Source organism: Oncorhynchus gorbuscha, linkage group LG11, assembly GCF_021184085.1.
Source record: "Oncorhynchus gorbuscha isolate QuinsamMale2020 ecotype Even-year linkage group LG11, OgorEven_v1.0, whole genome shotgun sequence".
NCBI lineage: Eukaryota > Metazoa > Chordata > Actinopteri > Salmoniformes > Salmonidae > Oncorhynchus > Oncorhynchus gorbuscha.
The window spans coordinates 42,315,771-42,380,099 of NC_060183.1; the positions used below are offsets into that span (position 1 = coordinate 42,315,771).

At 42.8% G+C, this 64,329-nt stretch overlaps 1 protein-coding gene across 4 annotated transcripts; it reads right to left on the reverse strand.

Moving 5' to 3' along the window:
• Positions 1-1,198: 1,198 nt before the first annotated feature.
• On the reverse strand, positions 1,199-38,526 carry mier3a (mesoderm induction early response 1, family member 3 a). 4 transcript variants are annotated; one of them, XM_046369687.1, is made up of 14 exons: positions 38,392-38,526; positions 31,059-31,083; positions 26,495-26,640; positions 20,125-20,259; positions 19,003-19,123; positions 18,453-18,526; positions 18,249-18,321; positions 17,773-17,921; positions 17,620-17,701; positions 17,442-17,536; positions 17,021-17,148; positions 2,583-2,737; positions 1,599-2,043; positions 1,199-1,257 (listed from the first exon to the last, which is right to left on the reverse strand). In XM_046369687.1, exons 1-13 carry the CDS (start codon positions 38,398-38,400, stop codon positions 1,610-1,612), a joined length of 1,626 nt encoding a protein of 541 aa, XP_046225643.1. In that variant the 5' UTR covers positions 38,401-38,526; the 3' UTR covers positions 1,199-1,257; positions 1,599-1,609. The 4 variants fall into 4 exon arrangements, with proteins under 4 accessions (XP_046225643.1, XP_046225644.1, XP_046225645.1 ...); XM_046369688.1 differs by having other exon boundaries at positions 1,237-1,252; XM_046369689.1 differs by lacking the exon at positions 1,199-1,257 and having other exon boundaries at positions 1,434-2,043; positions 17,818-17,921.
• Positions 38,527-64,329: the final 25,803 nt, after the last annotated feature.

Consider the following 64,329-nt stretch of genomic DNA (forward strand, 5'->3'; position numbering starts at 1 on the left):
TAACAATGTCAAACACAACTGTACTAAGGTGCATTTAAAACTAAACAGCTGAATGTGCCCACGTCTGCTTACAAAGCATTTTCAGATGAACAAAGAATCTTATGTTGAGGACCATGTTGCAGTCCAATGTTTATAAATACCCAGGCCACCCAAGCTAGCCAACTGAAATTGGGAAAACATTTATCAAATGTAAATAAAACCAATACCATTTAATGAAATTCTGGAAGAGAGAAAAATTATTTTATAAACAAGCCAATAAAACAGAATATACATCTCTTTATTTACAGTATATTTGGCGGCGCACAATCGGCCCAGCGTCATCTGGGTTTGGCCAGGGTAGGCAGGCATTGTAAATAACAGTGTGTTCTTAACGGACTTGCCTAGTTAAATAAAAGGATACACATACAGAGGCAAACATTTACAAAAAAAAGTGTTATGCACATGGATGACAAGTAGTACATCTGTACAAAATATACAAAACCTGGGGACCCTCTTACAAAATGCTACATTTAGGGCCAGGTCGTTGGTACCTGTAAACACTGGGAAAGTAGCAATGGTGAGAGAATGCTGCTCATACACCAGCGAGGAAGAGAACTCGTCAGATGTCGTGGTGTGTTTTGCCAACACTTGAAGGATAACGCTCATGGGATCCACTGATGTGGAACAGACCCCCAAAAGCACAAATCTCCCACCAGTAGTTCCGTTCACACAGTATTCGGACACAAATGGGCATTTCCCAAAATTCCGGACGGAAAAATAAATGGCTATATTCAATATTTTTTTTTTGCTGTACAAGAAGACATCACTGATGTCATAATAAAAAAACATATGTATATCATATAAACTGAGCGTACGGAACATGCTCTTTCCATGACAGACTGAACAGGTAAATACAAGTGAAAGCTATGATCCCTTATTGATGTCACCTGTTAAATCCACTTCAAAATCAGTGTAGATTAAAGGGAGGAGAGCCTCGAGACATGGATTGTGCATGTGTGCCATTCAGACAGTGAATGTGCAAGACAAAATATTTAAGTGCCTTTGAACGGGGTATGGTAGTAGCTGCCATGTGCACGGGTTTGAGTGTGTCAAGAACTGCAACACTGCTACGTTTTTCAAGCTCAACAGTTTCCAGTGTGTATCAAGAATGGTCCACCACCCAAAGGACATCCAGCCAACTTGACACAACTGTCAGGATCCCTGTGGAATGCTTTCGAACACCTTGTAGAGTCCATGCCCTGAAGAATTGAGTCTGTTCTGAGGGCAAAAGGGGGTGCAACTCAATATCAGGAAGCATTCTTAATGTTTTGTACACTCATACATACATGTATATACACACACACACACACACACACACACACACACACACACGTATATATACACATAAGTGCATGTATACACACACACACACACACACACACACACACACACACACACACACACACACACACACACACACACACACACACACACACACACACACACACAATAAATATAATCTCCAATGAACAAATATGTACACAGATGATGGTGGGCTCCATCATAAAGTAGGGAGGGAGAAGTGGTGTGATGTGGCGCAGCCGTTCTCACACGGTTACCTAGCAACCATTCACTTCGACTGTACCGGTGTCTTGTGTGTGCATGGTCGTGTTCCAATGTAGCCGTTGGCCTCGTCGGTCACTAGGCTGCCAAAGTCTGTCACCGAAACTGCCACCTTGCTGCTCGTGATAGGATGCGGGCGTGCCTCAGAATCCAGGCCCAGATTTTCTACAGTGGCCTCGGGCAAGCTCATTTTGAGGCGCTTGGAGGGGGGTCTGTCGTAGTCGTCTGTGCAGGAGGCCAACTGACCCAGGTCGGAGTGGTAGAAGCCGGCGTCCAGCAGGTTGATGCAGTCGGGGTCTCCTGCGCCATTGGGGATGAATCCCAGGGACTCGTCATGGCTCAGGGAGCCCCGGTGGAGGCCCTCTAACGTAGGAAAGCTGTAGGACTCCAGGCAGCCCACGTCAGACGGGTTACATACAGACGCCACACTGCTGGTCAACACTGGAGTGAGGGGGGAAGAAAATGTAGAGAATTGGAATTAACCTTGACTGTCCAAAAAGACAACGTCCTTCATCAGAAACACTGCATCGTCGCTACAGACAGGAGTTTGTGTCAATGTGACCTACTAGGAAAACATGCTATAGGGACCTAGGTTTTCCTTGTTCAAGTAACATGGTCAGGACCCTTCTCATAGCAGATGAGCTTGAAGATCAGGAGCCATATGTATCAAGCATGTTAGAGTAGAAGTGCAGATCTAACATCAGTTTCACTTTTATATCATAATGAATAACATTACATGGACAGGAGGGACCTGATCCTCGATTAGAACTCCTACTCTGAGAAGCGTACTATGTAGGACCCCAGAAGCATACAGAGAAGAAAAGAAAATCACTGCTTAAAATGTTACAGCCTCATGCTCCAAGCGGCGAACACTGCTAATCGCATTCTTCACTCTATCCATCAAAATTTATGTGGAGTTCACAAGCCTTATCTCTCTCGTCTGCTCTGATTTCTCAGTCCTGGCCCGTGGCCCTGCTCACCAGAGAGGTCGCTGGCCGTGATAGAGTTAAGGAGGTTGAGCTGGTGCTCTGCCGAGTACTCCATCCGACCTCCTCCACTGCTACTGGAGCACACAGAGGCCGACCCGTCTACCACCAAGCCTTCAGCCTCATCCACCAGCCTGTCCATCAGATCCCTACAGGGAGGGTAGGAACAAACAAATAGGGGATTTATGTGAAGGCTAAACCCCATTCTCAGAAGTGACCACAAATGCAATTATGCATGTAATGCTTTTATTATAAAAAGGTACATTTGTCTGGTGAAAATTATCTGCCCCAAACTTGAAACTCACTCGCTGCAAATGTATGCCATTTAATCAGCTTTACAACGGGTGTTCTTAATTTTAAGAAGTTATTTGACCACTTTAGTTGTGATACAAACCTTATCAAAACATTATAGGCCTATGTGCTAGACGACATGTGGTGTGACTGATTCGAAAAAGTTGCTAAAAAAAAGGTGCCCTTATCCTTAAACTGGGCATCACTCACAAGTGATATATGATCCACAAGTGATAGGCTAATACTGTCACCCATCACACTATTCCTGATTTAATCTCATCTTTACATATACGTGTGAAATTTATTTGGATTTAGAATGGGCCATTATCATACAACGGTCTCAATCCAATCACTAAAATAGCAAATGGCGGACACATTTTCATGCCAGCCTGTTTTAAAAATAACAAATGTGCTTAATATTAGGAAGGTTGAGAAATAAATATAGTAGGTCTAGCCTATAGAAAGCTGATGGGATCTTCCTATTTTTAATAGAGGCCATCACTGATGTTTGAACGGGTTCAAGTCTGAGATCTGGCTAGGCCACTCAAGCACATGCAGAGACTTGTCCCAAAGCCACTCCTGCATTGTCTTGGCTGTGTGCTTAGTGTCGTTATCCTGTTGGAAGGTGAACCTTCGCCCAGTCTCAGGTACTGAGCGCTCTGGAGCAGGTTGTCATCAAGGAGCTCTGTACTTTCTCTTCCTTGAGCCTGACTAACCTCCCAGTCCCTACCGCTCGAAAACATCCCCGCAGCATGATGCTGCCACCACGTTTCACCGTAGGGATGGTATCGGTCAGGTGATGAGCGGTGCCTAGTTTCCTCCAGATGTGACGCTTGTCATTCAGGCCAAAGTGTTCAATTTTGGTTTAATCAGAATCTTGTTTCTCGTGGTCTGAGAGTCCTTTAAGTGCCTTTTGGCAAACTCCAAGTGGGCTGTCATGTGCCTTTTACTGAGAAGTGGATTCCGTCTGGCCACTACCATAAGGACCTGATTGGTGGAGCGCTGCAGAGATTGGAGAACCTTTCAGAAGACAACCATCTCCACAGAGGAACTCTGGAGCTCTGTCAGAGTGACCATCGGGTTCTTGGTCACCTCCCTGACCAAGACCCCTCTTCCCCGGTTTCTCAGTTTGGCTGGGTGGACAGCTAAACCGAGCAATCAGGGGAGAAGGGCCTTGGTCAGGGAGGTGACCAAGAACCCGATGGTCACTCTGACAGAGCTCCAGAGTTATTCTGTGGAGATGGGAGAACCTTCCAGAAGGACAACCATCTCTGCAGCACTCCACCAATCAGGCCTTTATGGTTGACTAGTCATTAAAACTCGTTTTTCAACCACTCCACGTTTTTGTCAAGTTGAATGGGAAGAACGACAGAAAGACAATAGTAGACAGAATATTCAAGTCTCACAGAAGACGGCAGACATGCTAGCTAGCCACAACGAGAACCAGAGTAGCATGGATACATAAGAAGCCACAAACTCAAGCAAGAGAAAGAACAAAACTGACCAGGATTAAATCCTTGCAACCTCAGACACCAATTAAAAATCCACAGGTGAAAAAAATGAAATATGACATTTCCATGTCTGAACTTCTCTGCAATCCAGTCCCCGTCTACTAAACAAGACGCTACGCTCTCCAAAGTGTCCATCATAGAGTGGGCTACCGAAGAAACATCAAAGATCGATCATTTGTCAGAAACTATCAGTCAGCTACTCAAAATTGTGAGCGAGAACAAGGAAAAGATAACGTTCCTAGAATGAGTTGAAGAAACTGCAATCCCAAAATAATGAGCTGCGTGAGAATGTATACGAACTTCAAAAGATACCCTCGCGGATGGAAACATGAAAATCCAAGGGGTAAAAGAGGTAGAGGATATTAGTGAAGCAGTCATTAATATCCTGGGAATGGTGGCTCCGTGCATAAAAGACAAGCTAAGAGACGTGATCGACGTGGTACATCGACTTGGGAAACGAAGATCTGATGGACCCCCTCGCAATGTCATCTTGTGCTTAACTATGAGTCACTACAGAGACAATCATCTGGAAAATGGCAAAGGGTAACAAGTTTCTGGACGAGAAGAAGCTCCGCATCAAAGAAGCTCTGATACCGCAGGATCAGATTGCCAGGGAGAAACCTATACAGAAGGCATGACAAAAGGAAATAAAGCTGGGTTCAAGGGCCAACACACGCGTTTATCGAAGGAAGAATGATTACTGGGTAACTCTGTTGACATTAACAAAACTGGAACTATAAGTACTGTCAAGAGTACAGTTAATGTACTGCCACGAGTAAATGTACCATTTGAACTACAACTGATGAACACTTGCCAACTAAAAAAAAAGAAAAGGAAGTAAATAGATTTGTTATACTGTTAACCACCTACAGTGCCTTGCGAAAGTATTTCGGCCCCCTTGAACTTTGCGACCTTTAGCCACATTTCAGGCTTCAAACATAAAGATATAAAACTGTATTTTTTTGTGAAGAATCAACAAGTGGGACACAATCATGAAGTGGAACGACATTTATTGGATATTTCAAACTTTAACAAATCAAAAACTGAAGAATTGGGCGTGCAAAATTATTCAGCCCCTTTACTTTCAGTGCAGCAAACTCTCCAGAAGTTCAGTGAGGATCTCTGAATGATCCAATGTTGACCCAAATGACTAATGATGATAAATACAACCCACCTGTGTGTAATCAAGTCTCCGTATAAATGCACCTGCACTGTGATAGTCTCAGACGTCCGTTAAAAGCGCAGAGAGCATCATGAAGAACAAGGAACACACCAGGCAGGTCCGAGATACTGTTGTGAAGAAGTTTAACGCCGGATTTGGATACAAAAAGATTTTCCAAGCTTTAAACATCCCAAGGAGCACTATGCAAGCAATAATATTGAAATGAAAGGAGTATCAGACCACTGCAAATCTACCAAGACCTGGCCGTCCCTCTAAACTTTCAGCTCATACAAGGAGAAGATCAGAGATGCAGCCAAGAGGCCCATGATCACTCTGGATGAACTGCAGAGATCTACAGCTGAGGTGGGAAACTCTGTCCATAGGACAACAATCAGTCGTATATTGCACAAATCTGGCCTTTATGGAAGAGTGGCAAGAAGAAAGCCATTTTTTGTGAAGACTTACAGAAAACATTTGACCTGTCATTGCCAACAAAGGGTATATATATATATAAAAGTATTGAGAAACTTTTGTTATTGACCAAATACTTATTTTCCACCATAATTTGCAAATAAATTCTGTTTATAGGTAGAAATGTTTTTTATAATTAATCGTCAGGTTGTTTTTACAATATATAAATCGATAATATTTCAATAATCGAAAATATTTCACTTCTTCAATAGGAGAGAGAGAAAATGTCTGCTCCAAGCTGTTGCACATGCAAAACGCTGCTGGCACCCAGTCATCCAATGTGATCTTTCTTGCTCATTTTTTCAAAATAAAAGCCTGAAACTATGTCTAAAGACTGTTCACAACATGTGGGAGCCATAGGAAAGGGAATCTGGTTGATATCCCTTTAAATGGACACTCAGCTATCCACTGACGCAATTCGATAATTCTCGCTCATTTTTCAGAATAAAAGGCTGAAACTGTGTCTAAAGACTGTTCACACCATGTGGAAGCCATAGGGAAAGGTATCTGGTTGATATCCCTTTAAAATGGAGCGAAGGCAGGCAATGGAACAGAGTGCTTTCAGGAATAACAGCACTTCCGGGTTGGATTTTCCCCAGGTTTTCGCCTGCAATATCAGTTCTGTTATACTCAGACAATATTTTGACAGTTTCGGAAACTTCAGAATAGGATAGAAAACAATCTGCCAATTAAAATATGCATATTCTAGCTTCTGGGCCTGAGAAATAGGCAGTTTCATTTGGGTACGTTTTTCTTCCAAATTTCAAAATACTGTCCCCTACACTCAACAGGTTAAAGAAAGGAATAGATACCATTATAAATGAGACTCAAACAGGATTTATGAAGGGTTGTCACATAAGCTCTAACATTTGTTTAGTCTTAGACCTTATTGATTATTCAGATGCAATTGAAGGTGGTCTTATTTTTGGACTTCTGTAAAGCCTTTGACACAATTGAACACAAATTTCTCTTTGGGTCACTTAGAATTTTCACCAAATCCAAAAGGTTTATCAAAGTCATTCGCATGTTTTACAAAAGATAAATAGATCTGTGTTACTAAATATTAATTGTTCCAAATGATTCAGTATCAACAGAAGTGTACGACAGGGATGCCCAAGTTCGCCATTTTTATTCATTTTGGTTGTGGAACTTCTATCTCTAGATATTCTGAATAATGCAAATGTATATGGCTTAACCATTTTTAACAAAGAATATCAACATTTCCCAACTGGCTGATGATACTCCTCTTTTCTTAAACAGGTCACCCACGCCCTTAATACTATAACTGCATTTTCTATTGCATCAGGATTAAAACTGAATGTTTCTAAATGTGAAATCTTATGTTTATTTGACTCTGATAAATAGAAAATATTCCTGTAAAGGACTGTGTTAAATATTTACATTACATTTAAGTCATTTAGCAGACGCTCATGTCAAAAAAACATGAATTTCTCCTAAAATTAAGAAACAAAAATATATTTAATAATTGGCTATAAAGATCTTTCTATACTTGGGAGAGTACTTCTGTCCAAGGCAGAGAGAAGGACTGTCTTGTTTGTTTTGTGTACCCCTCATTATCTATATTTGTAAATCCTGCTTACTTGTAAAGAGATTAATAAGACCTTTCTTGACTTCATCTGGAAAAATAAGTCTCAAACTAAAAAAGTCAGTCCTTTCTAATAAAAGAGCTGAAGGCGGTCTGGAAGTGTTGGATTTTGTTGACATAAATAACACTTAAGGTCAACTGGTTGAAAAGATGTTTGATAAATACTGATTCAATATGGTATTTCATTTCAAATGAAATGTTTAATAAATTGGGAGGTAATTCAGAAATTTAACTATATTCCTGAAAGATTAACCGCTAAATTGGCTAGGTTTCACCAACAAGCTTTAATGGCCTGGAAAATGTTTTCTGCACAATTCTTCCCCACATAAAGATCTTTTGTGGAATAATTCAGACATAACTAGGAATTAGTCATTGTTCTACCCCAGTTGGCGTGAGGAATATAGACTTTGTTCTTGATGCTTGACAACAAGAGTAATATTCTCACATGTTTATTTCTACGATCAAAGCCGTTCCCAGTGGTCTAACTACACTAATGAAGTTTATCCAGAACTCAGATTGGAACATCCAGAACAGATTGGGCTTACTTGAGAAATCTTTTTGCAATAAATATATGAAAAACAAATTCTTCATTCACAAAACCAACTCAAAACTGAGTTTATTTTCAAACGTAACATGTGTAAATATTTGTATGAACATAACAAGAGTCAACAACTGAGAAAAACTGAACAAGTTCCACAGACATAGAATAACATGTCCCTGAACAAAGGGGGGGAGGGGTCAAAACAAAAGTAAGTCAGTATCTGGTGTGGCCACCAGCTGCAGTAAGTACTCCTCATGGACTGTACCAGGTTTGCTAGTTCTTGCTGTGAGATGTTACCCCACTCTTCCATAAAGGCACCTGCAGGTTCCCAGATGTTTCTGGGGGGAATGGCCCTAGCCTTCACCCTCCGATCCAACAGGTCCCAGACATGCTCAATGGGATTGAGATCCAGGCTCTTCGCTGGCCATGGCAGAACACTGACATTCCTGTCTTGCAGGAAATCAGCCATACTGCTCGTTCTGTGAGTGGTGCATTGTCATGCTGACGGGTCACGTCAGGATGAGCCTGCAGAAAGGGTGCCACATGAGGGAGGAGGATGTCTTCCCTGTAACACACAGCTTTAAGATTGCCTGCAATGACAACACGCTCAGTCCGATGATGTGGTGACACACCGCCCCAGACCCTCCACATCGATCCCACTCCATAGAACACTCATTCCTTCGACGATAAACGTGAATCCGACCACCACCCCTTGTGAGAGAAAACCGTGACTAGACGGTGGGTTTGTGCCCATAGGCGACATGGTTTCCAGTGATATCTGGTGAGGACCTGCCTTGAATTAGGCTTACAAGCCCCCAGTCCAGCCTCTCTCAGCCTATTGCAGACAGTCTGAGCACTGATGGCGGGATTGTGCATTCCTGGTGTAACTTGGGCAGTTGTTGCCATCCTGTACCTGACCTGCAGGTGTGATATTCGGATGTACCGATCCTATGCAGGTGTTGTTACACGTGGTCTGCCACATTGCAATTTATTGCCCTGGCCACATCTGCAGTCCTCATGCCTCCTTGCAGCATGCCTAAGGCACGTTCACACAGATGAGCAGGGACCTTGGGCATCTTTCTTTTGGTGTTTTTCAGAGTCAGTAGAAAGGCCTCTGTGTCCTAAGGTTTCGTAACTGACATTAATCGCCTACCGTCTGTAAGCTGTTAGGGTCTTAATGACTGTTCCACAGATGCATGTTCATTAAACAAGCATGGGAAACAGTGTTTAAACCCTTTACAATGAAGATCTGTGAAGTTATTTTGATTTTTACTAATTATCTTTGAAAGACAGGGTCCTGAAAAGGGGACGTTTTTCTTTTCTGAGTATATAAGCACCTATCCACTACTGATATAAACCTTCCTTTATAGTCAAGCAAAATTGCACCAATTATTTAAACTGGCATATCGGCTTCTGACTGGTCGAGTGACCTCTCTGCCAGGAAGTCCTTCATAAGGATTAGTGACACAGCCAATAAATACATCGCCGTCCAGAGAGATTGACTGGATGTAACACAGCCACCATCCGCTGGGATTTTGTGCTGTATCGCCACCATCCCTCTACAACACACACAAGCCATCATCTGGCAGCATTCTCACTCACACCAGAGAGCTGACAGCCCGACCAAACCGGGGAAGAGAACCCGAAGGTCACTCTGACAGAGCTCCAGAGTTCCTCTGTGGAGATGGGAGAACCTTCCAGAAGGACAACCATCTCTGCAGCGCTGCACCAATTAGGCTTTTATTGTAGAGTGGCCAGATGGAAGCCACTCCTCAGTAAAAGGCACGACAGGCCGCTTAGAGTTTGCCAAAAGGCACTTAAGGGACTCAGACCATGAGAAACAAGATTCTCTGGTCTAATGAAACCAAGATTGAACTCTTTGACCTGAATGCCAAGCGTCACATTAAATCAAATTTGATTAGTCACATGCGCCGAATACAACAGGTATAGTAGACCCTACACTGAAATGCTTACTTACGAGCCTGTAACAGACAGTGCAGTTTCAAAAAAATATGGATAAGATATCATCTGGAGGAAACCAGGCACTGCTCATCACCTGGCCAATAACATTCCTATGGTTAAGCATGGTGGTGGCAGCATCATGCTGTGGGGATGTTTTTCAGTGGCAGGGCATGGGAGACTAGTCAGGATCAAGGGGAAGATGAACAGAGCAAAGTACAGAGGGATCCTTGATGAAAACCTGCTCCAAAGTCCTCAGGACCTAAGACTGGGGCGAAGGTTCACCTTCCAATAGGACAACAACCCTAAGCACACAGCCAAGGCAACGCAGGAGTGGCTTCGGGACAAGTCTCTGAATGTCCTTGAGCGGCCCAGCCAGAGCCCGAACTTGAACCCGATCGAACATCTCTGGAGAGAACTGAAAATAGCTGTGCAGCGACACACCCCATCCAACCTGATAGAGCTTGAAAGGATCTGCAGAGAAGAATGGGGGAAAACTCCCCAAATACAGGTGTGCCAAGCTTGTAGCGCCATACCCAAGAAGACTTGAAGCTGTAATAGCTGCCAAAGGTGCTTCTACAAAGTACTGAGTAAAGGGTCTGAACACTTACGTAAATGTGATAATGTATTTATAATAATTTAAAATGTTTACAATTCTGTTTTTGCTTTGCCACTATGGGGTATTTTGTGTAGATTGAGGTAACAATTTAATCAATTTTAGAATAAGGCTGTAACGTCTCAAAATGTGGAAAAAGTGAAGTGGTCTGAATACTTTCCGAATTAACTGTAGTTGATTTGATTAAAACACAGCCTGTGTGTTTTAATAAAATCAACTGTGTCTATATATTGAAAAATACACAAATTGAGCAATCGATTGGTCGAAGAACAGAATTTATTGGACCAAGATTTTTTTTTTTTTAATTGGGAACAACCCAGGGAACGACCAGGTTTCCAATGGGAAAGAAATTATACATTTACATTTAAGTCATTTAGCAGACGCTCTTATCCAGAGCGACTTACAAATTGGTGCATTCACCTTATGACATCCAGTGGAACAGCCACTTTACAATAGTGCATCTAAATATTTTAAGGGGGGGGAGGGGGGGGTGAGAAGGATTACTTTATCCTATCCTAGGTATTCCTTAAAGAGGTGGGGTTTCAGATGTCTCCGGAAGGTGGTGATTGACTCTGCTGTCCTGGCGTCGTGAGGGAGTTTGTTCCACCATTGGGGAGCCAGAGCAGCGAACAGTTTTGACTGGGCTGAGCGGGAACTGTACTTCCTCAGTGGTAGGGAGGCGAGCAGGCCAGAGGTGGATGAACGCAGTGCCCTTATTTGGGTGTAGGGCCTGATCAGAGCCTGGAGGTACTGAGGTGCCGTTCCCCTCACAGCTCCGTAGGCAAGCACCATGGTCTTGTAGCGGATGCGAGCTTCAAGTGGAAGCCAGTGGAGAGAGCGGAGGAGCGGGGTGACGTGAGAGAACTTGGGAAGGTTGAACACTAGACGGGCTGCGGCATTCTGGATGAGTTGTAGGGGTTTAATGGCACAGGCAGGGAGCCCAGCCAACAGCGAGTTGCAGTAATCCAGACGGGAGATGACAAGTGCCTGGATTAGGACCTGCGCCGCTTCCTGTGTGAGGCAGGGTCGTACTCTGAGGATGTTGTAGAGCATGAACCTACAGGAACGGGCCACCGCCTTTATGTTAGTTGAGAACGACAGGGTGTTGTCCAGAATCACGCCAAGGTTCTTAGCGCTCTGGGAGGAGGACACAATGGAGTTGTCAACCGTGATGGCGAGATCATGGAACGGGCAGTCCTTCCCCGGGAGGAAGAGCAGCTCCGTCTTGCCGAAGTTCAGCTTGAGGTGGTGATCCGTCATCCACACTGATATGTCTGCCAGACATGCAGAGATGCGATTCGCCACCTGGTCATCAGAAGGGGGAAAGGAGAAGATTAATTGTGTGTCGTCTGCATAGCAATGATAGGAGAGACCATGTGAGGTTATGACAGAGCCAAGTGACTTGGTGTATAGCGAGAATAGGAGAGGGCCTAGAACAGAGCCCTGGGGGACACCAGTGGTGAGAGCGCGTGGTGAGGAGACAGATTCTCGCCACGCCATCTGGTAGGAGCGACCTGTCAGGTAGGACGCAATCCAAGCGTGGGCCGCGCCGGAGATGCCCAACTCTGAGAGGGTGGAGAGGAGGATCTGATGGTTCACAGTATCGAAGGCAGCCGATAGGTCTAGAAGGATGAGAGCAGAGGAGAGAGAGTTAGCTTTAGCGGTGCGGAGCGCCTCCGTGATACAGAGAAGAGCAGTCTCAGTTGAATGACTAGTCTTGAAACCTGACTGATTTGGATCAAGAAGGTCATTCTGAGAGAGATAGCGGGAGAACTGACCAAGGACGGCACGTTCAAGAGTTTGAGAGAAAAGAAAGAAGGGATACTGGTCTGTAGTTATTGACATCGGAGGGATCGAGTGTAGGTTTTTTTAGAAGGGGTGCAACTCTCGCTCTCTTGAAGACGGAAGGGACGTAGCCAGCGGTCAGGGATAAGTTGATGAGCGAGGTGAGGTAAGGGAGAAGGTCTCCGGAAATGGTCTGGAGAAGAGAGGGGATAGGGTTGAGCGGGCAGGTTGTTGGGCGGCCAGCCGTCACAAGACGCGAGATTTCATCTGGAGAGAGAGGGGAGAAAGAGGTCAGAGCATAGGGTAGGGCAGTGTGAGCAGAACCAGCGGTGTCGTTTGACTTAGCAAACGAGGATCGGATGTCGTCGACCTTCTTTTCAAAATGGTTGACGAAGTCATCTGCAGAGAGGGAGGAGGGAGGAGAAGGTGGCAAAGAGCTTCCTAGGGTTAGAGGCAGATGCTTGGAATTTAGAGTGGTAGAAAGTGGCTTTAGCAGCAGAGACAGAGGAGGAAAATGTAGAGAGGAGGGAGTGAAAGGATGCCAGGTCCGCAGGGAGGCGAGTTTTCCTCCATTTCCGCTCGGCTGCCCGGAGCCCTGTTCTGTGAGCTCGCAATGAGTCGTCAAGCCACGGAGCGGGAGGGGAGGACCGAGCCGGCCTGGAAGATAGGGGACATAGAGAGTCAAAGGATGCAGAAAGGGAGGAGAGGGTTGAGGAGGCAGAATCAAGAGATAGGTTGGAGAAGGTTTGAGCAGAGGGAAGAGATGATAGGATGGAAGAGGAGAGAGTAGCGGGGGAGAGAGAGCGAAGGTTAGGACGGCGCAATACCATCCGAGTAGGGGCAGTGTGGGAAGTGTTGGATGAGAGCGAGAGGGAAAAGGATACAAGGTAGTGGTCGGAGACTTGGAGGGGAGTTGCAATGAGGTTAGTGGAAAAACAGCATCTAGTAAAGATGAGGTTGAGCGTATTGCCTGCCTTGTGAGTAGGGGGGGGAAGGTGAGAGGGTGAGGTCAAAAGAGGAGAGGAGTGGAAAGAAGGAGGCAGAGAGGAATGAGTCGTGGGGAGGTTAAAGTCGCCCAGAACTGTGAGAGGTGAGCCGTCCTCAGGAAAGGAGCTTATCAAGACATCAAGCTCATTGATGAACTCTCCGAGGGGACCTGGAGGGCGATAAATGATAAGGATGTTAAGCTTGAAAGGGCTGGTAACTGTGACAGCATGAAATTCAAAGGAGGCGATAGACAGATGGGTAAGGGGAGAAAGAGAGAATGACCACTTGGGAGAGATAAGGATCCCGATGCCACCACCCCGCTGACCAGAAGCTCTTGGGGTGTGCGAGAACACGTGGGCGGACGAAGAGAGAGCAGTAGGAGTAGCAGTGTTATCTGTGGTGATTCATGTTTCTGTCAGTGCCAAGAAGTCAAGGGACTGGAGGGAGGCATAGGCTGAGATGAACTCTGCCTTGTTGGCTGCAGATCGGCAGTTCCAGAGGCTACCGGAGACCTGGAACTCCACGTGGAGTTCCACAAATTATCAAAGTGGCCAAAACAAGCAAGGAGGTGGGCAGAGCCAAGAATGAGTTAGTGAGATCCTATTGGTGCGTTTCAGCATTTATTTGCATATTTCTGTTAGGGAATACCTACTATGAAGTGTCGGTGTGCAATATCTCAATTCGCCCTTTTTACTTTGGTTAAGTCTACAAAACGCAGTCCACCATGTTACAGATTCTAGTTTTGGAAACAGAGAATTGAATGGAAATGTTTCATTGATGAGAATTTGCAGAATGTCGGCCAAAATCCATATCTTCTCCCACTGCCGGCCACTGGGCTTCCTCTCATCACCATATTTTGTATTGAGTGGAAAAGCCAACTGAATGCTTCACATTTATAAATTCAGTGAAATATCTGGCACATCTGTGGTTCAACTGTTTAACCCATCAGAACCAAAAATAAGCTAAAAAATGTCAATGTAAACAAACACTGTATAGCTTCAAAACATGATTAAACTATCATTAATTTGAACTCATGGTTGGTCAGTCCTTGCATCCCATAAGTCAGTCTATGAATTTAAGAGTGGTTACATTTCTCTAGGCCCATCCCTAAGAGGTTTATCCCAAAAAGGTGGCAGGTTCGTTGCCTTGTTGTTTGACCTGCAGATTTGCCCCTCAAAGTTCAGTTTGTACATACTTTTTTTTTTACACCATCTTCAAAAACAGCAGAAAATTATAATTTAGGTTATTGAAAAAATTAACAGCAGTTTATATGTGAAAAGTATTTCTTACACTATGCTTGTTTTGTCAAACTGAAATTAGGCAAACATTTTAATCTTTGCAACTTTCACCGTAAAGCCTTTTTGAAATCTGACACAACAGTTGGATTAACAAGAAGTTAATCTTTAAACCGATGTAGAACACTTGCATGTTTTATGAATTTTTATTTAGAGTATTTCTGTTTTGAATTTGGCGCACTGCAATTTCACCGGATGTTGGCCAGGAGGGACGCTAGCGTCCCACATACCCTGGAGAGGTTAACTACAAAAGCTAGTTACGAGACAACCCATATTGTTCCTCGAAAAGACATTGCAACAATACTTCATTGAGTCTTTCCACAAAATGAGTGCCTTTTGCATCCCTTTGATATTTTAAGTAGAGAATATATACCAATATAGAATTTTAAAAGCATGTTATATTAAATTAAGTGCCTTTTAATATTGACCAGATGGAGAACTCAATAAAATCAGATTATTTTTATGAATAAAGGCTAACATTAGTTAAAGTGCGAAATTTCAGCATTTTGACATCCCTGTCACTTCTTGGAAGATTTTAACCCACTCCATGACACCAAACTATCATAGTCCAAACACACCAAGACAGTTGTGAAGAGGGCACACCACCTTTTTCCCCCCAGGATACTGAAAACATTTGGCATGGGACCCCAGATCATCAAAAAGTTCTACAGCGTCGAGATGCACCTTGCCAGTTGCATCACTGGCTGGTATGGAAACTGCTCGGTATCTGACCATAAGGCACAACAGAGGGTAGTGTGTACAGCCTAGTGCATCACTGGGGCCACGCTTTCAACCATCCAGGATGAGACAGTGTCAGAGGAAGGCCCTAAAAATTGTCAAAGGCTCCAGTCTCCCAAGTCATAGAATGTTCTCTGTTACTGCACGGCAAGCAGTACCGGAGCGCCAAGTCTAGGATCAAAAGGCTCCTTAACAGCTTCTACCCCAAGCCATAAGACTGCTGAACTAAACTAATCAAATGGCCACCCAGACTATTTACATTGACCCCTACTCGCCGTTTATTATCTAAAGTCACTTCACAAATTACCTCGACCAACCTAACCTGTACCCCCCGCACATTGACTCGGTAACACATTTCTTGTGTTGCTTTTTGATTGATTTTGATTCTTTTCACTTTTTTAAACTTTTGTTTATTTAGTAAATATTTTAACTCTATTTCTTGAACTGCATTTATGGTTAAGGGCTTGTAAGTAAGCACTTCATGGCACATGTGACAAATAAAATTGGATTTGAAAATGCTGTGCAACTTCCTGTGATTGTTTACTGTGAACACTGAGGCTGTACCCGCTTTAGTTAGTTTGAACAGTGGCCAAGTAGGCTACTGTGACTATGTGATCATAATGTAGGCCTAACAGGGTGGCCTACCATCAAAAACAATTGAGAAAAATGCATCCCACAACATTCTAAAAAGCATTCAGCCTATAGTAGCAGCAAATGTGTGGTGTTCAATGAACTTTTGGATAATAAAAAAATACTGCAGGGCTTAAAATTAACCTGATTATCCACTTGTCCTTCAGACAAGACCACATTGTGTGCTCTTGTAGGAAGTAACCACTCCCCCATTGTTGACTAGAAATTAGCTATAACTGGGCTAACACACTAACAAAGAATATGAACAAAGCTCTCACTTTGATCTCACAACTAACTCACTACCGCTCATGCTGTAAACACAATCCAGTTCAAAGTGAATGGCACATATCCATACTGTATATGGCAATGGCTATTTGCATATAGGCCTACTGCAGCTCTGATTGGTTATGAAACACCGGTCTGTGTCGAGTACGGGCCTGAGTCGTGCTCGTCAATGCAATAGAACCCTAAACCAATGCCCTCTGCCTACAATAAAATCTCTTGCAGTTAGTTTTGCATACCATACCAAGTCTTGCATAGCTCATTTTGTGTCGGTATGTTACACTGAAAGTGCCTAATATTGCATTGATTCGAGCACAATTCCCACAGCAGAGTGAAACGTTGATAGTGTTAACTAAAGGGGAAAACTCTAGAAAGTTGAGCGAAATTTAATCTCGTGCTTCTCGGCGTGGGCTTGAATTGCTTCTGCGCAGCGGTCCAAGGGGAGCTGCGTGCCTGTGCGGGAATGATCCCATTGTACTTTGGCAGAAGAGAGGGAAAGACTTTCTGGGTTAACATCAGACAAAATGCGAGGTCAATCCATGACAAAGGGGCACTCACGTTACACCAGGGTAGCTGCTATACTTCTTTTTCCCAAACCGGTTCTGTTGGACAAAGAAGTCAAATCGTTCCGACTTTTTCCACATGTAGTAGAAGGCGACACATTCAGCGACTGTCCTTGTATTCACCTGAAGGAGAAAGAGTAGGTGAAGGGTTAAATGGAGAGATGTATCAAGTCCTGTATCAAGAACATGACTGGCATTGAACAACAAGTAGAACCTCAAAAGCTACAAAACTCGGGGCTGGTTTTCCAGACTACGCATAGTCCTTGGGGGGGACAGTTCCTGTATAGAATTTTGGTTTGTTTGTTTGTTTTTAAATTAATTTAAAAGTTGTAGATATTTCAGTGTTCCCGAACGACCTCCATTCCCGACATCATTGCATCTTTGAAGTCCTACTGTATTGATAAGACTGGTCTTACCTTGTGTTTCTGGATGAGGTGAAAGTTCTTCTCATAAAGGAGGAGCGCAAGTTCAAAGTTTCTGCATTCTTCTTCTGACCAGGGAGGCATTTCACCTGAAATCAAAAGGTGGAACATTTATTTTTTACTCCACTGTTTTAATACAATATGAATCGGTGTGTAAAAATGTCAACTTTACCCTCAGAGGACTTTTCACTCCGGCGATAACGCTCCAGTGCATCATGGACGGTGTAGTTACACTTCACAAGCTCATACAAGGCCTTGGGAGGGACAAATAACACTAATCAGTTAAGAGAGCTAGAGAGCAAGAGAGAAAGAAAGAAAAATGTACCTGCTCGTTGTCTTGAACGAGACCACTCTCCAGCGCAGGCCCCACCTTCCCATTAACTACTAGGGCGGAAGTGTCATGCAGGAAGTCTTTCACCGTCTGCTCTGGCAGGGCATCAGGTTGCCATAGCAACTGGTCTTCATTCTCATACACTAGGAGGATACATTTTTAGACAAGGACAACACTTGGAAGCTTTGAAGGAAGTTTCCTACCTTTACATCATATCTGTTGAATATGACGTTACATACAGTATATTGAACAGATTTTGTACATATATTGAACAAATATCAAATCAAGTAAACTGATATCTGTTCAACATCTTAACATTGAATTGCACCACTTCACAAGCTAATACAATGCCTTGGAAAGGACAAAAAAAAAAAAAAATTTAATTCACAGTTGATCTTCAAGAGAGCTAGAGTGAGTGGAGTGTGCAAGATAAATTCTAAATGTATATATGGTATCTCACATACACTGACCTTTTTCATTGGCATCGTAGTAACAGACAAGGGCAGGGATTTCAGCTTGATACTGGGACCCGACCATGATTTCCTTTGAAATCAGATTTTTAAATCCCATTATGTTGACATTTGCAGTGTAACAAGCCATCCACGTGTCATGAGCCTCATCTACTAGGAGTCGGTGGAGGAATGATTGATCATGAGAAGCACTAAAATACACACCTTCCTGGTGTCCTCAGGACACACACCATCTTCCTCACCCTCCGATTCCTTGTCTCCATCGTAAATAGCATTAGCTAGAGAAGCAGATAGTGGAAGTTGAGGGAAGTAAATGGGACTGCAGTGCATAGGGGGTGTCAACTTAAACTGTGAAACAGCGATACGAGCAGCAGTATGAAACAAAAAAAATATTGCAGAAACATGATACCACACTTGTTAGCACCCACACAGAGCATCTGCACACACATGGGAGTTTGCTTCACTCTGCTACGAAGTGATAGCTGCATGGAAACAACAGTGGAGGAGATTAGCCTCTCACTTCTCGTTGTTGCCAAAGTCAGCTCGATATGCTACTTCCAGAAATTCGTATCGCGGACACTACCATTACACTTTACCACAAACCTTTTACATTAGGACTTAAATCTCACAATATATTTCAGGTTGCTAAATGCACTGATGTCAGATGATGCATGTCAGTGGTAGCATTATAGGGAAACAAAAAGGAAGATATTCCACAGTTCAAGGAAGTGAATGATCCCAATGTTAAACTTACAACGTAGTGTTCTGGGGAAGAAATCACTGGTTTCATGGGATGTCACCGAGGGTGTGAGGTCATCAGCTGAGGACTGCGTTTCTTCATCGTCACCTGACAGAAGATCTTTTGCTATTTCTTCCTGATTAAAATACACCAATAAGTCAATACATACACTACCAGTCAAACATTTTAGAACACCTACTCATTCAAGAGTTCAAAACTACTAAATCATGTAACCAAAAAAATGACAAATCAAAACATACTTTATATTTGAGATTCTTCAAAACAAAACAAAAAGTCACCCTTTGCACATTCTTGGCATTCTCTCAACCAGCTTCATGAGGTAGTCACCTGGAATCCATTTCAATTAACAGGTGTGCCTTGTTGGAAAGAAATTCCACAAATTAACTTTCTTCTTAATGCGTTTGAGCCAATCAGTTGTGTTGTGACAAGGTGGGGAGGGGGGGGATACAGAAGATAGCCCTATTTGGTAAAAGACAGAGTCCATATTATGGCAAGAACAGCTCAAATAAGCAAAGAGAAACAGTCCATCCTTACTTCAAGACACGAAGGTCAGTCAATTCAAAATTCGATTTGAAGAACTTATGCAGCATATGTGAGAACTCCTTCAAGACTCTTGGGAAAGCATTCCAGGTGATGCTGGTTGAGAGAATGCCAAGAGTGTGCAAAGCTGTCATCAAGGCAAAAGGTGGCTATTTGAAGAATCTCAAATATATTTGGATTTGTTTAACACTTTTTTGGTTACTACATGATTCCATATTTGTTTTTTCATTGTTTTGATATCTTCACTATTATTCTACAATGTATAAAATAGTACAAATAAAAAAACACCCTTGAATGAGTAGGTGTTCTAAAACTTTTGACCGGTAGTGTATATAATACATTAAAAAGATGGTTTCGCTGAAACCTTTGGAAAAAGAGTGAAGTAGGAATACAATGTTCAGGATGTCATCACAATGACACCCCCAGTATCCAACAATGAAACCCCCAGCATCCAACAGTGAATCAGAGGCAAATTATTTTAAAAGGAAATGTGTTTTCACTGCAGGTGGGATAACTGAATGGTAATATTACAGAAGACGAAGTCCAACGTACAAAATTGACACGGTGCTTACTTACTTTATCTAATGTCATATCAGGTAGCTCGTCCGTAAGTTCAACAGAAGAGCCGCCCACACTGGACCCTCCAGCGGTGCCAATTGATGCTTCGTATCTATACATAGCCAGCAGCTCCTCCAGTGGCATGTTGCCCTCCTGAATGATTAAAGATGACTTGATTTTGTTTTTATAAATCATAACAAACAAAAGTTCATGCATAACAGTTAGGAAGATTTATGACAGAATGTTAACATAAAAAAATGGACAGTTCACTCAATACAAATTAATCTAGTTTCCCACACCTTGGCTGCTGTCAATCCACGGAGTCTGCCTTTCTAGCATTTTCTTGTACAGAGCGAGGCTAGTATTGTATTGAGGGGAGTTGTATCGGCCATTAATTATAGCCTGTTCAAAACTTCCAGTTGATCAACTATCCCATGTTAGCAAGGTAAATTAAGTTAACCAGTTACTTAAATATTGCAGTTATCATGACCAGATTATGTTCCCATGAGGCCTCAACCACCAGAGGGGCCCCAATAAATTGTGTGGAGTCACTAAAATATCATATGAACATGAGACAGGGCAAAATGTGTAGAATTGCAGGAAATTGGCTTTAAAAAAAACAGCAAAACATTGTTTGCTCTGGAAAAAATGTAGAGCAGTGGGAGGAAAAAGTCACGGGGGGCAGCTCATAATAATGGCTAGAATAGAGTCAATTGAATGGTAGAAAACATGTGGTTGATACCATTCCATGGACTCCATTCCAGCCATTACTATGAGCCATCCTCCCCTCAGCAGCCTCCACTGCCGGGGTCCCCCCAAATTCTACTCCAAAATAAAAATATGCAGACACCATCTTGTTTAAAAGTTCCACCTCCTGAAATAACATACTGGTAAAATTATTTGTTATATATAATACATATATAATATGTTTTCATATTGGACCACACATATAGCCTATGCATGGTCCATATGATCAGGTATGCTATTAGCAATAAGCATTATCACCTGTAGCCTAACTGATGCAGCATAGTGGCTATGAATAAATAGGCTGAAGCATGGTGTTGCCTATCTGCAGTTACCCTATTGGGCTAAAACAAATATCACATTTAGATTAGTATTCAGACCCTTTACTCAATACTTGTGAAGCCCCTTTGGCAGTGATTACAGCCTCGAGTCTTCTTGGGCATGATTCTACAAGCTTGGCACACCTGTATTTTTTTTGGGGGGGGGCGTCTCCCATTCTTCTCTGCAAATCCTCTCAAGCGCTGTCAAGTTGGATGGGGATTATCGCTACACAGCTATTTTCAGCGATGCTCGATCGGGTTCAAGTCCAGGCTCTGGCTGGGCCGCTCAAGGACATTCAGATACTTGTCCCGAAGGCACTCCTGCGTTGTCTTAGCTGTGTGCTTAAGGTAGTTGTCTTATTGGAAGGTGAACCTTCATCTCAGTCTCAGGACCCGAACACTCTGGAGCAGGTTTTTATCAAGGATCTCTCTGTACTTTGCTCCGTTCATCTTTCCTTTGATCCTGACTAGCCTCCCATTCTCTGATCAAGAGATCTTTCCTTATTCAGGAAGTTAGAATCTTCCTGGTTCAGGGCAGGAAGATTAGTCCTCCAAAAAAGTTTGCAAAATTAAGGGGATCCGCTTTAGATGTATTAGGATCCGCTTTAGATGTATACAGTCTCATAAAACTGACGGAATCTGTCATTGATGTCTTTGGGGGAAGAGAATAATTTCCCAGATGCAGATTTAACTGTGAATCATTCAGTCATTCATTTTTTCGAAGTTGTCTGGCGAGTAATTTGTGTGGTTTGTCACCAAACTCAAAATATTTTTTGCTTGGCATAGAGAAAAGATTTAGCAATTTTAGCTGAGAGAATCTGATTATATTCAAATTTTAAAGAGGTAATTTTTTTATGTTTCTCCATAGATGGATGGCTAGCATTCTCCCTATCCAGTAAGTGAATTTGTCCCTCCAGTTCTCCTCGGTTTTGCCTACTCCTGGCAGCCTGAAAGGAGATGATATAGCCTCTCAGATAAGCCTTCAGTGTTTCCCACAATAATGCTGGGGAGGTCTCTGTGTTGACGTTGGTATCAAAGAAACATTTAATTTGGTCTTTAAGATATTCACAGAATGTTGGTTCTGTGAGGAGCTGAGGATTCAACCTCCAGACCCTCTCGTTTGGTACAATGTCACCCAATCTCAGGGAAAAGGTGAGTGGACTGTGGTCCGAGATTATAATATCATGATACCTCACATTACAGGTATAGGGGAGTAGTCTAGCATCCACCAAAAAGTAGTCAATTTGAGTGTAAACATTGTGAACATGAGTAAAAGGAGTATTCCCTAGCCGTAGGGTTATCGATCCTCCATATATCAAATAAGTTAGAATTTTTTACGTAGGTATTCAAGAATTCGCTTGAATAGGAGGTAGGGGTTCGCCGGGTAGAGGATCTATCCAAATATTGGTCTAGCACACAGTTAAGGTCCCCTCCAATGACCAGGTTAGTATGGGAGATATCTGGAATCAGGGCAAGGACTCTTGAAAAAAAGAGGGGTTATCAATGTTTGGCCCATAGATATTTAGTAGAATTACTGAGGTAGAGTGGATTTCTCCTATTACGATCACGTACCGACCCTCTATCCGCAATAGTGGTTTTATGTAGAAAGGGAATTCCTTTCCATATCAGAATCGCTGTGCCTCTCGTTTTCTAGTCGGGAGGGTGGCCCACGGCTAGACAAAGGCAGTACGGCACAAAACATCAACTTGCTAACCAGGTGTCTGAGTCTGCCCCTTCCCAACCATCACCCCCAGTCCCCTGCAAGCAATAAATAAATGTTAATAAGAATGTAAGGATTGTAAAATAAATAACGAAACAAAAATGGGGGAAGTATATCCATCCGAAGGGGTCAGTAATCAAACCTGAAAGTAAAAATATGCGTCGCTCTGAGCACAGCCGGGATGAAAGTGAATTTAACATTAAATGAGAGCTGACCGCCATCCATTGGTCGGCTCAGCGTCTTACATGTTTGGTAGCCCTTGTTGAGCCCGTTTAATACGGTTTCACCCATTATGGTATAGTATGGATTCGAGTCCATGAGCAGACCCTAACACACAATGACAAGGCATTCTAATCTGTACGAGGGATTGGCGTATATCCCCGGATAAACTTCTCTACGTGCAAAACCGAGGAGAGCCAAATCTTCCCACCGGAAGGTGGGGTAATTCTTAGTCTTGCAGGGAAGTGCAAGGCTGGGCGACGATGGAGTTTGTAGAGTTTGTTCATGACATCTCTGTAGTCGGTGCGATGCTTTGCCACATCGGGCACATAATCCTCAGACACGGAATGGGTGCCCTTTATGTGACAGGTTGCCCCTCATTCGAGCTTCACGCAGGATAAGATCCTTTGTCTTGAAACTGTGACAACAGGTGATTACTGGGCGAGGACATTGACCCAGTCCAGGTACTGGGACAATGGAATGATGTTTACGGTCCAGCTGGGGATCCGAAGCCAAAACATCCGATCCCATTGAATCCTTCAATAGCTTGGCGAAGAAGTCGGTGTGGCGAGAGCCCGCCTCAACCCCCTCTGCCAGACCAACAACGCAAAGGTTATTACGTCTGGATCGGCCCTCCAGGTCCACCACTTTCACAGAAAGCCTCTGCACACTATCCTGCAATGACGTGCATAGCTTCTCTAACTCGTCAATCCTACCAGCGTTGAATTCAGAAGCTTTCAAGGCCCACAATACACTGGCCATGCGAAGCGACCGTTTGAATGATGCTCTCGATTTTGGTGTCCAGTTCAGCAATAGTGGCCTTAAGATCCTCAGCTATAGCAACACGTAGCTCCCCAAAAGCCCAGTTAAGTTCTATAAGTGTCACGTTGTTGCATGTGTCTTCCACCATGTCTGTCTCGTTGTTTAGTGGAGAGTAGGCCTCCGCTGTGGATTTATTGTCCTTTGGTCGCTTATTACTCGGCATTTTCATATAAAAAGTTACAATCTTGTATTAAAAAGAAATGTTTGTTGTAAAAAGTGCCATAAAGTAGGTTAAATTAGATTATTTTGCAAAAGAGTTGCAGGTGCCTCTCACACACAGCAGTTCACTCAAATGCTAGCCTCCCCCCCTGATTTGGTACTTTCAATACCTATGTATGCCATTTCGCCATGGTTCACTGGGATTTTGATTTCCTAAGGTCATATATATAGCAAACGGACAAAACCCATAAGGGCTAAGGTATGTTCAAATGGTTGTTATATGTATTATTGACAAAAAAAAAAAAAAAGTCCAGAAAGCACTTGAGGGAGATGTATTTTATAAATAAAATCTAAATTTGACCCTTGGGCCTTGACTTTATGTCCATTTGCAATACGAACATTTACGGTGGAGCACGCTCGCCATCGTTGGGATTTTTGCTGTGTGACACTTTGCATTTGCCCTGAATGAACTGCTGTCGATTTGAGTGGTATTTGCGATCATGTATATGCTTTGCCAAACGGCAATATTTTGCCTGTCATTTTTTGTACATTTCATGGGGCTCTTCCAGGTGGACTCCAATCAAGTTGTAGAAACATCAACGATGATCAATGGAAACAGGAGTCTCGTAGCAAAAGGGTCCGGAATAAGGAGTTTTATTTTTATATACATTTGCAAACATTTCTAAAAACCTGTTTTCGCTTTGTCATTATGGGGGTATTGTGTGTAGATTGATAAGGAACATTTATTTAAACCATTTTAGACTAGGGCAATAACGTAACAAAATGTGGAAAAAGTCAAGGGGTCTGAACTTTCCGAATGCACTCTGTCCCCCCCAAAAAACTTGCATAAACACACTGAATATAACGTAGACATACCTGTTAGGGTAACACGCCCCCTGCCTATATTTTTCACACAAACCACTTAGTCTAACATTTTTTTTTTTTTTTTTAAATGGTGCAGTTTATACTTATTTAAGAGTTGAGAAATAAATTCAGAAAGGAACGCTGGGAACAAACACCATTAAAACTTGGGTCAGAATGCAGTTCTCCCTCCCTATGGCACTAGTAACTTGAATGCACCTGGAGGGGAACATTTCTCACAGAACAAGCAGACTAGGTAAATATACTGAACAAAAATATAATAATGCAACATGTAAAGTGTTGGTCCCATGTTTCATGAGCTGAAATAAAAAAATACTAAATCTGTGTTAGTGAGTGTCTCGTTTGCCAAGATATGCCACACCTGTTGGGTGGATGGATTATCAAGAAGCTGATTAAACAGCATGATCATAACATAGGAGCACAATGTGCTGGGGACAATAAAAAGGCCACTAAAATGTGCAGTTGTGTTACAACAAAGCCACAGAAGTCTCAAGTTGAGGGTGCAATTGGCATGCTGACTGGCGGAAAGTCTTAGGAAGGAGGGAGAGAAGGGGAGTTGCTCAAGAGTATTTCTGTCTAATAAAGCCATTGTGGGGAAAAACTCATTCTGATTGGCTTGGCTTGGCCTGGCACCCCAGTGGCAGGACCTGGCTCCCAAGTGGGTGGGCCTACACCCTCCCAGGCCCACCCATGGCAGCGCCCGTGCCCAGTCATGTGAAATCCATAGATTATGGTGTAATGAATTTATTTCAACTGACTGATTTCCTTCTATTAAAGTAACTCCGTAAAACTTTGGAAATTGTTTCATGTTGCATTTATATTTTTGTCCAGTATAGATAAATGATTCCATGGGTTTGTCAGATTGTTCTATTCATTACTAATTTTGTTTGTAGAGGAAAAGTAAAATGTGGACTGTTCTAACATCTTCAAAGTGCCCATTGACAAATGTCTTTCAATGTTTCATATTGTTGGGGCGTGACAGCAATTATTTGCCATTGCGCAGCGCCAGTTATATTAGTGCAGCGGAAACACTGCTGCAAAGTGTTCTTTCCGCCAACAAGAGGTGTGTGAACTGTTTGGTGGTCACAACTTGGGAGTTTAACTACTACAGTAGTTGAGAACCCCTTACATAATAAATAAAATATATATATATATATGTGTGTGTGTGTGTGTGTACCTCAAGGCTACACGTTGCTTTGGAGTGTCATGGAAAAACATATGCGATTCAGAATATTGGCCCCATTGGATTACATTAGCGGGAGCTACTCTTTTGCCAGCGACAGCTGAAAGAAACAAAATATCCCAAATGTGAATTTTTTTTTTTTTAAATGCCCAAGTTCAATTTAGAAAAATCTGGTCCAACAAATATTGAACGATCCCTTAATTACAAAAAGAGCTCAAGTGTACAATGAATGACATGTAAATCAATATGGGTGCATGCATGTGATGCATTATTTTAGATTTCTAGCCTGTCTAATTTTGTATCTTGTAACAATGACATCTGTGGAACATCAAATTGTACCTTCTCCAAATCTGCTATTTCAGCGCTGACGCTTGTCCCTTCCTCCTGCATCTCCTCGTCCTCCAAAGTTTGCTCATCGTCATAGTCATGGACCAACATCTCTGCTGTCGGATCAAAGTCATGATCTTCTGAAGACAGAGAGCCAACTGGATAATAACAACACAGTACATTAGACTTTGCTAGTAAATACGGTGAATGAGAAAGTACCAGTCAAAAGTTTGGACAGATCTACTCATTAAAGGGTTTCTTTATTTTTACTATCTTCTACATCACAGAAGAGTGAAGAAATCAAAACACACACATATGGAATCATGTCGTAACCAAAAAAAAAAAAAGTGTTAAATCAATATATTTTAGATTCTTCAAAAGTAGCCATCCTGTGCCTTGAAGCCAGCTTTGCACACTCTTGGCATTCTCAACCAGCTTCATGAAGACTGCTTTTCCAACATACGCTGAGCACTTGTTGGTTGCTTTTCCTTCACTCTGCGGTCCAAGTCATCCCAAACCATCTCAATTGGGTGAGAGTGGAGGCCAGGTCATCTGATGAAGCACTCCACTACTCTCCTTCTTGGTCAAATAGCCCTTACACAGCCTGAAGGTATGTTTTGAGTCATTGGCCTGTTGAAAAACAAAATGATATCCCACCTGGTTTGGGCTTAGTGGCACATCGCTGCAAAATGCTGTGGTAGCCATGGTGTTTTAAGTGTGCCTTGAATTCTAAAATATCACTGACCAGCAAAGCACCAACACACCTCCATGCTTCACGGTGGGAACCACACATGCAGAGATCATCCGTTCACCTACTCTGCATCTCACAAAGACATGGCAGTCAGAACCAAAATAAATCTCAAATTTTGATTAGTCACACCAAAAGGACAGATATCCACCGGTCTAATGTCCATTGAGCGTGTTTCTTGGCCCAAGCAAGTCTTCTTATTGACATGCTTTAGTAGTGGTTTCAATGCAGCAATTTGACCATGAATGCCTGATTCACACAGTATCCTCTGAACAGTTGATGTTGAGATGTGTCTGTTACTTGAAGTCTGGAGCATTTATTTGGGCTGCAAGCTGGGGAGCAGTTAACGCTAATGAACTTTGCTGCAGAGGCAACTCTGTCTTTCAATTCAAAGTGTACTGGTCACATGCGCCGAATACAACAGATGTAGACCTTACAGAGAAATGCTTACTTACAGGCTCTAACCAATAGTGCAAAAAAAGCTATTAGGTGAACAACAGGTAAGTAAAGAAATAAAAACAGTAAAAAGACAGTGAAAAACAGTACCGAGGCTATAAAAGTAACAAGGCTACATACTACCTCAATCAGCCTGACTAACCGGTGTCTGTATGTAGATATGATTAAAGTAACTATGCATATATGAACAGAGAGTAGCAGTAGCGTGAAGAGGGGTTGGGGGACACAATGAAAATAGTCTGGGTAGCCATTTGATGACCTGTTCAAGAGTCTTAATGGCTTAGGGGAAAAACTGTTAAGAAGCCTTTTTGTCATAGACTTGGCGCTCCGGTACCGCTTGCCATGAGGTAGTAGAGAGAACAGTCTATGACTGGGGTGGCTGGGATCTTTGACAATTTTTAGGGCCTTCCTCTGACATCGCCTGGTGTAGAGGTCCTGGATGGCAGGCAGGTTAGCACCAGTGATGTACTGGGCCGTACGCAGTCCCCTCTGTAGTGTCTTGCGGTCGGAGGCCGAGAAATTGCCGTACCAGGCAGTGACGCAACAAGTCAGGATGCTCTCAATGTTGCAGCTGTAGAACCCCGAGGATCTGAGGACAATTGCCAAATCTTTTTATAGTTTCCTGAGGGGGAATAGGCTTTGTCGTGCCCTCTTCGACAGTCTTGGTGTGTTTGGACTATTCTAGTTTGGTCGGTGATGTGGACACCAAGGAACTTGAAGCTCTCAACCTGCTCCACTACAGCCTCGATGAGAATGGGGGCGTGCTCGGTCCTCCTTTTCCTGTAGTCCACAATCTCCTTAGTCTTGGTCACGTTGAGGGATAGGTTGTTATTCTGGCACCACCCGGCCAGGTCTCTGACCTCCTCCCTATAGGCTGTCTCGTCGTTGTCGGTGATCAAACACGGTTGTGTCGCCTGAAAACTTAATGGTGTTGGAGTCATGCCTGGCCATGCAGTCGTGGGTGAACAGGGAGTACAGGAGGGGACTGGGCACGCACCCCTGGGATGCTCCGGTGTTGAGGATCAGCGTGGCAGATGTATCGCTACCTACCCTCACCACCTGGGGGCAGCCCGTCAGGAAGTCTAGGATCCAGTTGCAGAGGGAGGGTCCTTAGCGATGAGCTTTGAGGGTACTATGGTGTTGAATGCTGAGCTGTAGTCAATGAATAGCATTCTTACATAAGTGTTCCTTTTGTCCAGATGGGAAAGGGCAGTGTGGAGTGCAATAGAGATTGCATCCTCTGTGGATCTGTTTGGGCAGTATGCAAATTGGAGTGGTCTAGTGTTTCTGGGATAATGGTAATTTGTCTGGCCCCGCAGCCTTGTGAATGTTGACCTATTTTTTAAGTGTTACTCACGTCGGCTACAGAGAGGGTTATCATAGTCGTCCAGAACAGCTGACGCCCTCATGCATGCCTCAGTGTTGCTTGCCTCGAAGCGAGCATGGAAGTGATTTAGCTCGTCCAGTGGGCTCAAGTCACTGGGTGGCTTGCGGCTGTGGTTCCCTTTGTAGTCTGTAATAGTTGGCAAGCCCTGCCACTTAATTAAGATGAGCGTCGGACCCGGTGTAGTATGATTCAATCTTAGCCCTGTATTGACGCTTTGCCTGTTTGATGGTTCGATGCAGGGCAAAGCAGGATTTCTTGCACCTTGAAAGCGGCAGCTCTGTCCTTTAGGTCAGTGCGACTGTTACCTGTAATCCATGGCTTCTGGTTGGGGTATGTATGTACAGTCACTGTGGGGACAACATCCTCAACGCATTTATTGATAAAGGAAGTGACTGATTTGGTGTACTCCTCAATGTCATTGGAAGAATCCCAGAACATGTTCCAGTATGTGCTAGTAAAACAGTTCTTTAGCTTAGCATCAGCTTCATCTAAAAAAAGAAAAGTGGTCAGATCAAGTCAATGATGCTTCCTGCTTTAATTTTTGCTTGTAAGCAGGAATCAGGAGGAACGAGTGGTGGTCGGATTTACCAAATGGAGGGCGAGGGAGAGTTTTGTACGCGTCTCTGTGTGGAGTACGGGTGATCAAGAAATTCTTTCCCTCTTGTTGGACATTTAACATGTTGATTGAAATTTGGTAGAACTGATTTAAGTTTCCCTGCATTAAAGTCTCTGGCCACTAGGAGCACCACCTCTGGGTGAGTGGTTTCCTGTTCACTTATTTCCTTATACAGCTGACTGAGTGCAGTCTTAGTGCCAGCATCTGTCTGTGGTGGTAAATAAGCAGCCACAAAAATTATAGCTGAAAACTAGGCAAGTAGTATGGCCTGCAATTTATTACAATATACTCTGCTTCAGGCGAGCCAAATCTAGAAGCTTCCTCAGATTTCGTGCACCTTCTGTTTACAAATATGCACAGACCGCCCTGCCTTACCGGAGTGTGCCGTTCTATCTTGCCGGTGCAGCGTATATCCCGCTAGCTGAATATCCATGTCGTCATTCAGCCACGAATACATGAAACATAGGATACTACAGTTTTTGATGTCCCGTTGGTAGGATATTCATGATTGTACCTCGTCTTATTTATTGTCCAATGATTGCACGTTGGCGAGTAATATTGACGGTAACGGCAGCTTTCCCACTCGCCTTCTGTGGGTCCTCACAAGGCATCCTGCTCTGTGTCCCCTGTACTGCGTTTCTTCCTCTTGCAAATAACGGCGACGTTGGTCCTGTCGGGTGTTTGGAGAACGTCCTGTGTGTCTTGCTTGTTGAAGAAAAAAAACTTTGTCTAATCCGAGTTGAATGATCGCTGTCCTAATATCCAGAAGCTCTTTTTTTGCCGTAAGATACGGACGGTCCTCATGAGAACAAGTTTCTTCATAGCACTTGATGGTTTTTGCGCTTGAAGAAACTTTCAAAGTTCTTGAAATTTTCTGCATCGACTGACGTTCTTGTCTTAAAGTAATGATAGACTGTCGTTTGCTTATTTGAGCTGTACTTGCGATAATATGGACTTTGTATTTTACAAAATAGGGCTATCTTCTGTATACCACCCCTACCTTCACACAACACAACTCATTGGTTCAAACATCCACAAATTAACCTTTAACAAGGCACACCTGTTAATTGAAATGCAGTCATGAAGCTGGTTGAGAGTAATGCCAAGAGTGTGCAAAGCTGTCATCAAGGAAAAAGGTGGCAACTTTGAAGAATCTCAAATATATTTAGATTTGTTTAACACTTTTTTGGTTACTACATGATTCCATAGTTTTGATGTCATCACTATTATACTACAATGTAGAAAATAGTAAAAATACAGACAAACCCTGGAATGAGTAGGTGTCCAAACTTTTGACGGGTACTGCACAACAAATTCATGGTTCCACCTGCATTAATACAACAAAAAGTAAAACATGAACAAAACTTACCTGGGCTTGTACTTCCAAAGGAAGCCTAAAAAAATAAGAGATAGTAGGGGGTGAGATTTGGAATAACGTTAGCTAGCTAGGCTACATCTAGTAAACAGGCTAAATCACCACAATGACAGTAAGTTATATGAAACTATAACCCAATTTAGTTAATTAACATAAAAGATAATCCCCCGTCTAGTTTACATCACCATATAGAGTCATTGGTATTACCATTACACCATTTGCTGAGCTCTTAAATAGCAAGGTACTGGTAGCAAGGTACATAGTTGGGTCAATTCAGGCATTGTTCGCTAAGGGACAGATCAAAATGTACTGGGGGGGGGCACAAATAACTGTTTATGTAATACTGATACTGTCACTTCAGCATGCTTGTGTGTCAGTCTATCAAGCAGGGCTACAGGCTAGAAGGCTGAGGGTTCACCGACCACCGAACTCTTCCTGCCTGTTTCATTACACTATGATCGGCTAGGGGGAAATCAGATTTCCTACATTTTGACGCAATATTTATAATTAAATAAAATATATGCAACAAATTTTCCACCAACAGGCTTCTGTGTCAATGCAGAAAGCCAGTATGAAGGTTGGCGTTCAGGCTAGAATGCAAGGCGGCCGGCCGGTGCATGGAAGACAAGATATCTGTAGAGTTCAAAAAGTAATCCATGCTTGAATACAAAAAAATTGTGAAAGTGCTAAAAACATTTTTTTTTTAAAGGAACAAAGCATACATCAGTGCTTTAACAATGAACCGCATAATCAATTAACAAAGCATACCGACTTCAGGCACTTCAATAACATGGTTTGAGTGTTCAACACCGCAATAGTAGACCATGTCAATCTCGACAAACAGAAAAGACACCCCCCCCCTACTAGAGCTAGTCCCATCTTGGTAGACAGATTTGAGTCGCCGCAAATATCTGATTTGCGCCAGTCTCAGTGGACTAATCCATTGCAGAGGCTGTGGGGATGGTACAGTCCATCACTAAGACATGTGCTACTGAAATGTATAGGTGCAACTAGGGTTGCAAAATCCCTGCAACTTCCTATAAATTCCCTGGTTTTCCAGAAATCCCAGTTGGAGGTGTGCAGGAATCATTATAGAATAAAATAGGAAATCCAGAATCCTCCAACCAGGTGCAACACTAATAAAAAATATATATTTTATGACAAATGTGATTTCACCCGCGTTGGATAGCAGTCGCTGTCTGCAATTCTGAAATGGCACCTTTTCCTAGACCATGTTGATGTGCAAAACAGCAAAGTTAACCAGCATATTGGTTTTGAGAACAATGTGGCGAAGGCAGCAGCAGAGTGAGAATAGAAAACAGCGCTTGCCTTAATTGGCTAAGAAATGCGAGAAAACAAAACCCCAACTGAAGTTTATAATCAATAGCCTAACTTAAAACTATTCATGTATGTATGTATGTATGTATGTATGTATGTATGTATGTATGTATGTATGTATGTATGTATGCACACAGTTGTTTCGGAAGTTTACATACACCTTAGCCAAATAGATTTAAACTCGGTTTCACAATTCCTGACATTTAATCCTAGTAAAAATTCCCCGTTTTAGGTCAGTTAGGATCACTGCTTTATTTTAAGAATGTGAAATGTCAGAATAATACTAGGGAGAATGATCTTTCAGCTTGTATTTATTTCATCACATTCCCAGTGGGTCAGAAGTTTACATACAATCAATTAGTATTTGGTAGCATTGCCTTTAAATGGTTTAACTTGGGTCAAGCGTGTCGGGTAGCCTTCCAAAAGCTTCCAACAATAAATTGGGTGAATTTTGGCCCATTCCTACTGACAGAGCTGGTGTAACCGAGTCAGGATTATAGGCCTCCTTGCTCGCACATGCTTTTTCAGTTCTCAGTTCTACCCACACATTTACTATAGGATTGAGGTCAGGGCTTTGTGATGGCCACTCCAATACCTTGACTTTGTTATCCTTAAGTAATTTTGCCACAACTTTGGAAGTATGCTTGGGGTCATTGTCCATTTGGAAGACCCATTTGCAAACAAGCTTTAACTTCCTGACTGATGTCTTGAGACGTTGCTTCAATATATACACAATTTTCCACCCTCGTGACACCATCTAGTTGTGAAGTGCACCAGTCCCTCCCACAATATGATGCTGCCATCCCCGTGCTTCACGGTTGGGATGGTGTTCTTCAGCTTGCAAGCCTCCCCCTTTTTACTCCAAACATAACAATGGTAATTATGGCCAAACAGTTCTATTTTTGTTGCATCAGACCAGAGGACATTTCTCCAAAAAGTATGATCTTTGTCCCCATATGCCGAAGCAGTGGCTTCTTCCTTGCTGAGCGGCCTTTCAGGTTATGTTGATATATAGGACTCATTTTACTGTGGATAAAGATACTTCTATACCCGTTTCCTCCAGCATCTTCACAAGGTCCTTTTCTGTTGTTCTGGGATTGATTTGCACTTTTCGCACCAATGTTCGTTCATCTCTAGGAGTCCGAACGCATTTCCTTCCTGAGGGGGGGATGACAGATGCGTGGTCCCACAGTGTTATTACTTGCATACTATTGTTTGTACAGATGAATGTGGTACCTTCAGGCATTTGGAAATTGCTCCCAAGATTAACCAGACTTAGAAGTCTACAATTATTTTTCTGAAGTCTTGCCTAATTTCTTTTGATTTTCACATAATGTCAAGCAAAGAGGCACTAAGTTTGAAGGTAGGCCTTGAAATACATCCACAGGTACACCTCCAATAGGCTAATTGACATAATTTTAGTCAATCAGAAGCTTCTAAAGCCAGGACATCATTTTCTGGAATTTTGCAAGCTGTTTAAAAGGCACAGTCAACTGTGTATGTAAAGGTCTGACCATCGAATTGTGATATAGTGAGTTAAGTTTAATAATCTTCCTGTAAACAATTATTGGAAATTACTTGTGTCATGCACAATGTAGATGTCCTAATCTACAGAATACCAACAAGAAATTTGTGGAGTGGTTGAAAAATTAGTTTTAAAAAACTCCAACCTAAGTGCATGTAAACTTCCAACCCCAACTGTGTGTATATATATATATATATATATACATATATATACTGCTCAAAAAAATAAAGGGAACACTTAAACAACACAATGTAACTCCAAGTCAATCACACTGTGAAATCAAACTGTCCACTTAGGAAGCCACACGGATTGACAATAAATGTCACATGCTGTTGTGCAAATGGAATAGACACCAGGTGGAAATTATACGCAATTAGCAAGACACCCCAAATAAAGGAGTGGTTCTGCAGGTGGTGACCACAGACCACTTCTCAGTTCCTATGCTTTCTGGCTGATGTTTTGGTCACTTTTGAATGCTGGCGGTGCTTTCACTCTAGTGGTAGCATGAGACGGAGTCTACAACCCACACAAGTGGCTCAGGTAGTGCAGCTCATCCAGGATGGCACAACAATGCGAGCTGTGGCAAGAAGGTTTGCTGTGTCTGTCAGCGTAGTGTCCAGAGTATGGAGGCGCTACCAGGAGACAGACCAGTACATCAGGAGACGCGGAGGAGGCCGTAGGATGGCAACAACCCAGCAACAGGACCGCTACCTCCGACTTTGTGCAAGAAGGAGCAAGAGAAGCAGTGCCAGAGCCTGCAAAATGACCTCCAGCAGGCCACAAATGTGCACGTGTCTGCTCAAACGGTCAGATACAGACTCCATGAGGGTGGTATGAGGGCCCAACGTCCACAGGTGGGGGTTGTGCTTACAGCCCAACACCATGCAGGACGTTTGGCATTTGCCAGAGAACACCAAGATTGGCAAAGTCGCCACTGGCACCCTGTACTCTTCACAGATGAAAGCAGGTTCACACTGAGCACATGAGACAGACGTGACAGTCTGGAGACGCCGTGGAAAACGTTCTGCTGCCTGCAACATCCTCCAGCATGACCGGTTTGGCGGTGGGTCAGTCATGGTGTGGGGTGGCATTTATTTGGGGAGCCGCACAGCCCTCCACGTGCTCGCCAGAGGTAGCCTGACTGCCATTAGGTACTGAGATGAGATCCTCAGACCCCTTGTGAGACCATATACTGGTGCGGTTGGCCCTGGGTTCCTCCTAATGCAAGACAATGCTAGACCTCATGTGGCTGGAGTGTGTCAGCAGTTCCTGCAAGAGGAAGGCATTGATGCTATGGACTGGCCCGCCCGTTCCCCAGACCTGAATCCAATTGAGCACATCTGGGACATCATGTCTCGCTCCATCCACCAACGCCATGTTGCACCACAGACTGTCCAGGAGTTGGCGGATGCTTTAGTCCAGGTCTGGGAGGAGATCCCTCAGGAGACCATCCGCCACCTCATCAGGAGCATGCCCAGGCGTTGTAGGGAGGTCATACAGGCACGTGGAGGCCACACACACAACTGAGCCTCATTTTGACTTGTTTTAAGGACATTACATCAAAGTTGGATCAGCCTGTAGTGTGGTTTTCCACTTTAATTTTGAGTGTCACTCCAAATCCAGACCTCCATGGGTTGATACATTTGATTTCCACTGATAATTTGTGTGATTTTGTTGTCAGCACATTCAACTATGTAAAGAAAAAAGTATTTCATAAGAATATTTCATTCATTCATTCAGATCTAGGATGTGTTATATATATATATATATATATATATGTGTTTTACCTTTATTGAACTCGGCAAGTCAGTTAAGAACAAATTCTTATTTACAAACCCAGAAAACACTGCCCTATTGGACTCTGAATCACAGCCAGATGCGATTCAGCCTGGATTCAAACCAGGGACTGTAGTGTCACCTCTTGCACTGAGATGCAGTGCCTTAGACTGTTGCGCCACTCGGGAGCCCACAACCAGTGACAATGTCGTTACCTTTTAATACTTTGGTTGTATAAAAAGGTTGGATGGAAACCTGTTTAATGTCAAGTCACTTTGAGGATGCTGAAATTATATTTCCTATGAATGTGAGCAGGCCTTCAAGAGACTTTTGAAGTAGCCTAATCAGATTAAAACTGTGTGACTGGTTGTGTTGATGCCACATACAGGGTAAATATAAAAATGTACTTTTTGGTCCACCAGCCAATGTGGCAGATAGATTTAAAAATCTACCATCTACTCAGATTTTTTACCAGAGAAAATATTTTTTTCACCAACAAAACACAAATAAAACATCAGCATGCTTTGTAATGTTCCTAAAACAAATGCATTACTAGTAAGAAGTAATGTAGTAAATTGTTAACATGTATTATTAACACAAGTCATGTTAGTGCCTGTGAGATTGAGACTGACTAGTAGACACATTGTCTTCTCTTCTCTAGCAGTTGAAACGCAAACATAGAAAAGCAACCTAGTGTGTGAACAAAACCATGTAAATTGACAAGAAACAATGACAATGTCTCACTTCAGTAGACTTTTGTTTCAAGGAAATTAGACCAACTTTTAAGCCTGTGTGCAGCACTAAAAATGTATCTATCACTCAGCACTTCACATGCGCAGTCCTCAGCCAGGCAGTGTTGCAGCACCAGGTGGAATAGGCTATATGGGATTCATAGTGGACTGTGCGCGATTCATTTACCAGCTATGAAACAAAATGGCAGAAATACTTTGAAAACCACTGCAGCATTTATTTTACTATAAATGTGAACATACCTTCTATTCACAAATCAGAGTTACCGGCTCACACTGTGGAGCACTGACCACCCGCCAAAGTGGCTGGTGAAATACACATTTTATACCCGCCAATGCTAAAATCTATCTGCATTTGGCAAGTGTTAAATTTTAGGCCCTGGCCACATAAAAAGGTAATACATATTAAAAGTAAAATATTTAGGTTATATTGAAGTGTAGGTTCTAGGTGTGCGAAGAACAGCCTCTCGGAGAGGATGCAGAGTGTGTACTACTAAGCTTTCCTGAATAACTGGGCCTGCCGGGGGCATATGTGGCCACATTATTATAGGATGATATGGGAGAATGATGATCTGCAACAGAGAGTACACAGTATCAGAAGCAAAAATATAGCCAGACTGGCCTGCTACTCTTTCTAGACCTTATAAACTGTCGAGAGTAGACCCACAACTGAGCCAAATCGATTGAAACATTCAAATCACAGGGCTTTTGTACAGTTACTCAAATTACATTTTCACTGCAACCTTGAGTAACATTTTGTACTAGCTTGAAAAACAATGCCATTTTTCGTTGCATTGTTGTAGGCTAGTCTAGGTAGGATAATTGCATTTGCCCCTAAACATCAATAGGGGAGCTTTGAGCTGTGTGTCATGTCTTCACTGTTCTTTCATGCTCAATGATGCACCTGGCCTTTCCGCTATTCTTTTTTTTTTGTGGATTTCTATTACAATTGATGCAGATTTGAATGTTTTTATTGTGTGTGGTATGATCGCGAGTTAGCCTATTGCGGATCTGGACAAATTATCCCCCTACCACTATTGTCACTGAACGGTGGACAGAGTGCAGGATCGACCGTCAGACCATAGTGACCTGTGATATAGCGAAAGTTTACGGTGCATAAGGGATGTACCAAAACACCTTCAAAAATTTGATGAGGAAATGTGACTAGCATGGAAGAAATTATAAAGTAAAACCTTCGAATACCGAATGTAAACCGTGAGGGGGGGCACTACCCTCCCCCTGTGCCTAAATAAATACAAATAACACAACCCTCTCCAGAGCAAAAACATAATAGATTGCTGCTGCTGCTGCTGCTGCTGCCCCCCCCAGTAAATTGCATGAAATCTTAATCTATGTGCCTTCAGCAGTAACCACAATCTTGTAGCTAGTTAGCTCGTGTTATGCTCCCAGAAACGATAGCTGATGTGTTAAGGAAAACTATGGCCCAACGCTGGATTCTCGAGAGCTAACGCGTTAACGTTAAAGCCACTTAATGTAGCCACTTAATGTAGCCACTTAATGTAAGAACGAAATGCAATGCCACTGAGCAGTTACCGAAAAAACGTTTGAATAATCTCAGTTGATATTGTAGAAAAATCGAATTTCACTGGACTTATTGGTACGAAACATTCTAGCTGTCCAGGTAACGTAGCTAGCTTGCAAAGTATGCCCGATGCGAACCCCTGCCATGGACCTAATGTTAGCGAACTGCTAGCTAGCTAGGCTACAACCACAGATAGGAGGGTTAGTTATAAATACATTTGCTGTAACCGCTGTGTTTGATTTTTTTTTTACTGCTAAATGACAATACTGAAAATCGGCAATTCAGATTTAAACCTTAAAGACCACTGTCGATTGTGACACCATTGACTTAACACAATCTATCTGAAAAATACATCTTTCAAATAGCTAAGATGCTTCTGCCCGGTTTCTTACTCACCTCCGCCATATTTGTACATTTAATTCACAACGAAGATTGTCCTTTATGTTGACAAGATATTCAAGTGACCACTCTAACAATCGTAATACATGTCCTCAAAGATGGAAGGCAGGCGAGATCAGGTGGGAGTCGACCATTCTAGCCAATGAGAGGATAGATACGCGTGTGAACAACTGGCCATTGAGATAAATAGAGGGCTCATCTTTCCATCTCCTTTTTAAAGTAGTCAATTTTTCTTTTTCATTGGCTGATTGCTCCCAACTCATAGGAATCCCCACCCAGTTTACTATTTTAAAATGGTGGAAGCCCTCATTGACAATGTCCATGCTGATATAGGTTACATCCATGATGAGTCCTCTATCAATCTCTATGACAACAGGCGCAACTCATTTTTGGTTATGGGACAAGATGCATCTCTGTTTGTTTCTTGGCACAGCTGTACAAGTGGATAGTTCAGATGGTAGCGTTAGGGCAATTGATAACGGCGATAAAACCAGTGATGATCAGCTAATTACACATGTTATAAATATGAGGAACAGGAGTAAGAGAAATCATAATTAGGGTGATGGAGGGATGAATACCGTGAGTAGACCTGTAAAGTGCAGGACCACTCTAGAGAAAGAGGTTGGAGTAGAACGTTAGAAAGTTATGGAAGTGTCCCCAGAACCAGCTAGTAAATACTTCCATCCCTTGCGTTTGACAAAAGCAATTAGGAAAGAGAGTGGGGTGATTAATGATGCCAAAACGCTGGGTTATGGGAAGATTCTGGTAATTTAAATAGTCAAATTGAGCAGGAGAACGTTTTGAAATTTAACTCACTAAATGGTGGTTGGGTGAAATGTCACATTCCAGGTGCTATGTCTAAACTGAAAGGAGTAATTTCTGGGATGCCATTGGAAATTACTATGGAAGAAGTTTGATTTTTTTTAACCTTTATTTAACTAGGCAAGTCATTTAAGAACAAATTCTTATTTACAATGACGGTCTACAATGACAGCTAAACACTCTCCTAACCCAGAAGATGCTGGACCAATTGTGCACTGCCCTATGGGACTCCTGAGCACAGCCAGTTGTGATACAGCCCGGGATAGAACCGGGTCTGTAGTGACACCTCTAGCACTGAGATGCAGTGCTTTTGACCGCTGCACCACTCGGGAGGCCCTTAAGTTAAGGCTTCCCTGAAAAGAGGAAAAGTTATTGAGCAAAAAGGATGAAAAGCAAAAAGTAGGGTAGGGTGCAGCTAGGATAACTCAGTTATCATGTTAGAGAGTATGTGCCACCTACACTTCGGTGCTTTAAGTGTGCATGGATGGGGCATGTTGCTAATGTGTGCAAAGGTAAAATGAGATGTGCAAAGTATAGCGGGGATCACCAGCATGGGAAATGTGGGCCTGATGCTAAAGTTACTCTTGTAACTGTGACAGAGAACATAGTGAGGATGTGAAGTACAACAGAAAACCATTGGAAGAGCAGAGGTACAAAATTCCAAACAATGTATCCAAAGCGAAGGCTGTTCGGAAAGTGAATAACAAACCTAGCATTGAAAATCATAAAATCATCGTAGCACCAAGAAGAGCATCGTAGCACCATTAGGGTGCAAAAACTTGACTTGCCCAGTTGCGGCCCACTTTTTGGAGGCAAACCATTCGAATTTCGTCTCTGCGTTATATTGGCATCGAACATGTCACCCTCCCTAGGAGAGGGGGTGACCTTGATAATTTATTGTTAATACGAGAGGCTGCCTGGATCTTTAACTTAAAGACCCTTGCTCCCTTCGGTCTCAACGTAGACTTTGATCTGAAGCCATTCTTGTGATTATTGTGACTTTGCCATTGTAATTGTTTGTAAGCTTGTGTAGCCTAAAATGAATCTATGATTGTATGCTATCTATTTGTTGTTTGTATGCCATTTTAATATTTGAGAATTAACCAATGATATTAGGACACCTGTGTGTCTTTTGACACTATGTAAATGAGTCATTCCGCCGTGTTTGTGATTATACCCTGATAAAGACAGCTTGGCTGTCGAAACGTTGGTAATTACATTTTTGCATCTGAGCGCCTAGAGTGTGCGGCTCTCTTATATTTTCAAGTTATCTACTCCGCCAGCCAGCACCTCGCCTAAATAGGTGTGCGTTTCTTTTTCTTCTTGAAAGATCCATCCATTCCTACTAGTTGTAGACCTATTGCACTTACATCAAATCTCTGTAAACTAATGGAAAGTTGTTTGTAGGCAGATTGATGTATTATCTAGAACCTAGGGTTCTATTAAGTCCATACCAGAGTGGATTCAGAAAAGGAAGGACTACCCTTGATTAATTAGTTAAAGTTAGTACTGGGTTGACCAAAGCTTTGGCAATGATGGAAGTGATGTTAACAGTATATATTTTGACATTGAAAAAGCATATGATACAATGTGGCGGAAAGGTCTACTAAAGAAATTGAATGGAATGGGTATTCTTTGCTTTTGCTCGGCTGGTGAGGGTTGTGTTTCACATGTGTTTTTGACTGTGGGTTCTATTGCTAGCGGGGTTAGAGGTGGCTAGTTGAGGTCTGGCATGCTGCTTTTTTAACCGTTTGTGTGAATTTATCTGACATTTTATTGGATCTAAATCGCTGTCAGGCACCTGCCCACTGCCTCCTCTCTGTTCCTCCTGTTAGCGCTGTCCTGGATTACTATGGTTTGACCCTCCCTGTTTTTCCTCCTACCAAATACTCCCACCTTGATCTTGGCCACCTGCATAATTACTATCAGCTCTCCTCTGATGTCCTTATCCCTGGCTGCTCATCGGGCATGGTGGCTCACGTCGAAACTGGTCTGTCAACTATACTGCTGGTAGCAGCATTAACTCTTAACTTACTTTTGCTTGGCGATATGAATATTCACATAGACTGATTAAATTCAAAACATGCCTCAGATTTCTTTCCTGTTCTGGACTGTTTCAATATTACCCAACATGTCAATTTTCCCATTCACGTCAAGGGACAAATATATATGATCTCGTCTGCTCTGTTGGCGTCTACCTAACTCATATTTCCCATTCCCTGTTCCCACTGTCTGACCACAAGATCCTGTATGAGGGAAGAGATTTCTCTCTTCCCTCATACGCCCCACAACACGGACAAACACCTCATCTCTTTCCACAACATCAAAGCTGTTGACTCCCTCCAACTCTCCGATACCATCTGCTCTGCCCTGTCCCTTGACCACGCCCCCAACTCACCTGATGATCTAACTGCCCAATTCAATACTGCTTTGTCTCCCTCAACTCGCTGAACCCCTTCCAAATGGAACCTGTCTCCACCTTCACCTCCCCCTGGTTTACCCCTGAGCTCCGTGCCCCGAAACAAACTGACCACCGCCTGGAGCGCCTGAGCAGGAAGTCTGGGCTCACTGTCCATGCGGAGGCCTAAAAACTCCACCTTACCTACAGAGATGGCCTCAGTGCTGCCAGGTCCACCTACTTCTCCAACATCATTAACAGCTCCAATAAGAACTCCTGGACTCTGTTCTTCACTGTCAGAAAACTGCTTTAGCCCCGTGACAACTTCTTTACTCCCTCCACTGAACTCGGTTTTTCAAGGACAAGACCAACAAAATTAACTCATCACTGACTGATTAATCCCCCTACCCATGTCAACCTCCCAACCGTCACCCCTGAAACCCGGCTCTCCAAATTCGTCCCCCACTGACTCTCCCTATATCTCAAACCTCATTCAAGACTTGCTCCGTGGATCCTCTCCCCACTGTTCTCGTCAAAGCTTGCCTGCCTGCTTTCTGTCCATATATGACACGCATCGTCAACCTCTCTCTTCCCCACAAAACTGTCACCAGACTCTGGAATATACTGTTGCCTCCCAATTACAAACCCACCTACTAATCAACAACCTGTTCAAGCACCTCCAGTCTGGTTTCCGCCTCCCTCACAGTACTGAATCTGCACTCCTCAAAGTTGTCAATGACCTCCTCATCCTGATTCTCATTGACCTCAGTGCCATTTTGACACAGTGAGCCATCAGATCCACTTCACTAGGCTTGAGGTTCTGGGTGGTGAGGGTACCACACTCCTGGCTACAATCATACCTCACAAACCGGACTCACTACATCTCCCTCAATGGCCACACATCAGACTCAGCTGCAGTTAGACAGGGTGTCCCCCAGTGCTCTTTTCTGGGTCCCTTACTCTTCATCATCTACATCCTCCCCGTTGGTCAGGTCCTCCGTCACTTCAACCTCGACTTCCACTGCTATGCCGATGACACCCAGATCTACCTCAGCACCAAATCCCTCCTCAACCCACATCGAATCCTGCATCTCTGGAATAACAACATTGATGCAGCAAAACTTCCTCAAGCTCAAATGTGATAAAATAGTACTCCTCATTTGCACCAAATCTACCTTCACCATAACTGTCAACATCACCATTGACGACACCACTGTTTCTTCCTCCCTCCATGCTCGTAACCTTGTCGTCATCCTGGACTCCACCCTCTCCTTTGACCACCACATAAGACAGACTGTCAAACCTCGTTCTTCCACCTCTGCAACATTGCCAAAGTCAGGTCCTCCCTCTCCCAACCTTCTGCTGAAATCCTCATACATGCATTCATCTCCTCCCATCTTGACTATTGCAACTACTCTCCTGCATCAACTCAAGCTCCCTTCATAAGCTCCTGTATGACTCAAAACTCTGCAGCACGACTCTTCACCGACATGAAGTTCTCGAAGTACATCACCCCTGTCTTCCTTGAACTCCACTGGCTCCCTATCTTCCAATTTGTTGATTACAAAATCCTCCTTCTGACCGACAAAGCCTTTCCACCAGACACTACTCTCTTCAACATACGGAGCACCACCTAACCCAATCCCTTACCCTACTCCTAACCCTAAACTGGGTTCGTATCCTAACCCAAACCCTACCCATACACTGATACATCACACTCGTTTTCCCTCCCTTGAGCCCACCCCTCTCTTTGGTCCTAGAGGTTAAGAGCATTAGTCCAGTAACCAAAAGGTCGCTGTTTCAAGTCCCTGAGCTGGCAAAATGGAAAAATCTGCCATTCTGCCCTTGAGCTAAGCAGTTAACCCACAACAACTGCTCCCTGGGTGCTGATGACATGGACGTCGATTAAGGCAGCCCCTCGCACCTCTCTGATTCAGAGAGGGTTGGGTTAAATGCTGAGGAGTAGCTTCCATCTGGCTACACTACCATAAAGGCCTGTTTGGTGGAGTGCTGCAGAGATGGTTGTCCTTCTGGAAGGTTCTCCCATCTCCACAGAGGAGCTCTGTCAGAGTGACCATCGGATTCTTGGTCACCTCCCTGACCAAAGCACTTCTTCCCCGATTGCTCAGTTTGGTTGGGTGGTGTCATGACGTGCCCTGCGGGGAGGATCATAGTCCCCCTTTCTCTCTCTCTTTCTCCACAGTTTATGACAGTCGTAAATACTCTGCTTCTGGGTATGTAGTATTGAGATTGGAATGTGTGAAGGTGGGACACAGAGACTTGGCCAAACTCCTAATCCTCAAAATGGGAGAATTAAACAATATTTCTAAATTTGTGAATGTGGGAATGGTCCGTAGACACTTAAGGGACAGTCATGACGAGTGTGTTTCATTTGGTGATCTCATGAAGGACAGGAAATACCAAACTGTATCTCTTAAAGTGTACATTTCCCAAATGTCAGGCTGTAATCTAAATATTGTGAAACGTATGTGATTAAACATTAAACTATTTGTGAAAAGATGTAGTGTGAATCTTTATATGAAAATCCATACTTTCATTTTGAAGGTTAACATCAGTGGCCACAACCCCGTGAGCCCAGACATCACATTAGGCATCATAGAATCACCCCTTTTTCCACAGAGTATAAAACCCACTTCCTACAAAATCTACATCAGTCAAAGAATGCCGGGATTGGAATGGCTACAAATCTATAGGCCTTGTAGACAATAGAGCTGTAGTTTTGGCTACAAGGCTGGATGGAAATGGTTAAACTGAGACTATCGATCACTACAGAATAAGAGCAAATGTTAGACATATAATTACTAGCAGTTAGAAATTACCTAAGTCTAGAATGAGAATACCGACAACTGCCGAAACATCTATTCTATGCGACAACCATGGGTACACTTGACGTATCCATTATGAACACAACCAGAGACTTTGTGATTGACTCTCCAGCAGACGGACCAGATTCCCACAGAGAAGACAACAATGACATATGGGCGTAAATATATACATTGCAATTATTCTCGAATGAGCGGCCATTAATGTGCAAAGGATTAGCATTTCAATTACTATAATTATCCACTGTGTGTAGTGAATCCATCTTGTCTTTCCCGCTCTCTCTTAGTCCCCACCCCTTTCCTTTGTCTACCAAGCCGTCATATCGGTTTAGCCCACTCGGGACTTTTCTATCATCGTTATTAACCAATATCTACTGTTTGTTTGTTATGCATTTCTGTGATTATTTAGTTAGTAAATAAATAATTAAGCCAATTTGTACATTGCTGATTCATTATGGAACCTAGGGTTTGTGCAGATATCCAAGAGTTTACGACATTCAGTAATGAGAAATGATGAGGTAATGGTAATTTATTAATAGAAGAATAATCGTGTTATGCTCTGTAAATCTCAACATTTTCCGTGGTGTCCCCGACTTCCTAGTTAACGTTTACATGATTTGTTTAAATCACATAATAATTCAACCTAGAGTACTGATTTGATATAAATAAGTCTTCACACTTAATTATAGTCCAGACACGACAGCGGCCAACTCTAGAAAGTCTTGGTGGTTCTAAACTTCTTCCATTTAACAATGATGGGGACCTTCAATGCTGCAGATATGTTTTGGTCACTTCCCCAGATCTGTGCCTCGACACAATCCTGTCTCGGAGCTCTATGGACAATTCCTTCGATCTCATGGCTTGGATTTTGCTCTGACATGCACTGTCAACTGTTAGACCTTATATTTGTATAGACAGGTGTGTGCCTTTACAAGTAATGTCCAATCAATTGAATTTACCACAGGTGGACTCCAATCAAGCTGTAGAAACAAAGGATGATGAATGGAAACAGGATGCACCTGAACTCAATTTCAAGTCTCATAGCAAAGGGTCTGAATACTTGTGAAAATAAGAGCTGTTTAAAAAAATAATAATAGTACATTTGTACACAAAAAAACTAAACCTGTTTTCGCTTTTCATTGTGGGGTAGTGTGTAGATTGATGAGTGAAAAAATATTTGATCAATTTTAGAATAAGCCTGTAACATAAAATGTGGAAAAGGGAAGGGGTCTGAATACTTTCTGAATGCACATGCAATTACAAAATGTCTTGTTCCAATTGTAACTAACATGTTCTGTAATTACACATTTGAGGTCTCCTGTGTAGCACCATGTTATTTTAACAATGCATCCTAATATGTAACCTTGTTACATGTAACTACATAAGTCTCTACTACCAAAATAAGCTAGGCTAGGACTCTGTCAGCTGTGGTAACAATGCACACCATATCATTAACTACAGCTTCAGTTATCTTATTTCCATATTATTTGGCTTAAAGGATGTACTGAATTAAATGTAAGAGCAATGTATTTACAATGGATATACATGTAACTATAATGTATCTACCCAGGAGCAAGCAAATTAATGTAAAGTGAAACACAATGGTATAGCTTTTGTAAATACTATGTCTTGTGGTTTATTTCCCAGGCTTCAAAGGTGTAATGTAAGTGAAATGTTATTCAAAATAATATAATGTTAATATGCTCATGAGCAAGCAGCTTCAAATAAAGTGAAACACAGTAGGGTAAAACTTATTACATTTGGGAAAATACACTTAAATGTAGAAAAAAATGTTTTTACAGCAACTAAGTGTAATTACTGTACTTTCAAAGCAATTACATATTCCACAGGATCTCAAAATGTCCGTTATTACAATGTAATAAAAAGTATTGTAACTACAATGTGTTTCTACACAAGTAACTAAATGTAAAGTAAAACACATCATGAATGACTCATGTAGTTAGTTATATGTTACAACTTAGGCAGACACGCAATATAATAGTTCTAGTTGTGATCACTGGGAATCTCAAATCTAGGAAAAATGTTGTTACAGCACATTTGAAGTGTAATTACTATATACTTTCAATATTATTAAACATTTTGCAGGGTATATCAAAATGTGTTATTACAATGTCATTTTAAAGAAAAGTATCATAAATACAATGTTTCTACACAGGAACAAGCAACTTAATGTAAAGTGAAACACATTTGATTTCCTCATGTAATTAATATGTAGTTATTATGTTACGTGTTTTTGATTGTAGTAGGCGAAGTTCGGTAATACACTTTGATTGTTGATGCATAGCCTGTTGATCGGACAGTCATATGTTTGGAAGCAATGGAATCCATTGTCTCCTGTTTCTTGTGATAAACATTTTTACATGGAGTGACCCAAAAAACACTGATAGCAACAAAGCCTGCTTATAACCCTGTCAAAAGAATGAAACATTAATTTGCTGTAGGATTGTAGTTCCAAAGACAATTTGAATTGATTGATATAAATTCAAAGTTGAGATTGTTGTTTTTCGGCTAAAAAGAGCTTACAGGGGTTGTGTGCATTTAAAGGGCCACTATTTAAATTACTCCCAGCTCCTTCTGGAAAGTGTTTGGCATTTGGTTTTCACAAATGCAACCACACTTGAAATTAGTGATGGTTGGGTGTTATATATATATATATATATATATATATATATATGTATATGTATTTTTTTATCACTAAATATTTGTAATTGAATGTCCTTTTTGAGGCACTGTGCAACAAACAATATTTGATTCACATTGAAAGAAAATGGAAAGGATTGGTTATAACACGGGATAGTTTATCACATTAGGCTCTTTTTTGAAAGATGACATTGACCTTACTTACATGACAAACAATGTCTGTCTGATCTTACAGCTTGGAATGGTCTTGACAAAACATTTCCTCTAAGGGGTGCATGCTAAGAGTGAAAATATTACAGCTGATATACTTATCGGATGTCTTTGAAGAGTTGAGAGTTATCCTTATTTTCTTTACCCAACCAGTACATCCACTCAAAATGGAGATGCTTCTTTAAACTTTTTGGGGTCAGATTGCCCCTTAGCCTCCAGATCTGCCCCTTTTGTCATGTTTTGTCTTATATTGTCTTGTCATTATGCTTTCCCTTCTGTTCGTTTCCCCCTGCTGGTCTTATTAGGTTCGTTCCCTTTTTTCTCTCTCCCTCCCTCTCTCTCCTCTCTCTATCGTTCTGTTCCTGCTCCCAGCTGTTCCTCATTCTCCTACTCACTCATTTAGTCTTTCCACACCTGTTCCCTATCTTGTCCTCTGATTAGAGTCCCTATTTCTCCCCTTGTTTTCCGTTTCTGTCCTGTCGGATCCTTGTATATTGTTCGCCGTGCTGTGTCTTTGTCTCGCCCTGTCGTGTCTTGTTTCCCTCAGATGCTGCGTGTGAGCAGGTGTCTGAGTCTGCTACGGTCGGTGCCTTCCCGAGGCAACCTACAGTTAATGGTCGAGTCTCCAGTCTGTCCTCGTCACTACGAGTGGAATTAAGTTTTTTATGTTTTGTTTTCTGCTCTGATTGTCCAGGAGTATTGCCTATTTCCTTTACTGGAATAAAGACTCTGTTTTCGCCAAGTCGCTTTTGGGTCCTCATTCACCTGCATAACAGAAGGATCCGACCAAGAATGGACCCAGCGACTATGGATTCTTTCTACTCTACTCTCGAGTTCCAGGGAGCGATGCTCGGCAGACACGAGCAGGAATTGTCTGCTGCTCGGCATGCCATTGAGACCCTGGCCGCTCAGGTCTCCGACCTCTCAGGACAGTATCAGAGTCTTCGTCTCGTGCCACCAGCTACTTCCGGGTCTTCCGAGCCTCCGGAACCTAGGGTTAATAACCCACCATGTTATTCTGGGCAGTTCTCTCTCCAACCCAACACATACTCAAGAGAGAGAGCTCGGATTGCCTACGTCATATCACTCCTTACTGGTCGGGCTCGGCAGTGGGGCACAGCTATCTGGGAGGCAAGCGCTGAGTGTACTAACGATTATCTGAACTTTAAAGAGGAGATGATAAGGGTTTTTGATCGTTCAGTTTTTGGGAAAGAAGCTTCCTGGTCCCTGTCTTCCCTATGTCAAGGTAATCGATCCATAACGGATTACTCTATAGAGTTTTGCACTTTTGCTGCCTCCAGTAACTGGAACGAGCCGGCGTTGCTCGCTCGTTTTCTGGAGGGACTCCACGCTAAGGTTAAGGATGAGATTCTCTCTCGGGAGGTTCCATCCAGCGTGGATTCTTTGATTGAACTCGCTATTCGCATTGAACGACGGGTAGATCTTCATCACCGAGCTCATAGAAGAGAGCTCGCGTTAACTGTGTCTCCCCTCTCTCCGACACTACCATCTTTCCCCACTGACTCTGGCGTTGAGCCCATGCAGCTGGGGGGTATTCGCATTTCGACTAAGGAGAGGGAACGGAGAATCACCAACCGCCTCTGTCTCTTTTGCGGTTCCGCTGGTCATTTTGTCATTTCATGTCCAGTTAAAGGCCAGAGCTCATCAGTAAGCGGAGGGCGACTGATAAGCGCTACTAGACGGTCCTCTCCGTCAAGTACCTGTACTACCTTACCGGTCCATCTACGCTGGACCGGATCGGCAGCTTCCTGCAGTGCATTAATAGACTCTGGGGCTGAGGGCTGTTTTATGGACGAAGCCTGGGCTCGGGAACATGACATTCCTCTCAGACAGTTAGGGGAGCCCACGGTCATGTTCGCCTTGGATGGTAGTCCTCTCCCCAGTATATTATATGAAACACTACCTTTAACCCTCACTGTATCTGGTAACCATAGTGAGACCATTTCTTTTTTGATTTTTTGTTCACCTTTTACACCTGTTGTTTTGGGTCATCCCTGGCTAGTGTGTCATAATCCTTCTTTTGATTGGTCTAGTAATTCTATCCTATCCTGGAACGTTTCTTGTCATGTGAAGTGTTTAATGTCTGCTATCCCTCCTGTTTCTTCTGTCCCCTCTTCTCAGGAGGAACCTGGTGATTTGACAGGAGTGCCGGAGGAATATCATGATCTGCGCTCGGTCTTCAGTCGGTCCAGAGCCAACTCCCTTCCTCCTCACCGGTCGTATGATTGTTGTTCTGATCTCCTCAAGAAGCGTTTTGCATCCGCTCCTATCCTTGTTGCACCTGACGTCACTAAACAGTTTATTGTCGAGGTTGACGCGTCGGGGGTGGGCGTGGGAGCCATTCTGTCCCAGCGCTCCGATACTGACGATGGGGTCCACCCTTGCGCGTATTTTTCTCATCGCCTGTCACCGTCGGAACGTAACTATGATGTGGCTAACCGCGAACTGCTCGCCATCCGTTTAGCCCTAGGCAAATGGCGACAGTGGTTGGAAGGGGGCGACCGTTCCTTTTGTCGTTTGGACTGACCAAAGGAACCTTGAGTACATCCGTTCTGCCAAACGACTGAATGCGCGTCATGCTCGTTGGGCGTTGTTTTTCGCTCGTTTCGAGTTCGTTATTTCTTATTGCCCGGGAACTAAGAACACCAAGCCTCATGCTTTATCCCGTCTCTTTAGTTCTTCTGTGGCTTCTACCGATCCCGAGGGGGATCCTTCCTGTTGGGCGTGTTGTCTGTTTTCGCCAAGTCGCTTTTGGGTCCTCATTCACCTGCATAACACCTTTATTGTCCGCCACGCTCTTTCAATGTGTTGTGTGTGAAATCCTGTGTGAGGATCCACAAAGTTGTTTGTGTGGTTGGCTGTCTAGTGATTGTAACCCAGCCTATTCAGCGACCTGACATGTGCTCTCCAGCAGTCACTCAATGATGGAACCTCTTCAAGCATGTCGTCTGATTATAGCGATTAAGGTTATCTGTGAACGGTTTCCACTGTTTTAAGAACTGGGCGCCATCTTTTGTGTTTGACCTCCATCATCCCAAACACCCAACCCTGTCTTCTCCACATTGACCCTATCCTTCCACGGTTGTACTGAAAGATAGGAACAAGTGCATAGTTATTTTGTAACAGGAAGTTGGCCAGTGGTTAGTCACACCTTGAAATAGCGGGGATCAGTAATTCCATGGGAACTAGCATAATGTCACTTATGACATAAGCTAAGGTCTGATGAGTGAAGTTGTATAAGGTTGAAAGACCCGAAACATGATCCTAGGAAACATCACTGATGTGTCCAAGAGCACAGATATATATTTATCAAATAATTCAGTATATGAAATGGGCAATCTCTCCATTAAAAGAAAAAATCCATATCTACTGTGGAGTAATTTAACTAATAACAAATTACCATAAGTGAAATATATCAACCAATTCTCAGTTCCCAAGCCCAGAAAATGAATGTTACTACATCAAAATCTATAACCACCAATCTCCGTAGAGAACTTCACCCAATTTGGAAACCCTTCCTCATATTGAACCTCCCCAAGGCTTTGTTGCAGACCTTCAATAATGAGAGGTAAGACAAATGTTAGTGATATGAGAAGACTTCAGTGTCCCAGGGAAGCAGGACCCTCAACTTCTATAGGAGGGGCATCGAAGTCAAATCTCACTTAGGGTCCCAAATCGTCTTGAGCTAACACTGCTCCTGTCACGTGGAAATACACTTAAATTAAAAATAAATCTTCATAGGGATAATGTGGTTGTATTCTTACTGCTACTGAAAAAGTTAATTGATAGTCATAGTAGAAGAGAATGTAATATAATTACTTACTTACTTTCCATTTCAATTATCACTTAGTGTAGGTCTTTGAAACACGCACCTGTATCTGAGTTAAATGTGCATATTTCCTTGCAGGATTTATCAAAACAAGAGGAGCTATCATCTGACTCCCTCGTGCTCCATCCAGAAGGATTCCATGTTTAGCCATTTTCAGGTTCCACTTACAGATTGGGTAACATTTCATCAGTAGGTTCATGAATTTGACACAAAGTTTTGGATAATTACATTTTTAAAAAAGTGGTTCACAATCAGGGGCTACATTACCCAAAAAGGCTTACAAAAATGTTTTTACACTGGGATGGCATGCTTCATTGATGATTGTTGGGCTAGCGGTAGACTTGCCAAGGTCAGAAAATACATAATTTTGACCACTTTGTTAATAGCTGCCACCAACAGAAAGTCCATGCTCTTTCAGCCCGCAATAAAATGAAGCATAACAACCATACAAGGTACTGGTGAGTGTGGGCCTCTCTGCTAGGAAATTACATGTTAGTGTTCCGTGGCATAGATTAGTACAGAAGTGGTGCAAGGTATGGCAAGCAGGTCTCTCCAGGCTGAAGATAATGTGGTTTAAAAGTTGTGTTACCAAAAGCTGGGTCTCAATGGGTGGAGTCTGGGGCCATTTATGAAATAAAGAGAAGGGTTTCTATTCTCATATACTATTGATCTGACTTGCTAATTTCCTTGTTGCGATATTGCAGATTTGCACAGGGGCTACACTTGAGGCAAGTTGATATGATAGTGGATGGCATTACATGGAGCTCAAGCACCCTAACAAGAAGGATGAAAATCCTAAGAAAGGTGAGAGGTACATTGTGATTGGTACAGTTGTCGATCAACACAGAATTATGAGCAATTTTGACTTAAAAAGCCACCAGCTTTGTTTACCAATATTCACTCTGAGGAAATGTTAGCTCACTTACAGTATGTAAAAGGTTGTTTGGGATATTTCATATGCATTATTGATTTAATTAATGGACAGCTTATAGGGGCTCTCCAAGATTTTCAACATTTAGCATGCTTTACCACCCATCCAGACCAATGTTTCCCACAGGTATTTAGGTTACTTGTCATGGTGTCAGGCCGGGAAGAGCAGCATGGCGTGACCGGGGAGGCTTGCACCACTGCTGCTGCTCTAATTTATTATTCTTGTGAACCTACACTAATTCAGGCAAATTAAGTAAAAGCTGTTAAAAACAGTACTCAAAACACATTTGTAAGAGCTGCAAATAACAACTATTTTGATAATCTGTCAATTATTACTTTGATTACTCAATGTGTCTAGAATTTTAAAAAGCCTGTTTTGCTGACTGAATATGAGTGTTTTATCAAATATTAAAATGTTTATAGTGCATTACAGTGTAAATAGCAACAACAGACAAACTCACACCCAGTTATTTTGTGACAACTGCCATTAAAGTGTATTTCCACATGAGACAGGAGCAGTGTTAGCTCAAGATGATTTGGGCCCTTCTTAGAAATAGGAGAACAAACGCTTTTCAGAAAGACATGAAACATCTTGAGTGGTAGGCTGCAGGCCAAAGTTAGACCAGAAGGGTGTGCGTCTCCAAAGCCCTTCAGTCGCTCTACACAGACTTGCAGCCCAGTGTACAGAGTTGGAATCCAACCTGGACACAGGAGCATGAGCCCTTGTTGAAAGACTAGAAATCACATTGTTCCAGCAGCACATACACAATTAGGAAGGACACTGTGTCAGGCTGTGGGTAACTGGTGCATGGAATCAGAGCAGAGATGAGTGTACAAGGTAATTTATTCCACGAACAGCACCAGTATAAAACAAATACTAAAAGCTGCGTGAAATACCGGTCATAATACGAACCCGGCAAACAAAGTAACGACCTGAACATTATATACAAACACGCACACAAACATGGGGGAAACAGAGGGTTAAATAATGAACATGTAATTGGGGAATATAACCCAGGTGTGAAGAAAACAAAAACAAAACAAATGGAAAATAAAAAGTGGATCGGCGGTGGCTAGAAAGCCGGTGACGTCGACCGCCGACCGAACAAGGAGAGGGACCGACTTTGGCGGAAGTCGTGACACACTAGCCACTGGAAAGCTTGGATTATTCTCTTCAATTCATAGGCTGGTGAAATAATATATGTCAGCCTGGTTAGCTCAGCCCAGCAATGTACACGCCTAGAACCTATGAGACGAGCTAACTAGGCTACATACCAGCTCAAGATTGAAATTAGATTCACTCAACATTTACATATTCAAACGTTTGTTACAGCACTCTTCATTTCAAACTTTCCCAAAGTTCTCTAGGCCAATTGTAACATTAACTTACAGTATGTAACCGAGATAGACAGATTCAGGTTGGATATTCAACGGATATTCGCCTAGTTTTCCTTACGTCCACCAACAGCAGTTAGGGACCATCAACATAGTGACAAATCAAATAGTGAAAAATCAAATCAAATCAAATTAGTCCTAAAACTTTCAAAACTGGTTCTAGCTAACCCGATGGCAGAGACACAAATTGCACACTTTTTTTGTCAATTTACATCTCGCACTATTTTTTTTAATAAAAAAAAAATAATGTAATTCAATAGCACCTTGGTCATGTGACCCACACACCTCAAACAAGGTATCATAATGTACACTCAGTGGGCCTACACATTGCACACCCTTGTTTGTTTGTCCATTTGGGTCTCATGAGATTTTACGATCATTTTTTTTGTTTCAATTTTCAATAGCTCCTTGGTCATGTGACCTACAACCCTCAAACTACTTTCAGAATATCCACTGAGTAGCCTTATATATTGCACACCCTTCAGTTTGTCCATTCTCATCTCACATGGTTTTTACATGAAAATAGACAAACAAAAGGGTGTGATATATATATATATATATATATATATATATATATATATATATATATATATATATATATATATATATATATATGTGTGTTATGCAGGTGAATGAGGACCCAAAAACGACTTGGCGAAAACAGAGTCTTTATTCCAGTAAAGGATAAAAGCAATACTCCTGGACAATCAGAGCAGAAAACAAAACATGAAAAAACTTAAATCCACTCGTAGTGACGAGGACAGACTGGAGACTGGACCATTAACTGCAGGTTGCCTCGGGAAGGCACCGACCGTAGCAGACTCAGACACCTGCTCACACGCAGCATCTGAAGGAGACAAGACACGACAGGGCGAGACAAAGACACAGCACAGCGAACATCATACAAGGATCCGACAGGACAGAAACGGAAAACAAGGGGAGAAATAGGGACTCTAATCAGAGGACAAGATAGGGGACAGGTGTGAAAAGACTAAATGAGTGAGTTAGGAGAATGAGGAACAGCTGGGAGCAGGAACGGAACGATAGAGAGAGGAGAGAGAGGGAGGGGGAGAGAGAGGGATAGAAAAAGGGAATGAACCTAATAAGACCAGCAGGGGGAAACGAGCAGAAGGGAAAGCATAATGACAAGACAATATATGACAAAACATGACAATATGAGTCAGTGGATATTCTGAAAGTAATTTGAGGTTTGTAGGTCACATGACAAGGAATCTCTTGAAATTAAAAACGTTTACAAATTCATGTAAAACCGTGTGAGATTCAAATGGACAAACTAAAGGCTCTGCAATATATATGGGTTACATGACCAATGAGTAGGTTACATGACCAATGAGCTATTGAAATGTGTACGTTTGAAATTCACACGATTTTACATGAATCTTTCCAACTTTAGAATTCAAATAGCTCCTTGGCCATGTGACCTACTGACCTCAAACAAGGTTCAGAATGTACACTCAGTGGACACCCTTTAGTTCCTCAGTTTTCATCTCACACGAGTTTACACGGCCAGTAAGGTAGGCTGCAGTGGGTTTGCTGGGCAATACATATACTGAACATGTTACCACAATGGTGGCCAGATAATCAAATTACATTTGCCTTTTTTATTTTTCTAATATATTCTGGCTACATGCAACTTAATGGGTCATTGTCACACATTATATATATATATGCCTTGTTAGGGAGATTAAGTATCATACATAAGGGGTTATGTAGTCAAGAAAATTACGCAATGACACATATTCACCATTTTTTTTTTAACCAGGTAGGCTAGTTGAGAACAAGTTCTCATTTGCAACTGCGACCTGGCCAAGATAAAGCATAGCAGTGTGAACAGACAACACAGAGTTACACATGGAGTAAACAATTAACAAGTCAATAACACAGTAGAAAAAAGGGGAGTCTATATACATTGTGTGCAAAAGGCATGAGGAGGTAGGCGAATAATTACAATTTTGCAGATTAACACTGGAGTGATAAATGATCAGATGGTCATGTACAGGTAGAGATATTGGTGTGCAAAAGAGCAGAAAAGTAAATGAATAAAAACAGTATGGGGATGAGGTAGGTAAAAATGGGTGGGCTATTTACAGATAAACTATGTACATCTGCAGCGATCGGTTAGCTGCTCAGATAGCAGATGTTTGAAGTTGGTGAGGGAGATAAGTCTCCAACTTCAGCGATTTTTGCAATTCGTTCCAGTCACAGGCAGCAGAGAACTGGAACGAAAAGCGGCCAAATGAGGTGTTGGCTTTAGGGATGATCAGTGAGATACACCTACTGGAGCGCGTGCTACGGATGGGTGTTGCCATCGTGACCAGTGAGCTGAGATAAGGCGGAGCTTTACCTAGCATGGACTTGTAGATGACCTGGAGCCAGTGGGTCTGGCGATGAATATGTAGCGAGGGCCAGCCGACTAGAGCATACAAGTCGCAGTGGTGGGCGGTATAAGGTGCTTTAGTGAAAAAACGGATGGCACTGTGATAAACTGCATCCAGTTTGCTGAGTGGAGTGTTGGAAGCAATTTTGTAGATGACATTGCCGAAGTCGAGGATCGGTAGGATAGTCAGTTTTACTAGGGTAAGTTTGGCGGCGTGAGTGAAGGAGGCTTTGTTGCGGAATAGAAAGCCGACTCTTGATTTGATTTTCGATTGGAGATGTTTGATATGAGTCTGGAAGGAGAGTTTACAGTCTAGCCAGACACCTAGGTACTTATAGATGTCCACATATTCAAGGTCGGAACCATCCAGGGTGGTGATGCTGGTCAGGCGTGTGGGTGCAGGCAGCGAACGGTTGAAAAGCATGCATTTGGTTTTACTAGCGTTTAAGAGCAGTTGGAGGCCACGGAAGGAGTGTTGTATGGCATTGAAGCTCGTTTGGAGGTTAGATAGCACAGTGTCCAAGGACGGGCCGGAAGTATATAGAATGGCGTCGTCTGCGTAGAGGTGGCTCAGGGAATCGCCCGCAGCAAGAGCAACATCATTGATATATACAGAGAAAAGAGTCGGCCCGAGGATTGAACCCTGTGGCACCCCCATAGAGACTGCCAGAGGACCGGACAGCATGCCCTCCGATTTGACACACTAAACTCTGTCTGCAAAGTAATTGGTGAACCAGGCAAGGCAGTCATCCGAAAAACCGAGGCTACTGAGTCTGCCAATAAGAATATGGTGATTGACAGAGTCGAAAGCCTTGGCAAGGTCGATGAAGACGGCTGCACAGTACTGTCTTTTATCGATGGCGGTTATGATATTGTTTAGTACCTTGAGCGTAGCTGAGGTGCACCCGTGACCGGCTCGGAAACCAGATTGCACAGCGGAGAAGGTACAGTGGGATTCGTACCTTCTACTATAAAGTGTCAGAATAAGGGCCATAAATATTAAAGTGTATGTCATCAGAAACATTCAACTCTAATTCCAGTTAACTACTTAATGATATTACATGTCCTTGGTTAGGTGTACATCTAATGTACTTCTATGTTCATCCTTCATACTGTATGAAATTTTTCTACGATATGTTTAGAATTGTGATTGAAAAAATGCTTGTCATGTTATGACTAGTATTTATTACCTCACCCGCAAGCCATTTGTGGGGGTGCAGAGTTTAAAACTATTAATGATGGAGAAGGAACAAAAAACAATGTGTTGTTTCAACTTATTTCCAGTAACCTAGTTGCGTGGCCTTTTTCAAGCTCAACTTCACATTTCACGTTATCCAAGCTTTTATTAAATGTATTTTGACTAACAATAGACGGTTATTTTTTATGTTTGTTAATTGTTAATTTAATATTATTTGAATCAACGTAAACCTTTGTTATTTTAACAATACATGTGGAGTTCTAATACCTAAAACTACATTATTGTTGACAAATACAGTCAAGTCAACTGCTTCATTTCAGTGTAAGTTACTATTTTCATTTGAATCAACTTAAACATTTATTACGTCAACATTAAATGTTGAGTTATCATAGCTAAAGCTAAATTTATGTTGACGAATAAAAAATATTGAAGTCCACATCATGTCAGTATGACCAACCATTTTTAGTTGAATTAATTTCACATTGTTACGTCAATTTTCAAATAAGTTATTGTAATTAGTAATACATTTATCATAACTACATTTAAAGTTTTCATAACAAAATGGTCTATGCAAGGATAACGTGACATGCCAAGTGCTCTGAGCTTGAAAAAGGCCGTGCAACTAGATGACTGGAAATGAGAAAAGTACTGCTTAACATTACAGGGCTCAGGTCACATTTTATACAAGCAGTAACTGTTTCATGAACATTTCTTCCATGTTGAGTCAAATGCTTCTTGAGTGCTATTTCTGTTTTAAAGGTGCACAGACAGTCTTGATGGATACATGGTAATGGACAGGTTCTTGTATAATGTCCATTCTTGAATTTGTAATGTCTAATAAGGGTGCGTTGATGTCACGCCCTGGTCAAAGTATTTTGTGTTTTTCTTCATGTATTTGGTCAGGCCAGGGTATGACATGGGTTTTTGTATGTGGTGTGTAGCTTAGTGGGATTGTAGCTTAGTGGGGTGTTCTAGGAGAGTCTATGGCTGTCTGAAGTGGTTCTCAATCAGAGGCAGGTGTTTATCGTTGTCTCTGATTGGGAACCATATTTAGGCAGCCATATTCTTTGGTTGTATTGTGGATGATTGTCCTGAGTGTCTTGATGGCCTTGTGCTGTGTTAGGTGACACAAGTATAGGCTGTTTTCGTTTATTGTTTTGTAGTGTTTGTGTTTTATTTGTGTTTACGTTGTTTAATTAAACATGGATCGCAATATACACGCTGCAGTTTGGTCCGACTCTCCTTCACCATATGAAAACCGTGACAGAATCACCCACTGTAAACGGACCAAGCAGTGTGTTAACAGGCAGGAGCAGCCCAAAGAGGAGAAGCGCTATAAGGATTTCTGGACATGGGAGGAAATCCTCGACGGGAGAGGACCCTGGGCTAAACCAGGGGAATATCGCCGCCCCAAGGAGGAACTAGAGGCGGAAAAAGCGGAGAGTCTCCCGCCTGTCCGGCGCTGCTGCCGGAGTCTCCCGCCTGTCCGGCGCTGCTGCCGGAGTCTCCCGCCTGTCCGGCGCTGCTGCCGGAGTCTCCCGCCTGTCCGGCGCTGCTGCCGGAGTCTCCCGCCTGTCCGGCGCTGCTGCCGGAGTCTCCCGCCTGTCCGGCGCTGCTGCCGGAGTCTCCCGCCTGTCCGGCGCTGCTGCCGGAGTCTCCCGCCTGTCCGGCGCTGCTGCCGGAGTCTCCCGCCTGTCCGGCGCTTCCCCTCAGTCCCGAGCTTCACCTCAGTCTAGTGGGGTTCTGGGTGAGGAATACTAGGCCATGGTTGGCGGCGAGTGTGGACTATCTAGGGACGCAAGGAGAGGGGGCTAAGACATTTACTGAGTGGGGTCCACGTCCCGCGCCGGAGCCGCCACCATGGACAGACGCCCACCCGGACCCTCCCTATTGATTTGAGGTGCGTTCGGGAGTCCGCACCTTAGGGGGGGGGGGTTCTGTCACGCCCTGGTCGAAGTATTTTGTGTTTTTCTTCATGTATTTGGTCAGGCCAGGGTGTGACATGGGTTTTTGTATGTGGTGTGTAGTTTAGTGGGATTGTAGCTTAGTGGGGTGTTCTAGGAGAGTCTATGGCTGTCTGAAGTGGTTCTCAATCAGAGGCAGGTGTTTATCGTTGTCTCTGATTGGGAACCATATTTTGGCAGCCATATTCTTTGGTTGTATTGTGGGTGATTGTCCTGAGTGTCTTGATGTCCTTGTGCTGTGTTAGTTGACAAGTATAGGCTGTTCGGTTTTCGTTTATTGTTTTGTAGTGTTTGTGTTTATTCGTGTTTACGTTGTTTGATTAAACATGGATCGCAATATACACGCTGCAGTTTGGTCCGACTCTCCTTCACCATATGCAACTAGATGACTGGAAATGAGAAAAGTACTGCTTAACATTACAGGGCTCAGGTCACATTTTATACAAGCAGTAACTGTTTCATGAACATTTCTTCCATGTTGAGTCAAATGCTTCTTGAGTGCTATTTCTGTTTTAAAGGTGCACAGACAGTCTTGAAAAACCATCCTCTCGCAATTCTTTCTTCACCACTCTTCTAAATGAAACACATTTAGAAGAGTTATTGTCCGCTCATTTCAACATATATTTTTTTCAGTTTATCACCATCCCTTTAATATTTGAAAAAAAAAACATACCTGGCCTGCAGCCTCGTTGTCTTGGCCTGGCCTGCAGCCTCGTTGAAGTAATGTTGCTTCATCCCTGCTTTCATCTTTCTTCTTTGGCTCAGGCAATTGTCTGGGAGACTGGAAATACTTTGACCTGGACTTGTCAATTGAGTCATTTCTTGTCCTCTTGGCCCAGTGCTCCACTTCCTGGTCCAATGACTTCTTGCGGTAGGGAGATTTTGTGAACTGTGATTCTGGCAGGTCATGTTTTATTATGTGAAGCATTTTCTAAATTAATTCAGCTGGACGGAGGAATGTCTTCTTTTGCAAAATGGAATGCTTCATGATCCAGAACCACTGTTCCACATAGCAGTTGGTGTTCTGTGATTTCACTGATTGCAATGTTGTGTTGGTCACATTACAATATCTTGTAAGGTCATCCAGCAGTATCCCACTCTAAAGGGGGAAAATGGCTATGTAAGTGTAACGGATGTGAAACGGCTAGCTTAGTTAGCGGTGTGCGCTAAATAGCGTTTCAATCGGTTACGTCACTTGCTCTGAGACCTTGAAGTAGTAGTTCCCCTTGCTCTGCAAGGGCCGGGCCGATGGCTTTGACTGTTGTCATTGTGTGCAGAAGGTCCCTGGTTCGCGCCCGGGTATGGGCGAGGGGACGGTGTAAAATTATACTGTCACATTGATGCTGTGACTTACTGGTTGCTCAGAAAAAGGAGGAAGGTCAAAAGGGGAGTGTGTGGATGTGAAACAGAAGGTCCCAATCGGTTCGTCGCTCTGAGACCTTGAAGGGTATGGGCGAGGGGACGGTGTAAAATTATACTGTTACATAAGTGTCCATTAGAACATTGATTATCTCAGGGCAGAAAAACACATTTTCAGGCACTGTCTGTGTCTCCTCCAGAAGACTCTGCGAATGATTAACGACTGACATGAATTCACTTGTGAAGGGAGATTGGCCACATGTTTTTTTTTTAACTTCATAACTGTCCTCTCATCACATCCTCCACTTTCACCTTCTCTGACTTCATAATACTCTCATCTAAATACTTTTGTGATTCATCCACAATATTACTTTTATGTTGTGATTTGAAAAGCACAGTGCCTCAAAGAGGTGCTGTTGAGTAACAAGGCACAGAAAAATGTTGTATACTCTGAGCCCGTTGTCATTTGTTTTCATCCCGAATCCCTGGGCGACAGCCTTAAGGATGTGGGCAGAGCACAGATGGAGCACTGTGAAGTCTTTGCAATCCTCTTTTTCCTCCAAGGAAACTATGCTGTGGGCTCTGTTTAGATAAGTGATGCTCTCTTTGTTAAATGAGAGCAATATACTTCCAATCATCACCCAGCGGAAATCAGCCTCCATCTGTCTCACTTTGCAGCTATTTTCATGTCATTTGTGAGGCCTTGCATACTGTCTCCATTAACCAAAAGCTTATTGTTGGGATGGAGTGCTGGAACACTAATCATCTCGGATACGGGGATGGTGTAATGAGTGCGCCGAGAGTCGGGAACAAGTACGAGGAGTGAGTGTTTTAATAAATAAACACGAAACACAACGCACCGACATGAAACAGAGTCAATAACACCTGAGGAAATAACCAAGGGGAGTGACAGATATAGGGAAGATAATCAAGGAGGTGATGGAGTCCAGGTGAGTGTCATGAAGCGCGGGTGTGCTTGACGATGGTGACAGGTGTGCAGGATAATCAGCAGCCTGATGACCTAGAGGCCGGAGAGGGAGTATACGTGACATAGGGGTGGTTTAGCCTTGCCCATTCCGGGCAGAACCAGAGCAGAGTACAAATCTCTTTTACTTTCATTGCTAATCTTAGACACAACCTCACCAGTGGCGTCAAGATGAAGAGTCACTGGACTGCACTTTCTCAGATATACAACTAGGATCTTCAAACACTTTTCTGTGTACAAATGAACGCCAAACAGTTCGACTTGGAGATGTAGTATCTGAAGTTGTGGCACACTCCTTCAAAACCTTTAGTGTAAGCATGAGCTCTAGCATCATGCCATTGTGCAGCCTTGTGCACTTTCTGATTTCAGCCCCAATCACTTTGAGAATATCTTTTGAAAGGCTTATTTTAATGTTGCCTGCCAAAATCTCCTCTGTATGTATGTTTTTTAACTGTCTGTAGTGGTGGTTGCTAGCACCTTTTCGTACTGCACCTCTGCGATTATATCTTACAGGCCTACATTTTCTCTCACTTCATTGGGTGTGTCACCTCACTAAATCTGAATACCATGATATTGACATATTTACTATATTTGCTAGGCCTTTGTCGTCAAAACATGTATTTCACTTTACATGACTGAAAGGTGCAGATGGCTGAGGCACAGGAGTACGGTGAGACTATTTTCCGGCTGTGACTAGCTTTGATATGCTGGTATTTGAATGCCAAGGTGCAGCATGGATTGACGTTAAATTCAGAATAAAGCACATCTGTCCATGGCTGTTTTTTTATATATATTTTTTGTTAAAATATTTGAGGTACCTGGTAAGGGCTTTATTTTCATCCTTGAAAATAAAGGAGAGCCGCACACTCTAGGAGCCCAGAAGCAAAAATGTAATATCCAACATTTTGACAACCAAGCTGTCTTCATCAGGGTATAATCACAAACACTGCGGGATGACTCGTTTATATAGTGTCAAAAGACACACAGGTGTCTGTAATCATGGCCAAGAGTGGCCTAATATCATTGGTTGATTCTCAAATATTAAAATGGCATACAAAGAACAACATACAAAAAACAAATGGATAGCATATGATCATAAATTCATTTTAGACTACACAAGCTTACAAACAATTACAATGGCAAAGTCACAATAATCACAAGAATGGCTTCAGATCAAAGTCTATGTTGAGACCGAAGGTATGTAGTATGATCTCTATCATTGAATCTCTTTATCTTCTCCCTGAGAATACCTTGTATTTACTTTTGATGTTGAAGCTATGGAACATTTTCTTCTGCAACGACCCTAATGAACTACCTCAAATCAAATCACATTTTATTTGTCACATACACATGGTTAGCAGATGTTAATGCGAGTGTAGCGAAATGCTTGTGCTTCTAGTTCCGACAGTAATAACCAACGAGTAATCTAGCTAACAATTCCAAAACTACTACCTTATAGACACAAGTGTAAGGGGATAAAGAATATGTACATAAAGATATATGAATGAGTGATGGTACAGAGCGGCATAGGCAAGATACAGTAGATGGTATTGAGTGCAGTATATACATATGAGATGAGTATGTAAACAAAGTGGCATAGTTAAAGTGGCTAGTGATACATGTATTACATAAGGATGCAGTAGATGATATAGAGTACAGTATATACGTATACATATGAGATGAATAATGTAGGGTATGTAAACATATTAGGTAGCATTGTTTAAAGTGGCTAGTGATATATTTTACATCATTTCCCATCAATTCCCATTATTAAAGTGGCTGGAGTTGAGTCAGTGTGTTGGCAGCAGCCACTCAATGTTAGTGGTGGCTGTTTAACAGTCTGATGGCCTTGAGATAGAAGCTGTTTTTCAGTCTCTCGGTCCAAGCTTTGATGCACCTGTACTGACCTCGCCTTCTGGATGATAGCGGGGTGAACAGGCAGTGGCTCGGGTGGTTGTTGTCCTTGATGATCTTTATGGCCTTCCTGTGACATCGGGTGGTGTAGGTGTCCTGGAGGGCAGGTAGTTTGCCCCCGGTGATGCGATGTGCAGACCTCACTACCCTCTGGAGAGCCTTACGGTTGTGGGCGGAGCAGTTGCCGTACCAGGCGGTGATACAGCCTGACAGGATGCTCTCGATTGTGCATCTGTAGAAGTTTGTGAGTGCTTTTGGTGACAAGCCAAATTTCTTCAGCCTCCTGAGGTTGAAGAGGCGCTGCTGCACCTTCTTCACGATGCTGTCTGTGTGGGTGGACCAATTCAGTTTGTCTGTGATGTGTACGCCGAGGAACTTAACTTACTACCCTCTCCAATACTGTTCCATCGATGTGGATAGAGGGGTGTTCCCTCTGCTGTTTCCTGAAGTCCACAATCATCTCCTTAGTTTTGTTGACGTTGAGTGTGAGGTTATTTTCCGGACACCACACTCCGAGGCCCTCACCTTGTGGGTAATCAAGCCTACCACTGTTGTGTCGTCCGCAAACTTGATGATTGAGTTGGAGGCGTGCGTGGCCACGCAGTCGTGGGTGAACAGGGAGTACAGGAGAGGGCTCAGAACGCACCCTTGTGGGGCCCCAGTGTTGAGGATCAGCAGGGTGGAGATGTTGTTGCCTACCCTCACCACCTGGGGGCGGCCCGTCAAGAAGTCCAGTACCCAGTTGCACAGGGCGGGGTCGAGACCCAGGGTCTCGCGCTTGATGACGAGTTTGTAGGGAACTATGGTGTTAACCTCTTGCTCCTACCTGACACGCAGGCGTCCCATCTAGACATCTGGAAATGCAAATGCGCTACGCTAAATGCTAATAGTACTAGTTAAAACTCAAATGTTCATTAAAATACACATGCAGGGTATTGAATTAAAGCTACACTCGTTGTGAATCCAGGCAACAAGTCAGATTTTTAAAATGCTTTTTGGCGAAAGCAT

Coding starts and splice junctions, on each gene's coding strand:
- mier3a (XM_046369687.1), bottom strand. Junction 20,260..26,494: donor AAATAGCAGATTTGGAGAAG/GTACAATTTGAT, acceptor TTAATCATTCAG/GAGGGCAACATGCCACTGGA. Junction 18,527..19,002: donor CTTCCCCAGAACACTACGTT/GTAAGTTTAACA, acceptor CTGCTTCTCTAG/CTAATGCTATTTACGATGGA.